This window comes from Tyto alba, unplaced genomic scaffold (genome assembly GCF_018691265.1).
Source record: "Tyto alba isolate M040663 unplaced genomic scaffold, T.alba_DEE_v4.0 Super-Scaffold_39, whole genome shotgun sequence".
Classification (NCBI taxonomy): Eukaryota; Metazoa; Chordata; class Aves; order Strigiformes; family Tytonidae; genus Tyto; species Tyto alba.
In genome coordinates this window covers 1,734,355-1,796,944 of record NW_024881314.1, presented here as the reverse complement: position 1 = coordinate 1,796,944, position 62,590 = coordinate 1,734,355, and the positions used below count along the sequence as shown (strand labels likewise).

At 55.7% G+C, this 62,590-nt stretch overlaps 1 protein-coding gene across 6 annotated transcripts; it reads right to left on the bottom strand.

Moving 5' to 3' along the window:
- Nucleotides 1-3,732: 3,732 nt before the first annotated feature.
- Nucleotides 3,733-61,557, bottom strand: LOC116964086. Of its 6 annotated transcripts, none has more exons than XR_006166333.1 (4): nt 61,298-61,554; nt 56,611-56,968; nt 53,808-54,333; nt 3,733-4,671 (listed from the first exon to the last, which is right to left on the bottom strand). XR_006166333.1 is itself a non-coding variant. In XM_033002608.2 (2 exons), the coding sequence occupies exons 1-2, from the start codon at nt 5,627-5,629 to the stop codon at nt 3,984-3,986; spliced, it is 870 nt and encodes a 289-aa protein (XP_032858499.2). In that variant the 5' UTR covers nt 5,630-5,687; the 3' UTR covers nt 3,733-3,983. The 6 variants fall into 6 exon arrangements, 1 of the variants encoding a protein (XP_032858499.2); XR_004408543.2 differs by lacking the exon at nt 61,298-61,554 and adding an exon at nt 57,751-57,796; XR_006166331.1 differs by lacking the exon at nt 56,611-56,968 and having other exon boundaries at nt 61,298-61,548.
- Nucleotides 61,558-62,590: the final 1,033 nt, after the last annotated feature.

Sequence of the window (62,590 nt, the reverse complement as noted above, 5' to 3'; positions counted from 1 at the left end):
ACCGCAGAAAAGCCCAACCACCCGCACCCCGACCATGACGGGGTTTGCTAGAAGCCTCTGAGCACTTTGCTCAGGGTGGCGCTGGGTCCCTGTCCGCGTGTCCCTGCAGCATCTCGGGTGGGACACATCCTGCCCGCACCTGCGGCCGCCGCCCGACACTGCTAAGCTGTCAAAACAAACGCGGGAACGAAGCGCGCGCAGCCTCCAAATCCACACACAGCGGCTCCCAGACCCAAGCAGAGCCTGGAAATTCCCCCCGAGCTGGCTGGGAGCTCCAGCAGATGGGTTTTACGAGCCCTGGAGGAAAAACAACATCTAGATGAGCATCTCTAACTGCCTGTAAACACACACCAGATGATGCAGGGACAGATGAAATGGGACAGAGATAGGGATGAGAATGGAAAACTGAAAGTGGGGGGGGATGGCTGGGGATGGCTTGTGCTCCCCCAACTGGCTGCTCACCTGGCTTCTTTCTCTTCCTCCTCCTCCTCCTCTTCTCTGCAATGACTCCTGGCTTCTAATTTTGTATTTACTCAATGTGAAGCAAACAAAATTAACCAGCCACTGTCCCCGAACCTTCCTCATCCCAGCTGGTCTCTGCTCCCTCCCCTTTTTCCCAAGCAGTAGGATGAAAGCAAGTGAGGGGCCTTCCACCTGCTGAGCCTTCTCCAGAATAGGGTCCCCACATTAGCAACCCAAGGAAAAAACAAACCCAGCTTCCTCAGGCCATCGCTCATGTCTGTCTGTCCCCAGTGATATCACTGCCAGCCTCGGTACCCCAAGGCGTGGGGCACATCCCTGCCCTGAGCCAACACCATCTGCACCTTGGTCCCCACCTGGTGTGATCGTGGAAGCTCTTTTCTGGAGATGGAGCTGGCTCGGGCGTGGGGCTTATCCTGCGGGGAATAACTGAGCTGCAGATTGGGGGGTTTTGCTGGTGCAGGAGGTAGCTGCAAAGCCCCCCCTGCCCCTGGTGCACCCAGGGCTGGAGGCAGCTGTAAATGTGCTCTGAGCAATGCTCAGGATGAGCAGAAGTGAAGCAGGTGCTGGGAAGGGGACAGATGGGGAGAGGAAACCAGCAGTAATTTGGCACTAGGGTAGCAAAAAAGGGGCTCTTTAAAGCTGGACTTGTGTAACTGCAGGTACAAGCCAAGCTGGATCAGCAGCTCTTCTTGCTGCTTTCAACGCCGGGGTAAAAAGGGCCATAAGCAATAGGGCAGGACTGTGTGTTACCCTTTGCAGTTCCAATCAGCACGGGGGGCTTTTGCCTGCTCCGGGTTGGCTCTAAAAATCCAAACACGGGCTGAAAAAACTGTCCCAGGGCACACGGCGGGTCGGGGAGCGCCGGCGGGGAGCTCGCCCTGCACGGGGAGGTGCGGGAGGTCAGGGCTGGAGCAGGACTACAGCCCGCATCCCTGCCAGGTGCTCAGCCCCCTCACCGGATCAGGCCTGAGCAGAAAGGAGCCAGAAGCAGTTGGAAAGAAATTCCTTGAGCATAACTGGCTAAGCACAGAGCACACCCTTATCAGCACCCGTAGGCGCCAGACGCTGCAGTGCACACAAAAGGCAAAAGGCAGCCCTTGCGCCGAACCAACTAGTTTTAATATTTGCATTTGGTAAAGCAAACTAATAAATCCCCATGAGTTTATCCGTGCTTCCAGTTTGTATTTATTAGGAAGAATGACAAGCAGGTTTTCCTCCCGGTCACACAGGTAAATAGCAAGACAGCTCCCACACCCTTCCCCTTTTTCAATGGCCTGGCTTTCCGTTTGCTCGCCGTCTCTAAACAAGCCAGGACTATACAACCGACCGACACTAAAGGCAACCGGCCTTTGAAGTAAATCTTAGTTATGAACTCCAAAAGGTCCACAGCCCAGCACAGAGATTCCCCCCCCTCCATCCCCGGAGCGGGGTCTGCGGCCGTGGGGCCGGAGGACGGGCAGCACCGGTGCCCATCGGCAGGTCAGCACGGGCTGGGATTAACAGAGGAGCAGCTCCCAGGCAGGGAATTGCTTCCAAAGAGGATGCTGCGGGGTGAGCACTGGCTGTGGCATCGCCGGTGTGCACCGGGGAGGGGGTGGCAGGTCTGAGTGACCCAAAAACCTCTGCCTTCCCCGTGGGAATTCAACCTCCTTACACCTCAGCTCTCCTATATGGCCACGCGGAGCTGAAGACAAGAGTTTGGCCCATGATGAGGGCAGATGCAGGGAATACAGCACGTGGCAGCACCGTGGCAGCCAGCATCACTTCTTACACACTCCCTGGGGGGGGGGGGGGGGGAACCATCACTTGAGGTGTCTCCCCAGAGCCATAATCTGTCTTTTCAGCAGGAGAGGTACGCTGCGGCTCCCCAGCAAGCTGAGACAATGGCTCTCACAGCTAGCCTGAAATCCAGGTTTGACTCATGGGTGGGAACCCTATAATTTGCCCGAGGACTGCTCCTACGCACTGCTGCTGTCTGGGGCACGGCCCCGGCTTCCCCGCAGCTCTCAGACCTGGGAGGAGAAACTACCAGGGAGAGAGTTCAGGGGAGCTCGGGGCGCCCAGTAACACCAGCATAACTCCTGCTGGTTTGCTCGCCAAGGGTCCAGTGCGCACGGAGGAGCAAAGGCACCGCGTGCGGCACGGTAACCACATCCGAATCCCCTCCGGCGAGCGCCGGATCCACTTTCCACGCAGAGAAAAGGCAGAGCAGAGTCACCCTCAGCCGTGGACCTGCCTTGAAATGAGCTGCAGCAAAGGACGGACCATCACCTCCATCCCTCACACCCCAGGGTGGCCGTGCGCGGTCAGGGCTGCACTGGCAGGCGGGTACCAGCCTTGGCCACCCCCTCCTCACCCGCGCCTCCGGGGTCATTTCACCGATGCAAATGAGCTTGGCATTGGCTTCGTTAGGGTCTTCCAAAACCCGTCACTACCAAACCAAAAATCAAGTGAAGTTCCATGCGTTTCTGGGCTTTGCTGCTCTCTGACAGTTTTGCCCAAGGGCACAGCACGGTTCGTAAACTCTCCGCAGTGCTCCTGAGCTGTGTAATGGATTTCAAAGGAAAGGACCCAAAATTCTGTGTTTTCTGACCAGGTTTCTGTAAGTTTGTCCCAGTGGGGGACTCACTGTGCAGAGAAATTAAGTCAAAGCTACGCAGAGATCCTACCAGTTACAGCAGTGAGTTTGACATAGTCACCGTGGCTGCACACTAAACACAGCTATATTGAATACAAGCCCATGAGGCTACTGTGCTTTCCAGATGAAAGGACACTTTTTTATATAATGGTCTAAATCTTAAAAAAAAAAAAAAATAGTAAAAGGATATTTCCATTACATAAATATCCTTTTTATGTTGTATTTGCACATGGCACCTTCTGGTGCTTCGCATCAAGTCTACAGGGTGGGAAGGAACACACAGTCCAGGGACATGAAACAACACGATTTAAGGGAAATTAATTTGCATTTCAGTCACTTTTGGAGCAGGAGGCATGCTAGGGGTGGCTCGCCCGGCCATGCAGTCGGGTGGTGTTGGTTAAGGGTTGCAGAAAGGGAAGGGGGAAAGGACAGGGGAGAATTTTCCTGCAAAGCAAAGGCATTAAACTCTTGGCCTGGCTTCGTTAGGGCAGAGAAGTTTGCCAAAGCGCTGGTTTCCTGTACAATCAAACGCATCCCCCTCAGCAGCCCCGCGATAGGGCCATGATGTAAGTGTGGCTGAGCCAAGGCAAACGGAAAAGAACATCGAGCACTCACAGAGGCAACGGGTTTTATTAAGAAGTTTAATTGTTTCTGAGGGTGACATTTTCCCCCTGTCTTGACATTCCCCTCGCTGCGGTTTGGCATCCCCCGCTCCTGCGCTGGGCTCCACGTGGGATGTGCCGGGGCCAAGGGTGCTCAGCCAACTGCGGCAGGAGGACCCCCCCCCCCCCCGGAGGCCACCCAACACCCCCGGCACAAAATGAGACTCTGCCAGACAGTTTTAAACCCCCGGGCACTGCGATCACCAACTCAGCTTCCACCCCAAGGCTCCTCCGAAGGCTTTCGCCCCTCCAGCTCCCACTGTGCGCATCGGCACTTTGCGAATGCCACGTGCTTCAGGCTGGGTCCAGCCGTCCTCACGAAAAGCCCAAGACCCCAAAAGGCATCGAAAAGAAGAGTAGAGGGGTAAAAAAGGAAAAAAATCCACAGCTGATTCCTTGGAACCGGGCAAGCACTTGGTCCTCCACAGGGAAAAGCATCGAGCTACTGTTTGACCCAAGAGCACTTCGCCATCCATCACCAGCACTTCCCAGCCAAGAGGATAATTTCCAAAGCCCAGCAGAGAGCAGCTAATTAAGTCTTTTTGGCTCCGTGTGGGAGTCAGGAGCGAGGTCAGAGCCGGGAGGAAACCCCCCTCGCCGGGCTGGGGACGTGGTGGAGCCCAGCAAGTATACAGGGGCAACTGGTGGGGAAGCTGGTTTTGGCAGTGGGCGTTGGGTGGAGGAGAGCTCACCGCAGCCCCTCGTGCTCCGTCGCTCCCCGGCGAGCTGAAGGCGAGCTGCTGGTCCCTGCTGTCCCTCTCTGCATCCTCGCAGCTGAAGTGCCCGTCCCCGGGAGGCTGCTCCTGGGTGTTTTGGTCACGATCAAGTGCTGCAGCGCCTTGGCTGTCTCCTCTCAGGTCCCCGCACCCTGAGCCTTCACCACGGACCCTGTGAAGGAAAAAACACAGCGTTAAAGCAAGGTCCAAGCTGGTAGGCAGCTGGTTGTGACGAAGCAAATTGCGATTCCTCTTTGTCACCAAATTCAATGTTTGGAGCTATGTGTAAAAGAGGAGATGCGTGCACCAGCAAGCCCCAGCATCTCCCCTAAAAGCAGCTTTTAGGTGCCTTCGAGCTCACCGAGGGCCCCATGCTTTGGAGGATGAAGCCCTTCCCAAGTGTTGGGGCCGGCGGGGACCCGTTGCAGCTGCAGAGTCCGCGTCTAAGCAGGCGGGGAGGAGCTCTCCATCCACAGCGCCTCTCGGTGCCGGCTGAGCCGCCCGCGCCGCCATTCGGGTGTCGAGAGCGGAGGATGTGCCGCCAACCTCCCTGGGAAAACCAGCGTTACTGAGCCACGTCGCTCCAAAGACCCCAAAAGCAGCAGGAGCCCCAAGGCTGGGCTCCCCCGGGACCAGGAGACATCAGATCAGGGTGCGGGATAGCGCGAGGGTGGATAAGAGACATAGCCGGGGGCTGATGGAAGAAAATGAAACGGCCATTTCCGTGCGGCGGATAAAACAACGGCATCTGGGAACGCAGAGGGAGGGAGAGCAGCTCGTGGGCTGCGTTACGCGGTCCAAGGGATGGGCAAGTCGCTGATTAAACATCCCAGCGCCGAGCTGGGACGTGGGGCGACCGCCGTGCTAGCACCAAGGATTGCCCGGGGGGGGAGTGCTCCCCACGGGAGGAACGGGCAGCTTGGCCTCAGCTCTACCTCCTCTGCTTACCAGGGAGGTTGCAGCCGCCCCGTGCCCATCCCCGTGTCCTCACTGATGTCCTGGGCGGCCCCAGAGAAGCCAGCAGAAAGGGGCGCCTTTTCCCAAGCTGCCACAAACGTCTGGAGGGAAATGGGGAGAGGAAAACACAGTCTGAGAGCAAACACTGTCACCAGAGTGGGAATGGATCTCATCTATCTCTTTCTGTCTGTGGGCTCCTCATCTGCAAGCTCTCAAATGAGCTGCAACATACTGCAGGATCCAAACTCCACCGTTAAGCGTGGCACAACTAGCTCCCATTTGGCTCAGACAAGCTCTTGGCCCATTTGGGGAGATTAATCATTTGCTCTCCTCTTTGATTCTCACCCTGTTCACTCCATAAGATCACTAAACAGCTTTTCTGCCAAGCAAACCCTGCCTGACTCCCCGTCCTGCTCCAGCATTAACTAGGGGCACACAGAAAGAAGGGTAGAGATTTATACTCATTTATCGTGCCACACTTATCATCTGTTTGCTTTGGACTTCACAAGGAATATGCAAGCAAGATTGGCACCTCCAAGCCAAGTTATCACACCCTCAGTGATACCGTGTGGAGGTATAAACCAGCTCCCGTGCCCCTTCCCAGGGGAAAGCCTGACAATCAGCTTTGGGCTTTTTGGGAAAGAAAGAGCGCAGCCTCTCCGAGTTTGCAAAATGCTGTGCGCAAGTGTCCCTGGCTCTTGTAAATGTGTTAAAAAATAAAACCCTTTAAGAGCTTCCAGATGTTCTGTTTATGTTGTGGTGTTACCCAGCTCCATCCTCAGGAGGCCAATACACAGCCTCAATGAAATCACAGCAGCCAAGGGGGACGGCAGGGGGGAGTGGAGGAGGTCCGAACCCTTTTCCTCCTCTTTCCCCCAACTTCGCCTGTTAACTCCCACGCTGCTGGCGAACGCGCCGAGAGCGGCTGCAAATCCTCCCTCCTGCTCCGAGCGTCTCCCTGCCTCGCCAGCACCCCTGGGGTTTGCAAGGCACTAACCCCAAACGCCCAGGCTCTGGGGACAACTGCACAGCGAGCTCTGGGACAGGGCAGGGCGGTGCCACCCCAGAAGCACCCGCCGCCCACCGAGAAGCTCCGCAGGGTCCAACCCCACCACATCCAGCTTCCAAACCACCTGAGCGGACCCCGAAGGTCTACCAAAATCTACCGGCTGGCGGCACGAAGATGTGACAGGGCAAAAAAACCTTAGTCGAGGAGCCCTGGGCGTGTGTGTGTACATGGACGTGTGTGTGCGGAAAGCCCGGCTCGGGACTCTTTGCACAAGGCGTTGCAGGTCCAGCGCGCTGCTTTTGAAGTTCCCTTGAGTGAGCTGCGTGGCTGGTAGCAATCAAAGCTCCATAAAGCAGCGATATCGCAGCTCTGATGCGTTATCTCCCCGCCCTGGCAGGAGCGGGGAGGGAAGGAGGGCAGTCATTTTTGCGGCTTATTTGAAAACGTGTTAGCGGCCGGAGATCAAAGGCGCTTCCTGATGCTCTCCACCCCGGCGAAGCCCTTCGGTCCCTCCCGGGGCCGGGATGCAGCCGGAGCACGGCAGCGGGGTGGGAACCACCACGCAGGTGCAAGGCTGGGAGCACCGGGCACGGGGGCTGCCGTGGGGCATCCTCCTGCCCGCGTCAGGGGTGTTTGTTAGCACGGCCTTACTGCGGGGATTAGGGACGTTGGTCGTTGTCACCCTTCAGGCGGGGAAATGGAGCCCAGGCGGGTTCAACGCCGTGGGGGTGCCCCAGTTTAACCACACGCCACAGCACTTAGTTTTGTCCCGGAGACACCCCCGATGAAGGACCGCCCTCCCCAGACCCTAGTGACCTGAACAAACCCCGCTCAGGACAAACCTCCCTCCTTCCCCACCATCTGCACATCCCCCAGCACTAAACCTACACACAGAGAGGAATATCCCAGGTGCAATTTATTTTTTCCCTGGGCCGGCTGCCTCCCACAAAGCCCATGCTCCCCAGCGAGGCATCGTCTGCTTCCCCGCGCCCTGGACCGCTCCGGCCCCGGGAGGACCAGCAGCAGCAGCACAGCCAGGCCACACACTGCGAGCCCCGAGGCCACCAGTGCCTCCTGGACACCAGCCCCCGTGTTATTGTTGTCCTCTCCCTGAGCCCATCGCAACACCCCAGGAGAACAGGGGGGGATATATCAGGTGCTGGAACAAGGGCACAAGCTGCCTCCATGCTCAGCAGCAGCCCGGAAAGAAAAGTGCATCCACCCAGGGCAAAAAGAGGAGGCGGCACTGGGTTCGCATTGCAGCAAGAACGATGAGCATCTGTGCATTTGGAGATGGGGATCTGCCTCCTGCCCCAAACACGTGCTTGCAAGGAGCACAGCAAAGCGCAGGAATCGAAAAGGGACTTTTGGCTATGGAGGATGGGAGCATCGCGTCTACAGACAGCTCAAGCACAAACTGTGTGGGCAGCAAAGCCAAACAGGAAAGGAAACCAAAAGGCAGGGAAACGATTCTGGCAGCGCTCACGTAATGGCTCGCTCAGCGCTCATACCTCCCTGCTGCTCCCTCTCCCGGGTGTCCCTCCCTCGGACCCCTCGCCCTGCTCAGACATGCCCCAATTCCACTTTTACTGTCAGAACGCTTCCCATCCGAAGGGCTGGATTTAGAAAAATGCAGCTAGGGAGCTAGAGCCTGTTTGCGGGAACCGGTCCCGGCGCAGCCGCCTTAGCACCTCGTTGAGTTGTCCCTGCACGCACAGCCAGGCGAGGCTCGGCCCGGCCCCAGACCCCTGCGAGGGGAACGGGGACCTGGGCACCTTAAGGGACCTGCAGAAGGATGGGGCTTCAACCCTGCCCACCCTGGTTGGCCTTACCCCTTCCAAACTTCCGAAATGTGGAGGTGGGGGAGGACGGGGGTGAGTGGCGGCAGGAGGGACACGCAGGGTCGTGCCGTGCCCTTCGCATCCCAGCCAGCGATTTGATACCGGCTTTAAAGCCATTTCCAGTTTAGAGATGCAGGTTTATTCACATGCCCCAACGTGCTTAATGACCAAAGTGCTCTTCAGTGAACCCAGAGATGGATTGTAAAATAAAGTCAATGAGGCAAGTGGATTAAAGAAGAAAAAAAAAAAAAAAAAAAAAAAAAAAAAAAAAGGCAAAAGATCTGAGAGAGATGAAACGGACCTGTTGAATCACAGCCTGGGCCTGCCGATGTGCGGTGTCCTCCCGCGCAGGGGACAGCCAGATCTCTGGCAAAGGGACCCCCTGCCACCACCGTCCCCCCCCCGCCAGGCAGGTGGGAGCAGGGTGTGACCCCAGTGCTGCTGGGGGGGACCCGTCCAGCGCTCTCTGCTTGCCTGCACGTGTCCCACCTCGCACGGGGCTCCCCGCAGCTCGTTCCTCCCCCCCCCCGTCCTACCTGCCAGCTCTGCCGAGCCAGCCCCGCTCCGCAGCAGGGCAGAACCCACCCCGCGGCCACCGGCCAACAGTTATTTTCAGCAAAAGATGGAGTTTTGACAGCGCCGTTAACTAAGCCGTGCCTGAAACACAGCGGGGTCTGCCCACAGCCCGCTTGGCAGCCAGGACTGGGCCTTTGCACGGGGCCTGCCCCCCCCCAATCCCTCCTTGCACCCTGGCAGGATGCGACCTTTCCTGCTGCGCGATGATTCCCAGCAGCATGCCACGGGCACGCAGCCCCCCGCCTCCTCCAGCTCCGCCGCCACGCCACGGCCGAGGGTGACAACCCCGGGGAGGTGACCTGGCGTGGGAACCTGGGATCCTTGGGGAAAAAAAAAATTCTTGCGCTGCTGCCCGCTCCGTCACCCGCGTTGTGCCGCATCCAGGTGCGTGCAAGGATGTCCGGCACCCCGGACTAAAACCGCGGCCCCCGGCCGCCCGCTCCCACGCAGTGGCTGGGCTCGGCGGGGGGGCTCGGTCTGGTCCTGGGGACCCCTAGAGTCCCCGGTGGCATCTCACAGCTCCATCTGGTGGAAGCCACACATCGCATCCACGACCCACCCGGCATCCCTGCCACCGGGCTGGGAGGGCAGGCGTGGCAATAACCCACCAGCACTGTCCCACCGGGTCCCCTCCTCCAACGCAGGCACCGAGCCCCAGCCCGGGGTCCCACGGAGACCCTCGGGGGGGTGGAGGAAAGGAGCCCGGCAGCGATCAGCCCATGCGACCCTGTCCCACACTGTCCCCACCCTACAAATGAACACGGGAGATTTCAGCATCCGGAACTGCATGGAAACCACACTCAGAAGGGATCATTCCCATAAGAAAGCCGAGCGATCCCCAGGAAAAAGCGCCGGGGCGGAAGGGAGGGATGGGGGGGGAGCCTCGTGCTCCCCAGAAAACAACTTCTCCCATCTCCCCATCCTGCCTCCTCAGACATGTCTTCAGAGCAGTGTCTCACTCAATCTGGCTTTAAACTGGCTCCAAAGGAGCCCCCAGGCTCGGCACAACCCTTCGACACCGCTGCAATGCAAATGAGCCTTCTTAAAACCACCAGACTCTGTTGCCAGAGCCAACCTAATTCCCGGAGTTTCAGTCCAAAGAGATTATCTTCGTTTACCAACCTAAGCATGCAATACAAAAAGCCTTGCCAAAATCCCAGACAGCCTCAGAAGAGATGTCATTAAACCTCCTTCGGCTAGAGGAAGCGAAGCAAGTGTTTTGTTCCCATGCCGCCCTTTCTGGTAACGTGTTAATAAATAACCGTGGCCCAGCCGGGCGCTGTCAGCTTCGCGGCGGAGCTGCCGTGAGTCACCGACGTGCCACGGTGCAAACCGCCGCGAGTCAGGGAGAGACGGTCCCTTTACCCAAACGCACACCGACGCGCTCGCCAAGCCCCAGGGGCTGAGCGGGGGCTGCTCGGTGCTGGCCCACCGAGGGGTCAGGCTGCATGAGACACCCCCCCCACACACACCCACACACACACACCCCCACCCCTCAATCCCGGCTGTTCAACCCCAAAATAGCAAAAGGGGGACTTGTCCAAAGCTCGCCCCGAGATGCAACACCCTGGAAAAATGCGCAAGGTTCTGATGAGCGTTGGGGCGAATTGGCAGAATTCCGGCTGGCGTCTGCCCCCAGTTGTCACAGCAGCCTCCTCGCTCTCCAGAGCGATGGAAGGGGAAGGGGCTGCGGTTGCCAACACGCCCCGGGGTTGCACCCCAGGGCTGGGGGGTCCCCGGGAGCCGCTGCTGGTTGCCAGCTGGGAATGGAAGCGGCCCGGGGGCAAGCGCTGGCAGTGGCTCAGCCCCCCCCCGCCCCAGGGATGCAGCATCTGCTGCGGCCCAAAACATTGCTCCCAGCACCAGGGGCAGGTTTCCTCCTCAAACACCAGCCCGGATCGACCCACTGAGCCCTAAACACATGCACTCACCCTGGAATAAGCGAGGCTAAAAATAGAACTCTTCACCCCCCCTAACAGAAACACCTCTGACAACTTTCTCCTTGCTCACATACTCCAACCTGTTCTGCGTGTGCCTCCTTCTCTGGCTCTTTCTAGCAGTTTTTCCCCACAAGAAAAGGCCACTCTTTAGAGCAATGTGTCACACGGAGACTGACAGGCAGATGAAAGAATGAAGAAAGTCCCATTCTCCTTCATTTTTGCAACAAGGCGATAAGCACAGAACGATGTCAGGGCTTGGACAACACGGACTCCCAGGAGAGGCTGCAGGCAGGTTTCGGGCAGGCTCTGGCACCCGATGACAGTTCTGCCTCATTTATTAAAAGCATCCCCCAAAGTGATAGCCCTCTGACAGACTGATCGATGGGCCTAAGCAGTGAAACGATGTTCCCTGAGCGTGAACTTTGTCTACCTCCCAGCATTTTCGCTTCTCCTGCCGGAACTCCAGCAGTCCCCCACTGCGGGCAGACAGGAGCCGAGCAGCTACCCTTGGTTTACTGCCATCAGCGGGAGCTCCTGGTGATCCATCTGATCCCTGCGCTCTTCCAAATGAGCTGGAAGGCTTTTCCCCCTCCTCACCAAGAGCCAACCCTGGAGCCCCCCCCCCCCAGGGAAAGGGGATGCCCCAACCACAGAGACCACGTCCCGACGGACCACGGGGCGATCTCCAGCGCAGACACAAGGGCTTCCCACAGCCCCGAGCAGCCCACTTCCCCATCAGCTAAATCCTCCTTTATTAGCACCAGACTAATTGAGCCTTAACCCCCAAATGCCTTAGGATCCCACTTAAATCCCGTAGCGAGCTCTTCCCCATCGCAGGCTGCAGGTGTAATCCACCACCTCGGCTGCCTCCCCGCATCCTCCCCGGATTTGGGCACTTTGATACCCACCGGGCAAGGCTGCCGTTGGCTTCGCAGGCAGGGGATGGACAGATCTGCCTGAAATAACCCCCCCAGCAGACCGGCAGAGCCCCGGGAGAGGGACCGAGTGCTCTCCCCTTCCCACAACAGCCCGCTGCCACAGCAGAGCTGCTCTCCAGACTCCCCCGAGCAGCTCCTTCCCATCCCCTCCTGGGCTGTCACACCAAAAGAGCCACAGACGCCAGCAGAGCATCACGCAAAGGCACAAAGCAGCCTTTGCTCTCCACCAGCACAGTATCCCCCCTGTATTTTGGGGAGTCTAATCCCAGAGAGGGAGAACGGGGCACACAGACCCTGCATTCAGGCTCCTCTTGAGCACCCTGGGGTCTCCTTCGAGCAAGACCTCCACCCTCTGCCTGCTCCAGCAGAGGTAGAGGAGGGCAGAGGAGCTCCTGGACATGCTGGATGGGACAGGACAGCACTGCAAAACCAGCCCAGGTGCATTAATCCCAGGATGAGACCCCCCCCTCATTCCTCAAAGGCAGTTTGTGGCTGCTGAGCCATCCCCCGTGCCCTGCCCAAGCCCTTTCCTGGGGCTCTGAATCCCCACATTTGGGCAAGAGGGGCCCGAACTCCCACAGCTCTCGAGACAGGAGTTGTACAAACTGCCCCAGGACCTCACAGCGCTGCCAACGTCCCCCCTGGGCTGCTCTGCGGCACCTCCCGCATCCAAGCAGGGGCAAGCAGGAATGGATCCCCAGGATAAAAGGGATTCTAGCAGGGTACTCTCCTTATTTTCACACACCTCTCTCCACTCCTGCCCCGGTGCAGGGATGCACTGGCTCACAGGATGGGAAAAGCGCTGCAAAACCTCCTCGCTTGGCTCCAGGGAGGCGATGGGTTCGGCCACACAACCCACAGGGTCCCATCCTGAGGATGAGCTCTGCTCCCCATCGCCTGGGGATGTTCAAAGTCCCCACATCTGGGTCAAGGTGTTTTCTGGAAAGCTTTGAATCAGGGAGTGAACCCAGACAAGGGCGCAAAAGCTCCCCCGGCTGCAGCCCTGCCCTTGCTGGAGGCAGGATCCCTGCCACCACCTTCCACCCTCTGAGACCGGCCCCACCGGGGAGGGTAGGGTGGGAGGTAAAACCATCCAGCTGCACATTTATTTTGCAGCTTTGAGCTGATTTCTATCCCAGGGGATTACCAATTTAAGCAGTGTTTTTTCCTGTTCTGACTCTAAGCTGATTAATTCTCTGGGCCCTCTCTCTCCCCCGTTTCCCCCTTTGCTTTTGCATGAAAAAACGAGGATATGAAATGCCAGCAAAGCGTGCCAAGGCCGAGCCAGGCAGGGAGAGCAGGACCAGAGCCGCCCAGTGCAAGCCAAGCAAAGGGAGGATGCTCCCCCAGCGGGCCCGATCCTGCCTCCCTTACAGAGCCATCAGCTCTCTTGCACTGGCTGTGCGGTCAGGTTCAAACCACAGCTTTACAATCTTTATCTTCTTAGCGAAAAGGAACGGATATCCCCGAGGGAGGGGAGAAACCTCCCCGACCGCTGATCCCAGCCGGTCAGGGTGAGGCCCATCAGCACCAGCATCGCTCTCCCGGTGCGATGGAAACAACTGGCTCGTACCAGAGACGCTGGCCAGGGACTCATCCAAGAGCAGCGAAACTTGCCCTGGCATGATCCAGCCGCCGCTTTCCAAACGCAGGAGCCTCCTCTCCCAAGCGCTGTCGCTCGCGGCGGCACGTAGCCCAGCGAGCCCCACGACCCGCCGGGGTTTGCTGCTCTTAAAGAGAGGGCTTGGGCAGGCTCTGGGATGCAAAAGCTGCAACTCTCAGGGAGCTTGCAAGGTGGTGGCATCGGGGCATGTCTCGGCTGAGGTGACACGGGAGCTCGGGGACGGGTTTCGATGGCACAAGCCACATCCCGTCACCCCACCCCACCCCCCCCCCCCAGCACCACGACTACAAAGGGGCTCCTCACCCATTTGGCTCTAGCAGGCAGGGAAAAGCAATTTTGCCTGCAGGGTTTCCCCACTGGAGAGCCTGGTCCCTAAGGGGAGACAGCTCCAGTCCTCCCCCTCCCCAAAATCCAGGGCTAAACCCAGCTTTTGCTCCGGTGCTGCTCCATCACACCCAGCTCAGCCAGCTGGATTAACCCTTTGCCATTTTAGGGCAGCTCTGCAGCCACGCTTCCACACCCCCTCAAAATCCAGGTGCCTTCCCATGGGAGCCACCAAACACCGACTCATCCCACCACTCCTCTCCCCACGGTACCACATCCACAGCATCCCCAGCTCCATCGAGCCCCAGCACCCCTGCGCTACGGCTGGAGATCTGTAACAGCAAATAATCTCCAATTAATTGCCTAAAATCACAGAGCAAACCCAGAGCAGAAGCCAGGTATGCCAGAACATCTCTCACACACAGATGCAGGCAGAGCCAGCTCTGGTGTATGGCAGGAAAGCCCAGAACACACCCGTCCCTATAAAAAGATAATTATACAATCTGCGGCGGTAAATTAGCACAGCAAAACACTGTTTAATTCTTACAATGGACCTCAACACCGGATCAAGAGGTAAAATTACCTCTCACCTGCAGTGAGATGGGCCCCCAGGTCAGGATTAGGGCTTATTGCTGAGGCAGGGTGGGAAGCTTCAGCGACTGCCCTCACCCAAAATTTGGCCTTTGGAGAGGAGCAGACTTGGACTGTTTGTCCCTTCTGGATGCTTGAAGCTGGAGAGCAACAACAAAAGTCCTTTATGTGCCTAAATCAAGGCAGAAGTCTGAACCATAGATTCATTGGTCTTTTGTTTTCAAACGGTGAGGCATAAAAATTGGGGCTCTTTTTTTTTTTTTTTTTTTTTTTTTTTAATTACTGCATTTAAATAACTTCCCTTTAAGTGGAACAAAAAAGATGGATAAAACAACCAAGTCTCTGCAGCCGGCCCAACCCAACCCAAGGACATGCAGCCAAAAGAACAAAATAAACCCTCTCCTTCAAACAAACACACAACTCAAAAACCATCTCGTCTGAGTGTCCCCTGGGTGTGTGACAAAGCCCTGCCATCCCCCCAGGCCCTCCTCATCACCTGCTGATCTCAGCCTAAAAGAGATACAGAAACGAATCCCCCCACCTCCTGCCCTGCGGGGCTTGAAGTGAAAGGGAAAAAGTGTAAGAAAAAGGTCTTTGTTTTAATTCAAATTTGTTGAAAGTGGGGAATGCTCTGAGGGAAAAGCAAGTTTTTAAAAAATAATTTTAATGGACTTTAAAAAAAAAAAAAATGTTTTTATTACGCCCCCACTAACACACGGCCATTGCTGATCATTCTGCAAGTGAAACTTAATCTTGCGTGGCCGCATTTGGGACTATTTGGGCTTGGCATCACCCAGGGACGCCGCGTCGTGTTTCTCGTGGGGGGTAACATCCATCGCTGAGAGACAACGTGGGATTGCTGCACTTGCTGCGTCGGGCAGGAGAGCTTCAAAATTCAGTCGTGGGATGGGGAAGGTTCAAGGTGAGGGTTTCGTGACCCCTGAAAGTCCCTCGGGACTGATCCCAGCAGGAAGGAAAGCCAGCAGCACCCGCCAGCCGGCCGGGTGACCTCGGCAGAGGGCACGCAGAAATGTACTTTCTGCCGAGCGTTTCCTAGAATTAGTCAGGAATTTTTTGAAACTGTTACTGGCTGAGAAACACCAACTGGTTGAAACTTAAACTTGATGCAGGAATATAAAAATGTAGGTCAGGGAAAAAAAGCATCCAAGTGAAAAGCTCCTTGTTCCTCGGTGCGACGCCTCGTCCGACCGGCCCTGCGGTGCCGTCCCTGGGCGAAAGGTTTGGGGAGGGCTCCCTGAGATGTGTGCCTGGAAAATGGCTCAAACCTCAGGGTTTTTACAGGGCAAAGCAGCCGATCCTGCGGTGCCTGCGGACGGAGGGCACTGGCGGTGCCGCTGCGGTGGGGCTCGCGCTGCCAGGGCACGCTCAGCCCGCCCCGGCTTGCCCTCAGCCACAGGGCAGACACGGATTTTGTACAATTTCGACGTCTTTCCCAAGTCATTCCAGGTACTCTGCTGCTCAGTTTAAAGCACAAGACTGCAGCAGAGCAGTTACTGGGACAAAATCAGCCTGGCATTATTCATCATGCCCTGGGGTAAAGCAGGGAGGGGAAAGCCAAAAGGCAGAGATTTCCTGACACAACATTAAATGCAACCAGAGCAGTGCTACCCCTCTCCTCGAACAGCATCCTGATGTTTTATCCCCAAAACCACCCTCTAGCTGGGGTATGAAGGCAGGGAGAGTTTCATGTGCCCCGTTAAAGAGCCCAAAAGCACCCCAGAACCAACTAGGGTTTGCTTAGGACAGAAACCCTGGTATCTGAGACCCAAACCCTGAGAGCAAACAGCAGCGATGCTGCGCTGACCTCTGGGATAAACCCCTTCGGCTCAGGCTACCCAGCCTCACAAGCATCTTCTTCCCCTCACTGATGTCCAACAGAAGATCCACGTAGAGACAGATTTTCGGAGAAAATCCACCTGCCAGAAATAAATGGGATTGCCCCAGCAACCATGGGGTGGCCCCCCCAGCTCTCTCCCCTCCCGAGCTGGGAAACAGCTGATCCCTTTTCAACATGTCCGTGTATCGTAGTCGTAATTTACGGGGGTAATTTAAGCACCCGCAGCCGTGCCTGCGTTCGGCGCCCGCACCCGCGCCAGCCCCTGAGCTCAGCCCCCCGCGGCAGCCGCCTCCTGCAATTTGATTTTTGTTTGCTTTAATTGAGAAAGGGGGGAAAAAAAAATTAGAAAAAAAAAAAAAAAACACACACACACAAAAAAAAAAAACACAAAAAAAAACCCCACAACTTTCCCAACACACACACACACACACACCCCCCCCCGGTTTCATTTTTCAGGTGCCTTGATTTATTGATTGGCCTATTCCCTTTTAACAGGCTGTCCCCACCGGAGCTGGGGGTGTTTCCTGCGGGAAGGCTGCAGACACTGCGGCTCGAGGAGGGCACCTCCTGCCCCCCCCCCACTGAGACCTGGTCCCCCAGCATCATCACTTTGATTTGAGGAGGAAGAATGTCAGGTGCAGCTGCATCCCCCTCCAGATGCTGCTGCAATCGCCGTCCCGAGCCGGTCGTGGTCCAGCCCTGCTCCCCCCGCCTTTGCAGGCACCTTTCAGGTCTCTGCTCCCAGTTCCCAGCACTCCGACAACAAAAGCAAGTCTACAGCAAAGCAACCTTCCAAGAAAGATATTTTCACATGATAGTGAAAGGACTGCAAGAACAAAATATGATTTTTTCAATGCTACACCCACTCCTACGTTGTTTTAAAATCTATCCTCTCTCCTCAGAGACAAAACACTGCCAGTGCTTCAAGAAACCTGACCACTGGTCCTGCAGCAAAGGGGTGATCCTCGCCCCGCGCTCACAAGCATCACACTGACAAACCCCACAGCATCGCACCTGAACAGCCGAGGCAGCTGAGGCCCCTGGAAAGTTTGCAAGAGATGCTTTAGAATTTATGTATGTGCTTGAACTTCCTCGAGTTCACTTCATTTTGGAATATGGACACGCGCTTCTGCTTATAATATAGAAAATTAACGGGGCTATGCTTTCAGAGGTGTTTTTTTCTCCAGGTTGTAACCACTCTCTTTTAAACACCTTGGAAAGCCCGAGCAGCACTGAAGGTGCCACAACACCACGGCAGAGCCGGGACCGGCACCGGCCTCTCGCAGGACGCGGGTGAACCTCTCACACCCGTGAGGTCCCCCCCTTCCTCCTGGGTGCCGTTTTATGGTTAAAGCCACCAAGCTGAGGTTTGGGAGGGGAACCCCGGGGGCAAAACAGCTTCATCCCAGCCCCATCCTTAGGGCAGGCGATGAGGGAAACCCGGCCAGCATTGGAGGAAGGTGAGATGAGCCTGGCACTGCCCAGCCTTCCTCCCACCACCACCCTCCTCCTCCCCCGGCTCCCTTTGTTGCCTTGGGCATGATCCAGGGCACGGTGCCCACGAGGAGAATTCCCCGAGAATGAGATCTACCTTTCATTTAATTAAATTTTTCCTTTTAGATCAAATAAGAGGACTCTGCCCAGCCAAGGAGGAGCAGAGCTGGCCAGCCACCAAGCCCTGAGCCTGCTGGGTTTTCCCTCCCAGGTTGGAGGCAGAAGCTGGAGGAGAGGTTGACCCAGCATCTAGGAGGGTGCTCAGAAGAGCAGGAGACCTTTGGGTACATGACCAGGGAGGGTAAGTGGAAGAAAACGCATCCTTTACTGACGGCGAGCCACATGCAACCCAGCTAACCTGTCCCACACGCTGGGTTGCTGAGGGCAGAAAAGGACTCAATGAAACGAGTCGTGTGGGGGACAGCCCCTGTGGCTTCCCAGCTTTTCACCAGCTTTATGGTCTTTCTTCTGCAGATTGTCCCTAATTGCAGACCTGGACCTGGCTGTCACAGATCCCTACCCCGTTAAGAGAAGCTAGAAAGCACACTGCAAGGTGGGGGACCTCGAGCAACAAGAGTAAAGGGGGAAACTGGAAATCCACCCTTACCTGCACCCCTTCACCAGCCCCTGTGACAAGGGGGAGACCCACCAGCTCCAGACTCCCGCCCTTCAAGGCCCCTTAAAGCACCTCCGGGGAGATGGAGATGCTAAAGCAGCTCCTGCACCCCACGGAGGAGCGGGTGCGTCCCCCAGCTCCCACCTGCCCACTGGCACAGCTCCACCAGTTCAGACTGGGTAAAACTGCTCGAAGCCACGTTTTTCATCGGCGCAGCGAGCAGGCTTGGCCTCTCGACAACCAGGGCTTTTTTAAATAATATATATATCAGTCTAGCTACGCTGCTGGCTGAGCCCCAGATGACTGCAACTGGGGCCAATCCCCAGGATAAACACAGCCTACCTGGATTTATAAGTGCCAGAAGCATGTAGGCACCATGCACGATCTCTTATATAAACAGCACTGCAAAAACAGCCCTGAGCACTGTAGGAACCCTTGTAGTACGCACGGTACACGAGATGAAGTGTTTGGGAACATTAATGCAACGGATCCCCAGGGGTGGGGAGGAAGATGCTTTCCCCCCCTCCCCCGGCTCCTGCCTGCCCCAGGCATCAGCCTTAAAGGCAACCCCAAGCCTGAGGCTTGGTCGGAGGAAGAGGAGGGTGTGCTGCAGCCCGAGATGCTCTCAGCCACCCAGGGGTCCGGGATGTGCAGGGGGAGAAGCCCCCAGCCCGCCTACGCCTGCTGGGGAAGGTACAAGTGATGCTGGGCGGCCAGCTCAGCAAGGGGATGGGATGCAGCTGAACAGGCGAGTCGGACCCAGCCCTCTGGCTGGGCACAAAAAAAAAAAAAAAAAAAAAGCTGCAGAAAAAAGCCACGAGCTACGGGAAACCCGGGACTGAGGTGTCCTACACGCTGGCTCTTGCCCGAGGCGCAGTTGCTCTGCACCCACACTTGCAAAATGAGCGCTCCTGGCTCCGGCACCGCTGGTCCTCGCAGTAACGCTTCGGCTTGCAGAGAGAGCAAGGAAAGATTCCTGCCCACAAAAAACCTCGCAGGCAGGTGCAACAACTCGGGCTGTGCCAACCTTTTCAAAGCTATTTCAAAGACCCGTGCTTCCCCACCTTTTCTACCTGCGCTTACCCTCTAACCCTGCATTTTCAAGCCAGCCGGCAGCTTTCGGAGGGTTAAAAAGGTGTGTGCACCCGCAGGGCTGGGCTCCCCTCCCTCCTCGCCCCTCTTCCCGGCATGGACTTGGAGACCGGAGGCTCTCCAGATTTAATCTCCAAGACAAACATACCGTAGCTGGAGCCTGCTCCATTTGCACTTAGACCACAGATATTAAACAGCAGCAGGCAGGCTCGCGGCTCGGCCCACCTCGCCCTGCAGCAGAGTTGCATCCCCCCCCCCCCCCTCCCAATTTCTTCCATCCATGCAGTGTCAGTGAATTGTCCTCAGCTTTGCAGTGAAGCTCTGAGGGATGGTTTGTAACTGGGAGTGAAGAAACCCCCACCCCAACACACCCCTTCCGTGTCCCAGGGGGGGTCTTTGTGGCAGGTGAGCCGCTGGAGCTCGCCCAGGGTCCCCCCTGCCCGGCACAGCCGGATGGATGCGGGCCGGAATGGAAGAGCAGCATCAAAACATCAAACGTGACCACTGGTGTGGCTCCAGGTGCTGATCCAGTAAGGGCCACGCTTCGGTGTTTTGCAGAATTAAGGCCTTGACAAGCTGCTTCATCTCAGAGAAGCCACCGTTTCATTTCCTTTTCTCCCGAGACCCTGGTGAGGCACCCAGAGCCACCAACTCCCCCCAGCAAACGTCAGGAGGAGGAGGAGGCATGGACGCTGCTAGAAGACACTTGACACAAACCAGCGGTCTGTACATTGTTCAAGGTAGTTATTAGTGTGGTGAGGGTAAAAATCTCATGTCAGACCAGAACCTGGACAGTCTTGTTTGGAAGAAAAGGAAGGAAAGGGTCTCCAAGCTATTTGGCAACGGGAGCCTTCCAGTAAACATTTATCTCACATCTTAAGTTTCAGTTGGAAGTTGAGAGATTTGGTTCATTTTCCACAGGGAAAGGGAGAGGGGAGTCTGCCAGCAGAGCGAAGCTGCCAGAGCTAGAGGAAGAACCAGACTAGGCAATCCCAAAAGCCACCTTCTGTCCTTAAAACCGACAGGCAAAAACCTGGTTTGCGTGAATTCAATCTGCTTCACTCCGTGCACCAGCCTTCTGGACGCTGAACTTATTTCACCACTGAGAAATGTATTTTCATGTAACACTGTGGGACTTCCAGGAGAGAATAACTCACCTAACCAAGCTTAGAGCCTCCACCGCAGCCTGGAAAACAGGAGCTCAAATTAGCTCCAAATGGGGTGAAAAACTCAAGATCAGCCCGGAGCTGGCACGGGAGAGCACGTAAAGGGCCCGATGGCAATCAGGATCCCAAGCACCATGTGCCACTGCCCTAAATCCAGCTATAAAATTGCTTTCTGAAGATGAGGCATGGATTAATTACACACACACACGCACTGATGTTTTCATGAAAAAGGCTATTATATAAAAATTGTGGGAGCAATAAAAATATAAATAGTCCTCAAGGCACCACAAAATGATGCCATTTTAAGTGCATTTATTTTTTCCTTGAAATCTGCGGGGTGGTATTTAAAGATGAAGGGAGGAGGAGGAATACGTGCTGCTCTGTCCAAACACCAAACACCCCGCAGAGCTCTGGTGGTCTCCCGAAGCCAGCCAGGGGCTCCAGATCCCCCGTTTAATGACCTCTCCACACCTTTTATGTGCCACCCCACTGAAACACATCAAGCATTTCGCCCCGGCTGCAGCCCACGCGCGGTGGCTACCAGCACCTGAGAAACGCCCAGCTCCCCCCACCCAAAAGGGTTTCTCAATATTTGCCTTTGCGATATCAAAAGGTGGCCACGGCCTGATTCCTGAGGTGCTCGGCAACTCGCTGGTGGTCCCTAAATAAGCAGCCAGATGATCTCACACCAAACATCCTCAGGTCCTTGTGGGCAGGCTTCATGCAGACCACAGAAACCTTCAAACAAGCCCTCGGAACAGGGGAGGCACAGTTCCCTCCCAGCCACCAGCCTTCTCCAGCGGGGTCCACCCAGGGGGACATTTCTCAAAGTAAACTCAGTGTTCTTGGGGTTTGCCCAAAATACGAGGCAGGCAGGACAGACAGGCGCTGGAAAGGCAGGCGAAAGGGGAAGAAGGAAAACCCACAAGCCCTGCTGCTCCATCCAAGTCACGAGTCCGGTGAGTTCCCTGTGGTTCGGTCAAGGGGAAGAGGATTTTTCCTGGATGGTACGATCCCCCTGCTCACATCTCCTCTCAAGCCCAAGGAGGCAGACAAAGACAACAGTGTCCCTTCACTCTCACCTCTCGAGGGAAGCAGGGACAGACCAAGCACTTCTGACACCCCCCCCCAGCAGGCAGGGCGCCCTGGGGACAGGGGGGTCCCCGGTTCAGGGAGCTGTGGCTTCATGGATCAAGAAGCTCCTTGTGTGTTTTCTCATCCTCTTTGGGACTGAGCTACCCACACCCATAGGCTCCAGGAGGGCTGGATTTTGGGAACATGAAAGCAGCTGTGTCTCCCGCAGCATAACAACAACAGCCACCGACGTGCTGAGATGTCCCGGCGTCAGGTCTGCGAGGGGGGTACCGCCAGCCGGGACGAGGGACAGAGCGTGGAAACCGCTGCCCAGCCCAGAAATGGCAAAAGCCCTCCGGCTTTTACCGTGTCGCTGTTAATTACCGCTGGGAAAGTCATCAGCCGACCCTGCAGGTCGTTCGCCTCTGTTTATCCTGGCAGGTGGGTCCCCACGGCCGGGGCCACCGCGCCGTGCGGCAGCCTGCGCTCGCGCGAGCGGCACGAGGAGCACGGGAACCCCGCCGCAACGGCCCTCCCCGTGGCAGGGAGAGCACGGTGAGGAGTCTGCTCTTCCCTCCGCCCCGCGGGTGGAGAACACATCTCAGGACAGAGTTTCGCCCTCCGCACCCTCAGATTGGGAGAGCACGCAGGCAAGAGCGGGCTGAGGAGCCCCGGGCTGTCACTTAGCAGTGGTCTTTCAGAAATAACGGAACACCAGCCCAGCAGCTGTCATGCTTTAAGACAAAAATCCTCTCCTCTCACCCACGGGTTTGTTTCCTTCCAAACCATTCAATCCAGATTTCTTTTTTTTTTTTTTTTTTTTTTTTCCCTCTGCACCTTCCTCCGCTGTCACTGAATTCCCCAGGCTTTCACTTGGGCTAAAACTCCAGCTCTTCTCACCGCTTGGTGAAGCCGCAGCGTCACTGTCCACGTCACACAGATGGGGAAACTGAGGCACGGCGAGGTGGTTGACTCCAGAGCATCTGCCCTAGACCCAGAAAAAAACAGCCACGCTCATCACCCGGGGAAGTGCTGCCAGTGTGATGGACTTGCTTCACCCCAACACCCACGGGCGGGCTAGGAGAGCTCTCCAAGAGCAAACAGCTTCACCTCATCCCCGTGCATGACAGCAATAATAAAATTAACCTATTCATTAGACGCTAGCGCTTCCCTGCTACTTCATTAGAGCTCATCCAAGAGCGGTGCCGGCCCCGCGCACACTCCGGCTGCCCTCTGCGCTCCCCCCTCCACCGCTGCACTTTCTGTCCAACCGGTTCTGCTCTTTATTTTTGTTTCAGGGAGGATTATCGTCCCGGAGATCTCCAGCTGACGGCGGCAGAAAACCCACCGGCCACCCAGGGCAAGCACGCGTGGCCAGGAGGAGGAACGGGGCGGTTGTCCCGTGTCCCGCGTTGGATCAACCGAGGAACAAAATCGCCTCTTGCAAAGGGAGGGGATTTACCAGCTGCGCTTGAGCCGGAGGCTTTTTTAAGGCCAAGATAACAACAGACCAAGCTGCTTTTTTCATTTGAAGTCTCAGGAACCGATGATGCGGGAAGGAAGACTTTCTGCGCTGGACAGAGGGGAAAGCTCTGCAGTCTTTAAACATCTGGTTTGCAACACCCAGGAGCCCGTTTTGGCCCGCAGCCTCGTGGTCGGAGCACGAGGGGGTCTTAAAAGGCGCTGCAGCTGCTGGGGAGAGCTCAAGACGAGCTGGGAGCACTGCCCAGTCCTCACTGGGAGCGTGCCATGCCACCCCGGGGGTCTCCCAGCCACCGTGCAGGGTAAATCTGCACAAGGAGGAGCCCGAGATGCCACCGCGACTAGTTCCTAACCCCGGGTTACCTGTTTTGAGAGCCAGGCTGGCTGTTCTTGCCCCCGTTTACGTGCAGAAGAGCGATGGCAGGTAACAGTTCCACGCAGCATTTGATCCTACCTCCCGTGCAGGAGCCCTGGGCTGGGGTAAAGCAGGCAGCAAGAGCTCCATCCCTGCCCGGGGAGCCTCAGGGATTGGGTCAGGGGCCTGCAGTGGGCTACCATGGATCAGTGGGCTACCATGGATCAGTGGGCTACCATGGATCAGCTGATGCAACAAGCCCTGTTAACACATCCAGGCTGTCTCACCACCTCAAAGCCATCACCACTGGAACAAAAGACCTCCCATGCCTCGAGCTGGTGATGCTCAGCATGATTTGTCACCCTTCAGGCTCCGGGCTATGCTGTCAGCACTTGAAATTCAGAAGAAACTCCAGCCCATGAGGCAGAAGGACACCTGAGAGCCAAACCACACTGGGACCCCGCACTGTCCCATGTCCCCCAGGCTTACGAATTTCAGTCTTGCTCCACCTTGGCCTGGGGACAGAGCAGAGGTGGATCTGTAGATCCCAGCACTCTCCCTCTTCACCTCAGGGAACACGCATGAATTTTAAAATTTCCTGCCAAATATCAATTGTGCAGATGTTGAACTCTTGGCAGGGACCTCCAATGTGTTCCCTGAGGTACTAAGGAAAACTCTCCCGAGCGCAGGCTTTGGCTGAACACATTTCTGAAGCCCTGTACCCACATTCTGGGCTTGCACAGTGGTCCCTGCAAGCACCGCCGTGCACAGAAGCAACACCCAGGAGGTAAAGCAGAGCAGGTTCTTGCCGTCTGTGGGATTTCCACCTTGCTGAACTTTGCTTTCCAAAGGTGAACACCTGCTAATTAATTTGGTCCTGGCCCCACACTGAGCAGGGATGATACAGAGCCAGAGCATCACCTCCAGGGCCCCAGCTGGCCGGCTGAAACCAGTCACACGCCTCGACAGCGCCGACAACGCGAGCAGAAACCTTTGGAAACACGTGCAGGCAAACACGCACGGCCACGCACACACACACACACACACACACCCCCCGTGGGGTGACCCCAGCCTCTGCTCGCAACGCTCCCCGCTGCGATTCGGGAACCCTAGGAAAGATCAGAGCAGATCTGCAGTAAGGCAACCTGCTCGGCAGGCCAACTTAATTTGCATGAGCGCAGCTTGTTTTCCTGAAAAATCGGCATGAAAACCAAGAGGAGAAGCCACAGGCGAATAAGGGAGCAGAGGTGTGGCGAGAGGGCTGGGCTGGGGAGGGGAAGGAGCCTGGTGTGACGCCCAGGAGCGGTGCTGGGTGGCCTGGCCGGGGGCTGAGCTGCTGCCCAGGACTTGGGGCTCATCCTGCAGCCCACAGCGATACCTGCCACAACCCCCCAGCCCCAGCGCGCCCCGGGGAGCACCGCAGCCGTCGGAAGGGCAGAAAACGATCCTCTGGTTATGTCAAACTCTTGGCAAGTCGTCGTGTGTGTGTCCCCCCCCCCCCCCAAATGCATCCTGTTCTCCGCTTTGTATCCGGCTTGGGAATTCCAGGAACATCTGCACGCCTCCCTCGCCCAACCGCACATCTGCGTGTCCGTACCTGCAGCGCGGGCCACGCTCCCGTCCCGCCGGCGCGGTGCTCGCCCCACGGTGCCCACCCACGCCTGCAGCAGGCACCCCCCCCACACACACCCCCGCCAGCCCTTCCTGCTCACCGGGGGGTGGAAAAAAATCAGCAAGCCCTTCTGAGCATCACACAGACTCCCCCCCCCCCAAAAAGCCAAAATGTTTTGTCTCCGGCCAGTCCCCTTGGATAAATAAATAAATCGGCTAAGCCGAAACCATCGCTCCTCGTAAAGCACGGTGCAACATCTGGAGAGGCAGGAGAGGAGCCCCTGTGCGCCGGGGTCGCTTGCAGCGTCTTCCCATCGCCTGAACGGATCTTGTGCTCTCCAGGAGAATAACCAGGAAAAACACGAGCATCAGCCCCCATCACTAGCAAAGGAAGGGGCAGAGATGATGCGCCTGGGGACGCGAGTGCACCCGTGCGAGCCACCCTGCTGCGGCGCGCGGGATGCTCAAATCAGATTAGTGATTTTTTTTTTTTTTTTTTTTTTTTTTTTTTTTTTTTTTTAGAAGGGAACCTGTAAAACACCACCCATCCTGCCCCTCTTGCTAAAGCTCCCCGTGGCAGCGCTGATGGCAAAGGGGCCTGGCTGGGGCCGAGAAGAAGGAACAGCTCTCCCCACCCCGACACTCGCCCTCCCCTCGTCCGGAGCAGATGGACCTGGCAGGGCCGTGTTTTCCTAGCGCCTGCCTGAGTTTTATGGAGGAGCGGCGCTTACCTGGCATCTGCGGGCTGAATAATAATAAACCCTTTTAGCAGCAGGCTGGCTGTATGGGACGGCGGGGGGAGGCAGATCCCAAATCCCCCCCCTCCCCCCCCCAGGTGATTTACACAGAGCTGAGCGGCATCGCGGCCGCCGTGCTGCAGCCGCTGCCCCGTGGTGGGGTTCGGCAGCCCGCCCCGGTCCTCTTCAAAGCTCCCCCAGTCCGCCCTCTGACCCAGCCCAGTTAGACCCACGTAGCTCCACACAGCGCCCAGCTGGGACAACGGGAAGGCTTGACCCCACAGTCATAAGCCGTGCTCCTTCGTTTTCCCCATGAGCATCCCAGCGCCCCTCTCCTCCAAGGAGGTCCTCCATCCTTCGCATACTTAGGGAAAACATTCTCCCAAACACCCCCGCCAGTTTGCCATCCTCCGTTCCCAGTGTCCCGGCCCATGCAGAGCATTAAAACTCTCCAAGCCCTTTGTCCTTCCTGGGTTGATGCACCTTCCCCAGCTTGCCTGGTTCCCACCGCGCTCCCACTCCAATCACGCACACGCATCGCTCTGTCTCGGCTTTCAGCAAAACCAGCTCAAAGTGCAGAGGCTCCCCTCTCCCCCCGCACCCTCTCCAAGGGTTTGGACTCCAAGGCCACCTCCACTTTGTTGACATTGAACAGGACATCCCTCCATCCCCGGCATTAGAAGGCAACAAGAAGCTCTGGGAGGAATCCAGAGTCCCTTGGGGGTGTACATTAGGAAGGAAAATGTCCACTTGAGACTCTGCAGACTGCAAGAGTAGCCCCATTTCTTCCGAAAGCCAAAACATAAATGTGTTTTCCCCTCCTCAGCACAAAGCAGCCTGAAGAGCTGCCCCTTCCCCATAGCTCTGCGCCGCGGGCAGAGCACACCGGGGCTGGTAACGGCTCCCCGCAGCCCTGGCAAGCAAAGGGTGCGCTTTGGCACCGAGACCCACGGCCTGGAGCTGCTGTGAACAAAGTTAAAAACTGCAGTGTGAAAATATATGGGTTTTTTAAAAAAAAAAATTAAAAAAAAAAAAAAACAAACACCTCACTAAGTACCCAAATTCTGTGGAGGGAAAAGCTGGGAGCCAGGCAATCGGCGCCGGGGTGCGCGCAGCTGCCTGCAAACACCTGCGGGTACGGACGGAGGCGGCACCCCTGTGCCTGGACAGATGCCCCTCTGCAGGCACGCTTTCATACCTCTAAAGTACATGCCTGCCCGAAAAAATCTTGACGCCACATTTTCTATTCTCTTTACACAGCAGCTGAGCGCAGCTTCATGCAAGAAGCAGTTCCCCCCGTGTTTATTTTAGCACTGTAGCAAAGTTCAGTTTTAAAAGGAAGGACTGTTTTTGGTGGCTCGGATTTGAAATTTTGTTTAACAGAAAAGAATGGGGGGGTGTTAAAATGAGGCAAGAAGGGAAAGAAGAAGAAGGTTTGGGTGAAATTTAAGAAGTCCCGTAAACTGTGCTTAGTCCTGTAGAACATCCCCTGCAGCCCCGTGCTCCCACGGGAGCAGCCGAGGCTGCCAAGGGAGCAAACAGACCCCGTTATTAATTTGCACGGCCGGACCCCGCAAACACCTTTGCTCACAAGCTCCCCCTCAAATTGCAAGGGCTGGAGCAGTCGTGCCTTTGCCACCCGTACGTGCACGGACACGTTCTCTCCTTGAGAGAGGAGCGGGGCTGAAGGGAGACGGGCTCACAAGAATCAAATATGCAAAAAGCTGCCACAAAGAGGAAGGAAACAACCCGGCAGGGGCAGGACGCGGCAGCACCGGGACGGGCTGCCGGGATGGTGCCTACAGCCTCCTGGGATGAACCCACCGGGGCTGACACAAGTATAGCAACCAGAGCAGGGCAGGGCACGCGTTAAATGCCACCAAGCTCCTTCCCAACCCTGTGGTTTGGTTTTTTTTTTTTTTAGTTTCACACTTCTTTGCTTCCAGCCCCCGTGGGCAGGGATGAACTGCGCTCTGCAGAGGCGCACGGAGGCTGCCCGCAGGCTCTCCATCCTCACCCCGCCAACACGGACCAGTACCAGGGACGGGCACGGAAAGCTGGGTTTGGTTCCCAAGCAGGAAAGGAGGGTTTGGCACATGGCATGCCTGCCACGAGGAATGAGGATTCTCCTTTCAGAGCTCATTTGGCTGCTGAAGGGGAAGGGGGAGATGAAGAGGGAGGTGAAGGGATGCGCAGCCCCGCACCCCTGCTCCTGCCCGGCCACCGCGGCGGCTCGGGGAGAGGCGATGCACCCTCCCGCGCTTCAGGAATGAGATGGGGAGAGAAAGACAAAAGGGACGCTTTGTGGAGAGGCTAAATTAATTCAGTTTCATGCAAAAGGAAATTTGTTCCCTCTGCCAGAAAGAAAACAAAATGGAGCAAGCGGCGCAAAGGAGCGGCTCGGCGCGGCTGCCTGCAGCACCCCAATGGCAAATCGACTCCTTCTGCCGATGCTGCCAGTGCTGAAGGCACCCATGTCCTCCCCCCCAAAATCGTGGGGTAGGGTCCAATTAGGATGGCCAGGGGACAGGGAATCAAAGGCAAGAGAAATTCTGCTTAATTGAGAAACTGCAGCCAGGCCATGCTTGCCTAAGATTATACAGAGGAATGCAAGTCTCCTTTACAGCGGGTTCATTCGCTTGAAACAAAAATGAATAGGGCAGACTCCAGGCGGGAGAGGAAAAGAAAAATAAAGATTCATATGACCTGGATTTAGGGTTGGGATGAGATCTGGTGACTGCCCGAGGACCAGAGAGCACGTTCCCACCCTGTTGCAGCCCCATTTGGTTTCCTACTCCAAAAGCCACGACCCTGGCCGTGAAACCTGCCCGGTCTGGAGCTCATGGCCCCGCAGGGAATGCCATTAACGCTCCCCCCTGCACCTCCAGACGCAGCCAAACTGCAAGGACCTCCCAGCCACCCAGAAGAAAACCATCTAGTTTTCTCCCTGGACCATAAATCCAGTCACCAGCTGGAAGGAGACAGCTCAGGCAGGAGCCAGCCCCCCCCGAGCCATCTCCAGCTGCAAAGGGGCACGTGCCTGTGCCTATCCCATTGCAGAGGGAAGGCAAAAAGCACCAACTTCCCCCTTTTCTAGGCAGTTTTACCCAGGTCCTATTCCAGTCGGAAAGCTGAGAGCCCTCAACCATCCTGCAGCTCCACGTGCTGCTCCGATAGCCCAGGAGGCACTTGCTTATTCCTGGATCCATCTAATCTCTGCTGGTTTACTCCCACGGGGGAAAAGTCATCTTTGGCATGGACAGGGCACACAGCATCTTTGGAAGAGACCACTGCTGAACTCCTGCCAACAGCCACCTCGCACCCATGAGCCGGATCCCCAAAACCAGCATGGCTCTTAGCTCCTCCTTCAGCACTTGAGCTCCCAAGGAAACCAGTGAGCTGCAGAAAGCCCAAATCCTTCTGTGGATTTTGGCTGAAGGGACTATTATTCTGGCCCGGACTCGTCAGGCAGAAGGCCATTTTCGGGGCTCTGGTGGGGAGGGCAGCACCACAGCAGCATCCATCCCCGGCAGCAACCCCGCACTGCTGCACTCCAGCGCAATTTGGGATTTGCACCAAATCACACCCTGTAGTTGCAATTCCAAATATATCTTTTGGTCCTCGACCGCCCACCCCGAAATCAGGCAGGGCCAGCAAAGCTGCCTGCAGAGCCACGCTCGGGGGGCTGGGGTGAGGCCTTGGAGGTGGGAGGGGAAGCACACCAGGGGACTGCGTTTTCCCACCCTTTGCCTGCCCTCTCTGCTATCAAAAACCATTTTGTTTCGTATCAGCAGGTCTGCAAAGCTTCCCCATCCCACAAACCTCCTCATCACCAGCAAGGCTCCAGCGCCAAGGACAGCATCCATTATTATCCACAACCCTTCTGCCCTTCCTCAGATTTCAAATCCACCAGGTTTGGTTTTTTTAACTTCAGAAAAGAAAAAAAAAAAAAAAACAAAACAAAACAAACACACAAAAAAACCCCACACGACAATCTTCAGAGAGAGAGGGAGCAGCATGCAAGAGCGCATGAAGAAACAGCGGCACCAAAATCTTGTAAAACTGCATTTCAGAGAAACGCATGGAGAAAGCTCTTTGGGTGCCAGGTTTGGAAACACAGTGCACAGCAATCCTGCATTACAGAAAAGCCCACAAGCATTTGGCACTTGCAGAGTCTGGCTGCCCTGCGGCAAAAAAATAATTTTTTTTTTTTTTTTCAAGTCTCATCCTTCCTCAGAGGGAGAAGGAAGCGCGTCACAACATCCCATCCCCACCAGTACCATGTACACAGACGTCACCACTCGGGATGTCGTCGGTCTCTGCTCTTCATTGATCCCGTTCTCCCACTGCATTGATGCTTGCGAGGAACAGGAGCAAGATCACATTTCAGAGCAATTATCTGCATGGCTTCAAACTCCCACTAACGACGCAGCAGCACTTAGGGCTCTCACACGAGAATACTGAGCTTGTTGTACACTTGTAGGTTTAACAGCAACACATTTCAAGCGTATCAGCAACTTTTGCTACGAAAAGTGGTCCTTCCCGTCTCCTCTCCTTACTCCCTCTCCTCAGATCTGGAAAAAAATGCAGAATCATCCTTAAAAATTGCTATTGCCCGACTGCATCTCAGGGCATTGTGTGGCTACAGCAGAGGGAAGCCAGCCCCCCCACCGAAGCGCATCATGTATTAATGCCATCTGCGTCGGGATAGAGGCGCTTTGTGCAACATACATCTCTCAACACATTCCCATATGGAATTTAATCAAATTGGATTTCTCTCAGCAAAGCTCTGAAATCTTCCCCCCCCCCCCTTGCTCCTCTGCTCTGGACACAGCCGCAGATTCTGGCCCAGCCACAGGTGAGCGATGCTCCTGCCGTGGAAGATTAAGCGCAGCTTGGTTGGGGGCAAGGCAGTGCCACAGAAAACAAACAGGACCTCAGCCTGGGGTGGGCACACTGGTGTGCACTGGTGTCCCCCCAGTCCCCCTGTGCACATCCCCCCCTTGGCCCTGCACACCTGGGGAGGAGCACACAGCCTCACACAGATAAGCATCTTCACACCAAAGGATCTCAAAATATCCCCTGCCTCGCTGCCACTTCCCAAAGCTCCTCCTCTTCCTCCTCCTCCACAGGGATTGGAAAATGGACCCGGCTTTGCAGAGTCCTCGAAGTGCTCACAATAAGAGCAGCGGCTTAAAGATTCACCCAGACCCGATTTAACAAAATAGGAGGTTAAACAAGCAAAGAGAAAGCAATTGCAAGTCTATCCAAGAGCAACATCATTTGGCAACTTTGTTTGGAAAAAATAATTCTGCAAAATTTCAAGAGAAGGGAAATGGATGGAGAGAGGGAGAGAAAAGGCAGTCTGGAAATCCAGAAACTCCCGTCAACTTTCTATCCACAATCAGAAGCAAGGCTGGGAAATAAAGAGAAACACAACATGTTGTTGATGACTTTTCCATTAAATACGCACATTTAAACCCCCTCTTTGTATTCCAGCCTTTGCTTGCAGCCTCAGCAGGCCCCACTTCTTTTTTTTCCTCCCCTCCCTCCTTTTTAATAATAATAAAAAAAGTTATATGACTTTAATTAAATGCACTTATTAAAAGGGTGAAATATTTGGAGAGGCTGTTTTTACGCTGGAGGCACATTTTCCAGCATGCTGCAGAGTGTCTGCATCCGCCCGCCCCAGGCAATTTTTAATGCACAAATAAATCCCCACCTGAAGTGCTGACAGGTTATTATGCAGTGTGGCAGCCAACTAAAGTAAACACAGGGGCAAAGTTTTAACCTCTTGCAGTCGCAGAGCCTCTCCCCCGCCGAGTCCGGCTCAGGTGTAAATGACCAGCAGCAAAAGCATCTTCCTGCAGGTCCTCCCTGCGCCCCCGCAAGCCCTTCGCAGGGACAAGCCAGGTCAGTGTTTGAGCATCAACCCGACCATCCAGCACACGCCAACCTCCTCAGGTGTTTTCAGCTGATGCGCCACCCGATAGTAATCAGGAAATAATAGCAAATAAATATATTAAATAAATATAAATGAAGCGAGATAGGAAAGGGCTGCCTGTCTCGGCTGGCATGCAACGCTGGAGAGGTGGCGAGCGGTGGAAAACACGGGGGTGAGCAGCGGAGATGAACGTTTCCCGCTGTGGTGTTCCTGTGTCAGCGTCCGGACTGAAGAAACTCGGCTCACCCAGGCTCTCCCGGAGCAGAGAAAATATTAAACAAACCACAGCTCAGCCTGCGGCTGGGGCATTGCCGGCTCCCAGTGATGCTGGGCAAGCTGCAGGGATTTGGGGACAGAAAAGGAAGCTCCCACCGAACTGTGTTCTATCCCCCCCGGCCTGGCTGTGCCACGGAGGAGAAGATGGGAAATTCCCCGTGGATGCTTCCCCCCATCAGCCCTGGGCTCGAGCGCCCGGGACGCCGGGCTGCGGGTGGGTGGTGGAGACACATTCCAGTTATCCGCGTCCGATTTGCATCTGCGCTTCAAAAGCCAAGCCCGGGGTTTGTGTATGCCTTTATCAGCGGTGAAGCAAAGATGGGGCAGATTATCGACAAACTACAAATACAGGGAGGGAAGGAACCAAACCTATGACAAGTTGGTGCTTTATTTCAAGAAGACATGGGGGGACATATGACAGCTCCCCCATTCTGAGGCTGGAAAGCATCCCTGCCGACCTGGGAAATAAGGGAATTTCACCAGGCCTCCCACATTTGGAAACAGCAACTTTTAATTCCACACATCCGCGTCCAGGCATCAAATGTGCACAACTCCCAAACCTCCTACTGCAATTAACAGCAACTAATAACTCCACGTGCTCAGGCCCTCAGAAAGCCAAACCGTCCGGGTGTCCTCACAGCCCAACTGCCAAAAACAGCAACTCCCAAAGCCGGTGGCCACCTCTTCCAGTTTGCAGTTGATGCTTTCGGCTCTTCTTGCCTGGGGCTGAAAAGATGCTGCAGCAATCTTTATTTTCATAGAGATAGAAAGACCCCGGTACAAAGAGCGGCATCCCAAGCTGTTGCACATTGTCGGATGAGGAATTCTCTGCCAAGATAAGTTATTTACACAGAAGAGCCAGAGCTGGAGGAGGCAGGTCAGCCACCTCCAAGGCTGCTTTTCACCATAGCCACGCACAGCCCGAGAGCAATAACTCCTCCTCCTCGGATGGGACAAGGCACCTCGGCCCCTTCCAGCCCAGGGCCCTGCGCGGCTCGCTTGGCCAGCACACGGCGAAGACAGGCTCAAACAGAAACATCCCTCTTGTCTTAAAAAATTAAGGCCTCCACTTTGCTTCCACATCTGACAAGACGCCGCATGCTTTGCTAATCCTTGGAGGAGATTAACTTTTTATTTAGAATTCCTTCCTCTAAATGTGGCAATTATGAAGGGTGTTGTGTTTTTTTTTTTGGTTTGTTTTTTTTTTTTACCTCTTTAAGCTCTTGGCAAGGAGAACACTTTCTCCACGTTGGCTGAAAAGGGTTAGTTAAAAGTGGATCTCAAGTCTTATTTTCCCTCCCTGCAGATCAAATGCACAGGAGCCTCTTGCACAAGGGGATGCCCCTTGTCTCATAACCCCAGCCTGTCATCGTGCATGTGAAAATCTGAAGCTACGGTCTGTTTTTGTCAGGGGAAGGGAGAAGCTGTCCCAATCCTGGGAGCAAATTTGGTATACACATAAAACACTGTGGAACAGATGTGCTGCCAGCAGATCCTCATCAAAGGCATTTTAATTGCTCCTCCTCCTCTGGGCTCAGGAACCAGCAAAGCACCGTGTTTTACCCCGAAATGGTTGCAGCCAGGCCCGGAGCATCCGTGGGGAGATGAAAGGCATCATCTGCTCCAGGGAATCCCCAAAACCTGAGGTATTTGGTTACCTCTGCCAACACCAGACGGAACTGGCCGTGCCAAGCCTGTCCCTGGGGACAGCACTCCCCTCTGCCACCTCTGCCCGCGGCCTCGGATCCCAGATGGGGTCTTAATTCCTGCCTTTTGGGCTCGGCCACCTTGGGAATTGTCACTGGAGCCGTGTCACCGTGAGCTTCACCTGGAAGGAAGAAGAGGCAACCTCCTCACCGCGGCAGACGCAAGGACAAGCTGGGAAACGTGCCTTTTATGACCCATATAGAGATAAATAAATACAGATATCTATGTATAGCTAATCTCACTTCTCACAGGGGCGGTTTTCAGCGCTTGACATCACAGCCAAAGGGCTGCCGGTGCTGAATTAGAAGCCCCAGTGCAACACCACTAACACTGACCCACGGTCATTACGTGACGCGATGGCCAGCCAGCCCCGCGCCCCGAGGACAAGCCTGGCGTAAGGAAATCTCGGGGTGCAAGGGAGAGTTTGGACTGCTCTCGCTGCTCCGGGCTCAGCCAGCACATCGTTTTCACAAGACGAATATTCAGCTCAAACTAAAGACGTGTATGTACGCATATAAATCTAAAAATATGACGACACGGTATTTTGCATGCAAGCGCCAAGCGCGCTCCCACGCAGACACCGGACTCTGCACCCGCAGCCGCGCTCCAGGGCAGCTGTTTCCACTCACCACACAGAAAGCAACTCCAGCAGCTGCCGAGCAGTTTATATGAAACTCGAGGAAGGATGCCCTGAACAGAGCAAAGGCAACTCTTACTGTATACCGAGAAAAAAAAAAAAAAAAAAACCTAATAAATAAAATAAAATTTAAAAAAAAAAAAAAATGTATCAAGTGCCTGTAGCTGTCAGAAAGCATTTCTGCAGCTTTGGCAAGACAGGCACAACTAATTTAGCGTGGCCTCGCTGAGGTATATTAATCTGTCAGTCTGGATGTTACGAATTTAATCACTTGGAGCAGATCAAAGCTCTGCAGCACTATTGGTGGTGGGCCGGACACGCAGGGATAAAGCTGAGGATGGATGTGCACGGAGTGAGCACGGAGGAGCAGGAAAAGCCCATAGGATGCGCAACAGCCCCAGCGCCCTCCCGGGACATCACCAGCCCGTGGGGATCATCTCTCTGCAGGATGTCGGAGCTCTACCATGCAAGGTGCTGGGCTTAGGGCTGGCCCCAAGGGGGGAAATGCCGGCGGAGAGGGCGGCCGAGCCACCGCCGCTCCCACTGGTGGAGGCTCAGGGCTGCGGACACCTCCCTCTGCACCCCAACTCTGCCATCACCAGCCTGCTCGACCCAGCCCTGCGAGAAGATTCCCGGTCCAGACCATCCCCTGCCTAGAGCTCGTGCACACCATTAACCGGGACCCCCCCCCCCCACCGGCACCCACAGCCACACATTCTGCTCCTGCTTAATCCCATCTTGGGGTACAACCTGCGGCGAGGGGTGGGGGATTGGGTGCTGCCGTGTTTAAACCCACCTCTCCCAGGTGAATCTCACCTCTGCCACGGAGCGCGGAAAGCCCCGGCTCCGGGAGCAGGCGCTGCAAACCAGCAGCGTTCGTCCCCTCGTAAGCACCCACCGAGGAGTGGGGGGGATGTTTTCCTGGAGGGCAGTTGTAGCGTTCCCGCCAAACCTGCTATTTCAATCCCTGAGGGTCCCACCAAGGGCCCCCCCCCCCACCCCACCCCGCTCCCAGGGGCTCGCAGGATGCCCGGGGATGGGGAAGGGGGACAGCACGGGTCCCGAGGGGGTTGTGCTGCAGCTCTGCAACGCAGCGGTGCTCGCAGACCCCCCACCCGCTGCACCGCGCTGTCGCAGGCTTGGCACGCAGGACACACCTCGCTGCGTCCCCACCTCCACTTTCCCATTACGTCTAGCAAAAACCGCCGGTTGCACAAGGGCTTTTCTAACCCCCCACCCCACCCCAGCACCCACCCCCCCCTCCCCAGGGCCCCAGAAACACCCCCCAGTGAGCAATCCTCAACCACAGCTGATCGCAATCTCCATCCCACCTATCTGCAGCGGCAGCAGCTCAGCCTCTTGCTATAGGTCCCACCGAGCTGTCACGGGGCCAGACACCTTCCCCCCATCACCGTGATGCCAGCGATGTCCCTTTGTGCCACCCTCCCTCACCACTGCCCGCAGAGGAGGGGGAACGGCAGCCGGGGAGGCAAAGGGAAAATTCACAATTCAATCACAGCTGGAAGGCAAATCTCCCATTGCTACAGGGATTTAATCTACATTTCCCTGGGATGGATTAGCCTTTGACTACTCCATTAATTTTTACTGAGGTTCGCTGGGCAATTTTTACTAGCGTTTGTTCAGCAGGAGGGAGCGGGGCTGGCTGGGCCATCCAGATGCTGCACGCTGCCTACCCAGCCGGGAAATTGTAACCCTGCCAGCAGACCTGGGAAACAAAGCATCTCCCGCAGGAACCCGCCCGCATCTGGGGCCCTGGCAGAGGCCAAACCTCGCCTCCTGGGTCGGAGCTGAACTGCAGTTTCGCCGTAGCGGGGGTCCCGCCGTGCCAGGCTGCTGCAGGGACCCGCTGCAGTGCCACAGCCACTTCAGATGACCCTGCAAAAGCAGGGGAGAGACCAACAGGGTAACCACAAACCCCATCCCAGCACCACTTCACCAAGCCCTGATCCTGCCGGAGGGGCAGAGCTCCTCTGCCGAGCTCCCGAGGAGAAGGCGGCCGCGGCACAAGGCAAGAAGTCGGAGACGTTTCCAGTCCCAGCAACGAGCAGAGAACAACGGCAGTTCGACTGCGCAGCACACGGTCCTCCGTACTGCTGAAAGCAACGCTTTGCAATGCTGGTTTTTTAATTTGCAGAAGTTCAGCCCAGGCTTCAGCAGCTCCAGGGCCACCGGGGACCCCAGCGGGCTTCCGAATTAACCAGCGCAGCCACCCCAGCTCTCCCCCCCCCCCCGCCGCACCCCTTGCCGATTACAGAACGCTATGCGAGCCCGTTACATAAACCTAATTAGCAGGGCTCCACTTTCAGCATGGCAAATGGCTACGCTAATCCTGGATTTGTTCTCCTAGAAACTAATTTAATCATCCAGTGCCAGCCAGGCTGTTCACGTGGCTGAGGGCGAGAGCAAACCCAAAATCTCGCTGCCCCCAGTAATGAGCCCTTATAGGTAAACCAGCCTCGCATGCTGCCTTCCTGTACCGCAGCACAGCAACACGCACTTGGGGATCTTAATCCTCTAAAACAGCCCCAGACAGAATTTACTACTTAGGGGGGAAAAAAAAAAAAAAAAAAAAAAAAAAAAGTTTCAAATAAAATCTTGAAAGATTTGGGGAAAAAGGCCAAGCCAGAGCGACCCTGCAGCCTGCCCCAATGCTGCCCACATCGGCAAGCCAGCACCCGGGCTCCGACAGCTCCTGCTTGGGATGGTGAAGAGGTTACGGCCACCTCTGATGGCAAGTTGTCACCTCAGATGGGATGTGTCACCTCACCCCAAAACGGGCAGCACCCCCGCTCCTGGCTCGCGGTAATGCAGCCAAAGCGGTCACCGGCTCAGACGCAGCCACGGTCCCTGCGGGGGGGACTGGGGGGGCTGAGCCTGGGCACCCCCTGGGGGTTGCCACGAGGCTCGGCCGCTGCAGCAGCACCAGCCTAAGCACGGCTGGGGTTTGCCTCTTTGGCACGATGACACCGTAGAAGCATCCTTCAAGTCCTTCCAAATAAGTTTTAAGCTTGCGGTATACGAACGGGAAGTTAACGTGCTGCCAACTGCAGCAGAAGCAGCTCTTGCTTAAACTAATCTTAATTAGGTATCTCCAGGAAAACCCAACATCAATAGCAGGCTTCCCCAGGCACTAGAGGGTATCACCAGCCCCAGCATATGGTAATTGTATCACTCCTCAAGCTCTGTGCTCTCTGAAAATGTGAGATGGATTTAAAAATCAAACAAACAAACAAAAAAAAAAACAAAAAACAAAAACAAACAAAACCCCAAACAAACAAACAAAGAAACCAAAAAACCAATTCCTGAGATTTGAACATATAGGAAATTTTGTTTACAATCCCTTTTTATTTGCTTTCTGGCTTTTGAAACTTCAGGGCTGTGTTTCCAAATTTGACTTTGCAAAGAGAAGAGCTATAAAGTTACTTAATAAGAAAGAAAAGTGAGATTACGCCGCACTCGCCCAACACCAAGGTCTCAAATTTGAAGGAAAAAAACCCAAATATTTCCAATCCTTCGATAAGCATGAAGTTCCAGAAATTGCCATCACCGCAGCGCTCGCTGCTCTGGCTCGGAGAAGTGCAGGGTACAGGGATCATACGGGGCAGGACCCCCCTGAGCTGTGCCATCTGCTCGGTAGCAGCCCCAAACTCGCCTGTGTTCCCAAAGTTTCTGTGAAAGCCGGAGAGGAAGACGCAGCACATGACGCCAACACTGAACTATTTTTAATATGAAGTTTCACGAGCACCAGGGGACGAGGTAGCTGTGATAGCGGGGGGCGGGCTGGCCCCTGTCACCCCCAAGCGTGCCAGCACCCAGACATCATCCTAAATGAAAGGGGGGGGTCAACGCCTGCGTTTGGGGAGACGCGGCCCCATCCTGCCCGAGGCACTTCAGCGGGGTCAGCTCGGACCAGGCAGGTCCCCACACGCCTCGTCCCCGAGCGCGGGGGCAGCGATGCCTCCGTGCCTGTCCCCCAAAACGGTGCTGGGGAGGGGGCTCAGGGTCTACCTGCACCTCTCATCGCCCCGGGCACAGCCTGGCCGTCTGTCCGGGAAGACTTCTGCTGTCTCTTGGGGGTTAAATGAAAACCCTGCGCTCTCCTTCCTCCCCCCCCCCCCCCCCCCCGCCGAGGGACTTCTGAGCGGGGTCTTTGGCAGCCCGGTCACGGAGCAGCTTCCAGGGTGCTGGCCCAACACCCACCGTGTTTAATTTCCTCCTCTCATTTCTCTGTAGTGTCTATTGAGCCGCCCTGAAGGAGAGCCTTTGAGCCAGCTCAAGAGGTAACACAAGCTTCAGGAAGGGAAGACAAAAGGGAGCCCGTACAGTCAGCAACTTCAGTTCAAGTGTACGGGCGGGGGGGCCGGCGGCTACTGGAGCCCTTTGCAGGTACCAAACGGCTCAGAAGGGTTGGGGGAAAAGAGAGGAACTGTTGGTGGAGCTCCTGCCCACGGTGGCAGGATGCTGGGGGCCGCTGGCCCCCTCCCAGGTGGCTCCTGGATGCGCCGAGCTGGGTTTTCGTCCCCCAGCGCCCTGGGAGCTGTCGCTCCCGCTTACTCAGGGCATTAATCTTGCCCGGAGCAGAGCTTCGAGAGCAAAGCCTCACTACCCAGGCTCCCCAACACAATACACAATTACGGGCTTATCATCTTACAGGAGGAGGACGAGGGCTGGTTAACCTCTGAATTCCTTGCAGCTGCAGAAGAGCTAAGGGAACACGGGGTCCGTGCTTCGCTCCATCCGCTGCATGGCTCCTTTCGAAACCGGAGAGAAAACCTGCTCTCCGAGGCATCAAGGAAAGCCCCCGGAGACACAACTCTGGCATCACAGGACAGACCTTAGCAACGCGGCGGAGAAATAGGCTTTAACTGAAAAAAAATTAAAGAGCTGGGGAGAGATGGGTGGTCTTGCTAACGGCAGGGGAAAATAAAGCCCATCCAGCGCTGCCTTCGATCCGCTCTTCAGCCTGCAGCATCCCACACTGCCAGGGCGGCTCCAAGCAAACCCCTCCACGGCAGAGCCAGCATCGCCGTGTCCCGGGAGCCATCCCAGGTCAGGCACCAGCCAAGAGCTGGATCTGCACTGGAAGAAACTCCCGGCACAGAGGAGGCTCCGGGGCCAGCCCAGCTCCTTGCGTTGAGCCCCTTCAGAACCCAGCCCAAGCGAGCGGAGCGGGGCCAGGCTGGGGGGGGGCCCGGCTACGTGATGGGTTTCACAGGGCACCAGCGCAGTGTTTTACTGTTTACACTCTTTTCTCCAGCCAAGTGTAAACGGTTTTTTCCCTCGACTGTGGAAAGGTGAAGCAAGGACATCTGCAGCCAAGCGGCATCCAGACTTCGAGAGCTCTGGCAGCGGCGTTCAGTTCTACAGCAATTTCAATTTATAACTGCGCTCATGGTAACCTTGGAGAAATGCAGAAATTGGACTCCTAATCCCTAAAATTAAAGAGTATCCAGAAATCATAATTTGGGAGTTTTCGTCCTTCTGAGCTTTCCACTAGAGGACTTTGTTTCTAGCTTAAGAAAGTTGGCTTTCACACACAGCCTTAAATAAGTATTAAATCCAACACTGACATATGGCTCATCATCCCAGAGGATCCCAAAGCCCTCTGCAAGGGAAACTCCACCTCCTGGGCAGCCGGGGTGGACTGAGTTCAGAGCTCCTGGGATTTAAAACCTGCCTTGCCTGTTCGCTTCGGAGTAGCAGCAGCAAGTCTATAAACCTCTTCACGCCGTCCAAGCACCAAGCTCTCCAGCACTGAGATGTTTAAAACAGAGCCAGGGGCACCCCAACCAGCGCTGGAAGGCAGCCCGCCCTGGGCAGGGGGAAGGGACGATGCTCAGGCAGAGCAGCCGGGCCACCAGCCCTCCGCCTGCTCTGAAGGAGAGTCTTATCACCCCACGGCACAGCAAACAGCAGTAAAGCAGAGCTGGCGGGTTGGGTGCCTGGTAGGTGACAGCTGTAGTCCATCGCCGTTGGTCTCCCCGGGTGTGCTCCAGATGGGGCGGCTCGCTTTCATCCCCAGGCACCGCGTTTAGCTTAAACCCTGTCACAGGCTTGAGCGCGGCAACCAAAAACCAGGATGGACTTTCAGGCTGACGGCATCCTTGGGTGTTTTTTTCCTCCCCCCCAGCATCCATCCGTTGGGCACAGGGAGGCAAGCTGGGCTCTTCTAGCACATGTGCCGCATCCCCCCCCCCCCCCCCCCCCCAGCCCCATCCCAAGGGATTAAGGACGGTGCCGGCGAGGGCTGCAAGAGCCCCGGCACCATTTCACCAAGGTAGGAGCTGGCCCACGTTTCCAGCACCCGGAGCACGCGGGAGAGGGCGAGCCCAGCCCGTGGTACTGGCTGTGGGACCATTTCACATGGGGTGGAGAAACCACCGACCTTCGCCGCCCGGCCGAGATGCGGCTGGGAGGGACCAGCCCCCGCAAGGCAGCACGACTTCACCACACGTAGCAGCTTCCAGCTCGTCTGCTCCAACCCCAGCACACAGCTACAGGACATAGAGCAGAGCCCAGGACCCCCCCGACCTTGCCCGTGGTGAACATTTGGTCTCTGCTTCCTCCATCCAGAACCAGCTGCTGTCTCTGCTCCCAGCCGACTGCAGGCAGGGGGACAGTGGGGACACCAGGGCTTGGTCAGCTCTCCTGTCCTAGACTTGAGTGAGCATCTACCAACAGCCTCAAGCTTCAGCAAAAAAAAAAAAAAAAAAAATAAATTCATAAATTCAAACAGCAGCTTTGAACAAGCAAGGGAAAAAAAATATAAAACGAAGGAAATCGAAAAAGTGGAACCTCCTTTCACGGCTACACCTTTCCTTTGACCAGTTTCTGAAGACACAGCAGCACAACATGGGTATTTAAGTAATCAGGCCATAGCAGAAGCGTATCCAAAGGGCAGAGGTTGCTCCAGACACGTCCCTTGAACGCGCCGGCTGCAGGTGCTGGCTGTGCCCCATGGGAAGAGCTCTGCCACCGCAGCCAGATGTCACACGCAAGCGTCACCCCATGGCCTGGTGACTTGCCCTGTCTGGGCATGAGCTGCCCATGTCCTTGGTCTACAGCGAGCAAACATTTGGTTATCTCCCCTTGGCAAACAACTGGGCCATTAAGTGACGGGACTCAGACAATATTTAATTACCCTGATCGTGGGAAGGGGGCAGCAAGGGGGAGGCAGAAACTGCAGGGGAAATTCCACAACCGGAGATTAAACGGAGCTGCAAAACAGCGCTGACAGGTTAACAGACAGGTAATATCCCAGCAGTGTTTGCTTAACCAAGCGAGCTCCCCCGGCAGCCCGGAGGAAGGGTGCATGCTGTATCCCAACACCAGGAGAGAGCACCAAAACCAGCACGGGAGAGCCAGACATTTCCCCTCTGGCAGGCAGGGAGCTGCGTGGGGCCAGGGCTCATCCCTGGGAGGTGGGAGCTGGCCCAGGGTGGAGCAGGATCCGTTTCTACATCAACGTGATGGATCCAGAAACCTTCAGCGCTGGATCCCCATCTCCGAGGGGCCAACCTAGACCTTCCTTGGACCTGCTCGTTGAGATGTTTGTTGACACCCTAAAACCTCGCCCAGCAATTCATGCGTCCCCAGCTCCTGGGGAGGACATGGCACTGTCAGGGCTGCAGAGCCTCCCCGCTCTTCATGGGCCCCACCAGGCCCTCCGCCAGCCCTCGCTGGGTCCCCCGAGGAGTTTGGAAATCCTGGCACAGGCAGGCGAGGTCCACGGGCTGCTGAGCACCATCCGAGGCGCATTCGGCAGCAGGAGCTAACGAGTGATTAATAGAGGTTACAAGGCTGCATCAGACAGACAGGAATGTGTTTTGAAGGGCAACGAGCACATCAGCGAAAGGTGTTAAAGAGCCCGACAGGTTGTTTATAACCCTCCATGAACAACCGATTAACCATTAATCCTCTGTTAGCACTGTTCTTTATGAGCGAGGACTCCCCGCAGCGGAGGAGCCCGCCAGGTCTGCAGAGAAGCAGAGGTCCTTGGCCAAGAAACCCCGAAGCACAGAGAAACTCCTCAGCCTTGTTGGTGCTGCCCTCTCCCACCACCCAACCAGGCTCAGCGGCCACGCGCCGCTTTGAGGTCAGACCATAGGTAATTGGGAGGAGTGAAAGAAAGAGGGGGGGAAAAAAAAAAAAAAAAAAAAAAAAAGCAAGCAAGCAACCCGTGTGGTTGGATGTTTGTCATGTAGCTCCCGCTCAGGGCTGGAGATAGACCATGTCCAATGGAGGAACCAACAGCAGGGTCCTGCTCTAAGGGGATTTCCTGGTGAAATCCCTTTTCAGATGCCCACGCTCCTGGCCTTGAGCTTCCCAGTATCAGCACTCCATGAACGGCACATCTGAGGTCACCCAGCTCCTTCCCAGCAGCTGGTCCCACCCTGGCCTCGGGACGGCGTGGAGACCTACACGGCCTCTCTCCACCAGCATCCTAGCAAGGATGCTCTCGGCAGGCCTCAACACATTTTAAGAAAACCAAGGAGTCACTCGCTAGATGCATTACCGAAACGGCTCCCTCTGCCCTCATTCTGGGCTCCAGGGAAGCGGCACGCAGCCGAGCTCCCTTCTGCAAACGGGGACAGGGCTGAGCGAGCTGCTGGGCAGGACAGCAGCCGGGGAGCGCGGCGAGGGCTTCACCAGGGGGGTGGGAAGCCACCCGCCACCTACCACCCTCCAGACACCGCTCCCTGTTGACTTGCAAACGCTCATGCCTCCCAAAAATCAGCCAAAGCCTCTTGGAACAAGATTCAAGAGTTGGAGAAAGCAGGTTTTATGAGTATCCGGCGAAGTCCCAGCCAAGAAGGGGAGGTCAGCACAGAGCTCGCTCTACCTGTACTTACATCACAGCATCCCTCTTCCAAGTGCTGGAAGGGATGCCAAAAAACATCGAAACAAAATACAGCTCTTACTGCAGACAACTTTACCCGAGTGTTGGAGCAGGAGATGCCCCAGCAGGAACACGCAACGCGGCTGCTCAGCATTGGCAGCACCCGTCTCTTGCCCTCCTGTCTGCAGGTTACTCTGCCCCTGCCCCTTTGTTTTTTTAACTGTATAAACTGGAGTTATTTGCCAGATATCCAGCTTCATTGCTGCCAGCAACAGCTGTTTCCTCTCACCCAGTCCCAGCAAGAGACTACAAAAGAAAAGGCCAAACCCTCCCACCTCAGAAATTACAACTTGGACCATTCCCATCCTCAACGCCCCCAAGGCAAAGCCCTTCCCAGGACGGAAGGGAAGCTATCGCCACGCAGCACTGCCCGGGCCGAGGGAGCCTGGCTCCACGGCCAGCTATTCCCACATCCCAGCTGGAAAAATAGCCCATGCTAAAAACCGATTTCGAGTTTATTTTATGATAAAGTTGAGTACACAGCTCTGATGCCATGATTCAGCGGGGCAGTCTGAACACAAACCAGATGTAAAAAGTAGCGCACGACAGCCCTGAAAGTAAAAAGTTGCGTTTTCACATGAAAAAAAAAAAAAAAAAAAAAAAAAAAAGTGCAGGGGGTTACAAAAATAGCACCTACAAGAGGCTGGCCTTCCCTGAGAAGAACCGAGCCCGAGTGCAACGGCTACAACCGAGCAAGAAGCGACTGCCCTGCACGGGCGAGGGAGGGCGGCTGCCACGCGAGGCTCCTCCGCCTGCAAAGAGCATCAGAGCTGCTCCCTTTGCTTTCACACGCTGCGGGGGTGGCTCCAAGACGAGCTGCAGCACCAGCGAGGGGAACCTGCTCTCCGCTCGGTCATCTATTTGCCTGACCTTTGTTTTCAAAGATTTGCTTATCGCCCCCATCCCCCAGCACCTCCTCCCCCTCCTGCCGAGCCTCTCCCACCTCATCCCAGCTCAGTCACGGGGCAAATATCAGGGGGAGGGGAAAAAAAAAAAAAAAAAAAAAAATGGAAACCTCACCAGGTAAAAGTCAAAGAGGAAGAAGTTGTGCTCTGAAAATGCCTTAAGGGATTCACAATTCACAATCACTGTGGTGCCTTACTGCTTCTGCTGCTGAAGAGTTTGGATGTACTGGGCCATCACAGATCCCAGCTCAACATTCTGCTCCAGCCAGAAGTTTCACAGATGGGCTCTTGAGTAACTTAAGTGACTTGGAAGTCCCAGTCTTCTTAACCAGGAAGGCTTTAGAAAATCCCAGCCCTAATCCTTCTGCACTGTATTAGCTGCCCTTCCCTTCTGTAAAAAGGGGATAATATCTTCCTGCCCCAGAGGAATATCGCCAAGGCTGGTTTTAGGCTGCTCAGACGCGGCCGTGAGAAGAGCTGAGCACAGAGCTCCATGAGGAACTGCTCCCCAAAGGCAGCTTCAGTAGTGCCTCGCCTTTGGGAAGAGGACCCCTCTGCCCCAGCAGCTACAGTGTCCATGGAAAGAGGAAAATTGCACGCAGAGATACCTGTGTGTCTTGCTCAAGACCAGGAAGAAGCAAGGCAGGGTCACTGCTTTGCCCCTCTGTCCTGAATACCACCAGGAGCAAAGCCATCAGCTCAGCCACGCCAAGAGCAAAGGTGCAGCCTCCATGGGGCTTTCTGCCTCGCCACCAACGCCCGACATGACTTCAGATAAGTTATTTCATCTTTCTGAGCCTCAGTTTCCCCCCTCTTGAAAAATGAAACAGAAGCAAACACTGCTTCACCTGCCTGCCCACGGGGGTTACCAGCCCAAGTCCATCGGTGGTTTCCAAAACGCTTGGAAACCATGGCAAGGGAAGCGTGAGAAAAGCCCAAGACACGATGGTTGTTTTTACGATTAAGAAATTCAGGCTGAGTCACGGAGTCAAAGCCTGTGTGTTCCCAGAGGCAGGGAGCGCGCGCCGGACGCTTAACTGCTTTCCAAAGAAGGGATCTCAGTGCTCGTCCCAGCAGGAGCCGAACGACGGCACGTGGCTAACGGGGACCCTGCGCCTCGAGGTGCCCATCAGCAACAGCTCCAGCCCCGAGGGAGATTTTGGGGCTGTTGCTTGCAGGGGAGGTGGGATGCTCAGGGGACGTGCACCACATCCACGCACGCGGCAGCTTCACAGACGAGCATTTCCAACCGCATACTCAAAATGAGTTCCTTTATCCCACAGGTGCCTCCCGCAGAAGTGGACGTAAAAGCTCAACTCATCCCTGCAAAAAGAGCGTTGCCCATGGGGAAACGCAGTTTTGCTTGCCCTTTAAATCACTCTTCTCCCTCCCTCCTGCCCACACCCACTCATTCAGCGATATTTATTATCGCTACCGATTTCCTAATCTCCAGCACATGATGCAAGAACAGAACTCAGAACAATGTTACACATTAAAACCCAGCCGCAAAACAGAGATGTGGGAAAGCTCTTCCCTACACAAAAAAGTAACTCGGCGAAGTGGGATCAGGGCAGCGGCTCAGCTCCCTGGGCAGGAGCGCTGGCAGCAGGCACAGCCCCAGACTGGCTGCCCTGGGAAGGGTGTCAGAGGGAAAAAACCCAAGTTGCTTTTCCCTTCTTCCCCTGGGACCATCTCAAATGAGTCGCTGTCCCATGACAGGGGACAGAGCGAGCAGCCACGCAGGACTCCCCGTCACCAGGGACCTCGAAGGCTGGCTGGAGGTTTCTGTCCTTTCACAGAAAGGATTTTTACTGGCGATGGAGTTAAGAGGATGCTGGGGCAGATAGAGGAGATCTCACACAGCTCTGCTGCAAACTCCACCTCAGACACCACCCCTCCACTGTGGGACACTGAGGCAGCTGCACCCTTTATTCTTTTATAGCACTAAGTTTGGTCCAAACCCCAACCTGCCCTTTCTTCTAGAGAAAGGTGAATCCCCCTGCAGCTGGTGCACCCAAAGCTCCTTCCCAAGAGCAGAGAAAAGCCTGAAAGCAAAGAAAAGGAACGGCAGAAGAGCAGGTCAATGAAAGCCTTTAGAGCCCTGACGCAGTTCCTGCAAATGCAGCAAAAGCTTCAAAAGGAAAAGCAAGCACCAGAGTTGGGTGGCCAAAAGACACCATCACCACAAGCCCTGGAAGAAGCCAAGGATGGCAGAGGAAGGAGAACAAAGGAGGAAGAACAGGGAGGGAGGGGGCGAGTGGGACAGACAAGGAGGGCAAAGGATGGAAAGAAGGTAGGATCTGCTTGGAGCAAGATCTACAGCCTGTTCCTGAAACTTCCCGCTTGTGTGCCAGGCACTCCCGAATACTAATCAGAACTGAAAAAAATATCAAACAATTAGGAAGGAAAGTCTCTTGGCAGGGTTTCTCCTGGAGACGTCGGGCTGGTTTTGTTTATGAGCTAGAGGAAGTGGTAACCGCTCCTGTTTGTTCTTCTGAAGAAAAGAGAAAGCTCCAGTGTTTTAATTTCTCTGCTGAAAACCCTGGAGATTTTGCCTTAAATGATCAGAATGGCTGATCTAGATTCACCCTCAGCCTTTTGTTACAAGAAAATATTTTAGTCATTTTCTCCCTCCCTTTCTGCGTAGGGAAAGAAAGGGGCAGTGGATACAAAGCAGGCATTTTTGTTCTCAGAAAATATCAATGAAAAGAGCATTCCAGAGGACAAGGGTGCAGCGCAGCTCCCGGGGCACAGGAGATGTCCTTGCAGAGCAGCTGGGCAGATATACCCCCAAGGAAGGGCAAATACATAAACTTAAAACCTCCTTTGCGTTATAAAAGCATGCAAGGCAATGCACGGGAAGCCTAGATAAACTTTTTAAACACTTTTTTTTTTTTTTTTTGCCTCACAGCTGATACATGAAAGGCTGGGAGGGAGTCAGGACAGCGGAGTGTGATGGGGTGGGCACGCACAATCATACATTTCCTTGACAGTGCAACTTGCAGCTCAATGCAAAGTCCCTGTAGGAGCATTTCATTTGGCTTTAACGCAAATCGCGTCAGGAGGGCTTGAACTAGCCCCTTGGCAAATGACACCAGGTTTTTTGCAGTTTACAACAGCAAGTGGAAGGCACAAGGCGCGCACGGAGGGAGTGCGGTGCAGCAGGCAGATGCATTGGCAGGGACAGGTCCTGGCGTGAGAAAAAAAAAAAAAAAAAAAAACAAACAGGTCCCAGGACAGAGCCATAGCTCAGCCTCACGCAGCACCCCAGAGGCACAGGGGTGTGTTGGGAGTCCACAGCAGCGGGAGAACAAAGCTCGGGAGCCTGTCCCCAAGGCATGGGCTGTCAGAGGCCTTTAAAGCATCTCTGCTGGGCAGGCAGCTCTCCCCTCAAAGGGAGCAGCCAGCTAGGGAAAAGCAGAGGACCTCCTCCAGCATGGCAGGACAGAGCGACAGGCAAACTGTGACATTCATGGCAAAAAAAATTTCCCAAAATCTCCAGGCTTTTAGGTGCAGACCCAAAATGCATTCACCATGGAAACCCGGCTCTGGGGCTGGTAGCACTGGTGGAATTTGTAGTTGGCTTGAGCTATCGAGGAGGCAGCCTGGACAGTGAAACCTTTCAACGTGAATGGTGCCGACCAAGTAGTCTGGAACTGCTCTGGAAGTGCTTTTCAAGGCAGCCAAACACGCTGGTTTATCCAGCAATAATTCACCCGCTTCCAGACAGAGCGATATGGAAGCGGAGCCAGACGGTGCTCCCAACCCCGCTTTTCCCCAGGGGAGTGGGAGAAGGACGATGAGAAAGGGAGAGGCAGAGCAGGAGGTTTCCAACACCTTGTCTTTGGGGGAAGGCAGCGCGTTGAGCCGTCCCTGCATCGGCCGCGCAGCTCTGGGAATGCTGCATAGGTGGCCTGCTCGGAGCGTGCTGGCGGGGCTGAATCTGGGGCTCTTTCCCGAGAAAAGGGGGGGGCCAAATGTGACTCTTTCTCAGATGCTGCCTCTGCATCACAGCCCCGAAGCAATGAGCCCCCAAACACCAGCCCCCTGCTCTCCCGGTGTCCTCCTGCCCCTGCACACACCAGTTCCCATTCCCAAGGTGATACCCCGGAGTTACGATGTGGGGTGACCTCAGGACCAGCCTTGCCCTCAGCACCCACATTTCCAGGTGACGCTCATGGATCAGCAGCTTTTTAGATACAGCTTAACAGTTTCCTTAAACATCAAATGTTTCTGGATAACACTAGATCCAGAGATGTCACACTTATAGCCCCAGATCCGCTCCCTCCCCAGGCTTGACACCCTCGTCTCAGCATATTTGCTTTTGGGTATGTACCTGCACAAGCATCCCGGGAGGTTAGGAACTGCTGGTAGCCCCAAAAGCTTGAAGAAATGGGGCGTAGAGTGGCCTATTTGGGTGCCCACCATCACCAAGGATGCCCTCGTAAGGGATTTCATTCAGGTCTCAAAACGCCCTCAGCAGCGGGTCAGCCACCTACCAAGCAAACTCTGGGAGCTACCACGCTACACCCTCCATTCCAGCCAGAACAGGGATGGTCCTAATCCCAAATAACCTTCCCCTTCTGCCCTCAAATCCTTCTCCATCTCTCTCTGCAGCCACATGCAAAGGGAAGGCAAGCCTGGAGTTTTACCCCTGGCACCCAGCCTTCGCGGGGACATCGCCCCAAGCACCCAGGGTGTGCTCAGTCTGGGCAGCGCTTTTGGGGAGCAGGAGGGGAAGAGGAGGACATCTCACAGGCTGCTTTAAACCCCAAACCACCAGCACCCTGGCTCCCACCTATCTCCCCCCTGACCCCGAGGGGTTGGCACCCTCTCCCTGGGTAACCAGCTGTTTTGGGTGGGTGGGAAGGGGCAGGCAATAAAAGCCACCAGTGAAGCAGAGCGGCCCGGGGATGGGATGGAGGGGGGGATGCCGGGTTGGAGATGGGATGGGATGGAGCGGGGGATGATGCCAGCCCAGGGATGGGATGGGATGGGGGGGAGATGCCGGGCCAGGGGGTACCGCGGAGCGCCGCTGCCATCCAGCGGCCACGGGCCGGGGCTCCAGCCAGTCCCCACCCCGGCGGGAGCCTCTGCCTCCCCGGGCACTGGGAAGTGACTATCCTTCCCGCCTCATCCCGACTTTTTTCCCATAGCACACGCCAATTTAATCCCCCCGCCAAATCCCACTTCAGCTGTCGGGTGCTGGCGCAGCCCTGCCCTGTTCAGCTTCCCTCCAGGAAGCTGGGGGCTCCATGCCCCCCCCCTTCACACCTTTTTCCCCAGCTTTTTCAGCTCTGAGAAGGACAGAGGGGAGCAAGGACAGCATGTGGCCTTTGCAGTGGCAATGAGCACAGACACAGCGCAGGAGGCTTGTGTTGCTTTCTTTTCCTCTCCTAATAATTCCCCACCTTCCACTTTACCTCCTACGTGCCATCAAGGACAACCTAAGAAGAGCTGAGCCTCCTGAAGCACATACCTGCAGGTGGGATCAACCCCTCCGTGTGCGAGGCAGCCTGGCCACAGGCTCCTCACGTACAGCCAGAACAAGAACCCCCCCCAAACTCCTGCACACACGCCCAGGAGAGGCTGAAAAGCAGAAGAAGGATCAGGAGGGCTCCTGAGATGTTCTCCAACACTCAGGTGCGGCACAGAGGCTGCCCAGGCTGTAGTCACAGTCTCCAGCCTCTTCTCAGAATTGGTGCCATTCGCCACCCGAAGCTGGCCACGGTAGGAAAAGCTCCTGGCTTGCTGACTTTTTGGAAATCAAGCAACCATTTGGTAGCTGAAGCAAGCCTCCCAGCTCAAGGCTGCAGGAAGGAGATATTAAGAGGAAAGAAACACAAGAAGCATTTGTCCCACCTGTCAAAGCACCACTAAGCATCAGAAACAAGAGCACGCCGTTCACACTTTCTCTCAGCCTCATTTTTCTGAGCAGGGATTCACCTTAGAAATCCACTGGGTGCAAACACGCATCTGTGCTGCCCCTCCTTCGCGTTGAACGCTTCTGCAGTTTGCAAACACACCGCGCTCTCCGCAGTCACCTTCCCTCCTACTGCCCAAAAACGCCTGAAAATGGACTTTCTGCCTACACTTACTAAGAAACCCCCCAGATAAATATCCCACACACCCCCCCCAGCAACCACCACCTCCCCTTCTCCACTCTCCCTCCAGTCCGAGGAGCCCCACCAGTGTGCAGCACTGGGACCTCCACCCCCCCCCCCCGCAATACCCGCAGCAGTTCACACCACGGAGACACGGCTGCGAGTGGGCCCCACCCTCTGGGGGTGGGGCGCAGAATTTGGGGTTCTTTACTCCGAAAAAGGGGGGCTAAATTTGCCTCTTTCCCCAGCCTCGAACAGAGGTGAATTCCGCAAGGGGGGGGGGGGCGGAGTTGCCGGCGCTCGCGCGCCCCCTGGCGGCCCCGCCCCGTGTTGCCGGCGCTCGCGCGCCCCCTGGCGGCCCCGCCCCGTGCCGCCGCCCGGCCCTGCCCGCCGCTGCCGGCAGATGTCAGCGCGCACCCAGGAGCGTTCCGGGGCGTCCCGGCATCTCCCCAAGCCCCCGCATCCCCCCCCTCCTCGGGGGTCCCGGATCCCCCTGAACCCCGGCATCCCACCCCCAGCATCCGCCCTACCTGGTCCCAGATCCCCCTGAATCCCAGCATCTTTACAGGGGTACCAGCATCTCTTCCCCCCGGTCTCGGATCCCCCTGAACCCCAGCATCCCACACACCCAAGTCCCAAGCCCCAGCATCCCACCGCCTGGTCCCGGGTCCCCCTGAGCCCCAGCATCTCTCCCCCCCAGTCCCGGATTCCTCTGTCTGAACCCCAGAATTCCCCCCCTCTGCCTCCCCAGATTCCAAGCCCCAGCATCCCCCAGACCTGGTCTCAGGTCTCCCTGAACCCCAACACCCCCCTGTCCAGGCCCCAGTGTTCCTCCTCCACAAGACCCAAGCCCCAGCATCCCCCCTACCTGGTCCCAGGTCCCCCTGAGCCCTAGCATCCCCCTGTTCCCCCTGCACCCCCCATCCCCCTGCCCAGGGTGGGAGGATGACACACCCCACTCCCAGGAGTGGGGAGCAGGCTGACCTCACAGGAGATGTACCCCCTACCCTCAAGAGACTGAGCAGGGGCGGGGGGCAGCCATGGGAAACCACCCATCCAAGGTGGAGATGCATGCAGGGTATGAAGCTGAGCAGGGTTAATTAGTCACTAAAGCTTTTTGGTAATTTGAATGGGGGGTTCCCTGGGCACAGACCTCACCTGTGTCTCATCCTGTCCCCCCCCCAGCAGCACTGGGCTTCCCTAGAGCATCCCTCAGTTGTACTGGAGGTTGTATACCAGAGCCTGTGACAAGGGACAGATTCTGCTCTGTGGTGAGCAATTAAAAGTGAGAAAGTACCTCTGACAAGGAATAGTTTACAGGCCAGAGCGCATGACAAGGGAGTGCTACTTAATCACATATAAAAAAGCTTTTGCTGCCTGCAACTAGAGGCAAGGATCTCTGCAGCTAGACTGCAGTTTCTCCATGCAGGATCCAGGAAGGAGCACGGTTCCAGGAGGAACCAAGTTCCCTTTCAGGAGGGCTGAGATGTGCTCCAGGGACCTGGGCTCCCCGCAAGGTCCCCTGAGCAAGCAGGTCTCAGTGCATCACTTATTACATGTACACAGAGAGCAACCAAGCAGACAAAGGCATCCATTCACAGGGCATCTCTCAGAAAAAGCTGAAGATGGACAAAAATCAAACCAAACTCCAAGTATCAGCCTGTACCCTTACCACAGAAGGTGGTACAGAGCCAAACAGGCCTGATCTGTGTTGTGCTAGTTGCGGGTGGAAAGCCTCTGGCTTGCCTTAACCCAAGGAGCTCAAGCACTTAAGCTGCACAATCTCATCCCTCCTCCCTGTGTTTGAGGACAGAAAGTCAAGAGAGTCACACTGCAAAGGGATGAAGTCAAATACGTGGTACATTCAGCTGCTCATCAAGGAAAAGCCACAATCCCGAGGGTCTGGGAAAGGACTGAGCTATAACACCAGTCAGACACTGACAAGGGAAGGAAATTAAAACATCACAGCTCTGTTCAAATAGTTAGAAGTCCGCAGGTGCAGGAGGACAGAAATCAAGCAAGCTTCAGCCACGCAGCTCTTCACATTTGCATTTGTCATCTCCATCCATCCTGAAGAGCACTCAGCTGGCAGAGCTGCCTCTGGGGAGGGCACACACCACATCCCCCTGGATCTGCATTCAGTAAACAGGGAAAAACAGCAGCTTTACAGCTCTTCTTGGTTTTGCTTTCGCCATACTGGCACAGTCCTGCTGCTGCAGAGCATGTCCACAGCCGTAGTACTCCCAAACAGAGCCTAACACAGACCTCACATTCCTGCCAGCCTGCATCAGACTTCTTGGACTGACTGATCACCAGCAAACAAGAACAGATGAGCTCTAGCCAAAAGCAGAAATGTACTTTAAAAACCCAAGTCTGTCCCAGCAGCAAGTTTCCCTTTATTCAACACATTTTTCAGCCTTGTTCTCCCAGAGGAATGTTCACTACAAAAAAAAAAAAAAAAAAAACCAAACACCCACACATGAGAACGCAGTCCGGGCAAGGCAGACCACAGCACCTCCATGCCCCAAAACCAAGCTGGGCCCACCCCAGTTCTGCACAAAGGGCCCCAGCAGCTGCAGGCTTAGAGCCTGTGCAGGGAACAGGGACCGAAGGGGCACGTCCCCACCAAAACACATGGGGACCACAAAAGCCAGGTGTCACTAGCAGGCCAGGCCCGGAGGAAAGCCAAGACAGGACCCATTGCATTTACCTCTGGACAAGAGGCAGCACAAAGGGCTGGCGAGGGCAAACTCCATCTTCCCCAGCACAGGAATCACCAGCTCATTCTCCACCCAAGCAGAAATCCCCACGGTTAATAACCCCCCATTCTCCCAGGCCACACACCTTCACGCATCCACGGCTGCTCCTGCAAAGCCCCTTGGGCACATCTCCCGACATCACACCCCGAGACGTCAACACTGATACAAGTCCCCTCAAAAAGCCAAAGCCCTGGCATCCTTTCCTTAGCAGTCCCCCACCTTCCACAGGAAAGTGGATTTTTCCACTGCAAGGAGGCTTACGGAAGCCTTTCGGCTCATCCCCTGCACCCACCCAGGCCCTGGGAGCCCCTGGGTACCCTCGAGACAAGCCACACATTGTTCCCAGCCGGCCTGACAGGCAGCAGGCTCCTCGCCCAGCCACCACCGCTTGCTTCAACACGCTCGAAAGTTCAAAAAGCCAGTGGGGTTCCCCCTTGCCAGGGCAAGAAAGAAAAACCTGCTTGGGAGCTGCCTCGCTTTAACTTCTTTCTCCATTACATATAACTCCAGGAAGAAAACTCTTATTAGGGATTTCAGGCTCAAATGGTACTAAAATGTTAGTGTTTTGAATAAAACACAAGGGGAAAGCCACTTCAGCTTTCAGAAACAAGCCTACCTACTCTCCTACTCCTCCAGGAGCAGCAGGTTACTAGATGTGGCATTTTCCACCCCGCCTCAAGTGGGGGAAAATATGATTTTCTAAGCAGCCAGTCCCACCGGAAGGCTTTAAAAAAAAAATTTGAAATAGAAAAGTACATATTCTTGACTCACCTAAGGCCAGCAGGATTTCTCCTGCACTTGTGTGTGAACTCCTTCCTCCTTGTCCAAAACCACGATGCTCAGAGTAAGTAGCCCAGAAAAAGCTCTGTAGCACTGGGCTGTAACTGCTGCTTTTCCACATCTGTAAATTGGGAGATTGCATGTAACGAAGCCAGTTCCACCAGCTTAGTAAAAAACCACAGCACGAGCAGAATAATGCCAAAAGTAGTAATCCACCAGATTGAGAGAAGCAGGTGCCTGCAGCCTTCTGGCCATGACATTCCCAGCTACAGACGGAAGGGAGCATCCAAAACCCACATCAGTCCACAGGAGCTTATCACTCCAGAGATCCCAGCAGAGAGAAAGCATCCAGTGATAAATCCTCTTGGCTCGGGCCCGTTTGCTCGGTGGAAGGGGAGAAATCCCAAACCTGCACGTGGCCAGACTCTTGTCTCCTTGCTTCTAGGTACGAGGACAGTCCAACAGCTATCGTGGCTGACAGCTTCTGCCCCTTTCAGTAATGACAAGCTACCAAAACCTGTAGAGAAACAAGCGTCAGGATGAGGGAACAGCAGTGACCCTTGGCCACTACAGCACAGCCCGAGCTGTCCCTTGTTCTCCAGGTCTGTCCGCTGCAGGAACATCTGAGGGCATCTGAGCACACTTTGTGTGGCACAGCTGCAAGATATTCCCAATTTCAACATTAAGCAGCAAGGACTGTGCAGAGATAAAGGATCACAAAGCGGGATTTTTCTTGCTGCTGCTGAGCAGAGGTACTGGCCATGCTGGTGGACACATCCCCGGGGAGCAGGCAGCACTGGCCAGTTCCTTCCTTAGATGTTACTGTCCCAGTTGTTTGGTCAGTACTAGTCACTGGTTTCTGACACTTAGGACTACAGTTTAAATCCATCCACAGAAAGGAGACAACGATTTTTTCGCCGGGTAGCACGTCTCCTCCGCACAGCGGCAGTGGCAAATACAGCAACTGCAGCCATGGAGCTCACAAAAAGGTGACGATTCACTCCGACAGCAGCGTGCCAGCTGAAAGGGTGTGCAGCATGGGCACCTCCCAGAGCCGAGTCCCCCGCGGCAGGCCAAGGAGCTGAATCCCTCTCCTGCAACAGCTTCCTCATGAAATCAGCACCTGCAGCAGAGCTCAGCTGCGCTGAGCCCTTCCCAAAGCTCTGGTCAGAGCTTAAAGAGTCTGCTGAAGGCATGGCCGAGCACAGACCCCCCCACACACACACCCCCTGTCCCTTACCTTTGGTGACAACCTCATCAGAAGACCCAGGTCAGAACCAGCATCTTCCTCCCTGCCCCGCTCTTCAAAAGCAAACCCACAGAAGCCACCGACACGCTGTCAGAGTTTGCGGTGACCGGCTCTGCCTAGAAAGCAGCGGGCACGCAGGATGGCCAACACTTGTCTGGAGGGGTTTTGATTTATCGCTCGTCTGCCAGGTCCACGCACACACTATCACGTGTGCGTGCACACACAATTTTATTAGAGATACATTAGTACGCGCACTACCCTGCTTCGTTAGGGCGCTGCTGCTCTCCAGCACAAAGTCCGTATTTGTTTCCCTGCAGGGGTGGAAATAAAGGGGGTTTTGTATTTTCTTCCTCTTCTCTTTGCAGGCTGGAGTGAGTTTATTTGACACTCCAGCACTCTTTGTGAGCTGAGTGCCCGAGGATAAATGCTACCCTTAAGAGTTACTTGGCGTTAGACAGAGGGACCCTCTTCAGAGGAGAATGGGGGCTTGTTGGGATGGGGTGGGAGGGGGTGCGGGGAGGGGGCCTCCGAAGAGCGCCTATGCAGCCCTCATAGAAGGGTCTCTGTCCTGGGCTCACAATAGAGCCAATTCTTAAAGATACCAGGAGCTGAAAGGAAGGAAGGAACTTTCCTCCTTTTAAAAAGGATTTTCAGGAACAATTGAAGAAGCTATAAAAAGGGGATCATTATTTCCCATCCAGTCTGCTGGGCTGGGAAGCCCTCCCTCCCCCTCCCCAGTTCTCAGCTGGCAAGATTTGACATGTACCACTTGGACTAACAGACGAGGCAGGACAACGGTCACCATCCAGTTTCCCCTTGCCAAGGGAGCTGCCCGGACCCCGTGAGCAGGAGATGCCCTCCTGCCTCCCCCAGGTACCAGTTACACCAGCCACCTTCTCCCCAGCACCAGCTGCTCTGCTGCCTCCAGGTCCTCCTGCCTCAGCAGAGAGGGGAATCTCCCAGGAGCAACGTTTGACTCAGACATCCACTGATGGCCCAGGATGCCACCAGCCTGCCAGTGATACCAGAGGACCCGCACGTACCCCCCGAGACGGAAGCCTGCACCATACCTGTGCAGAGAGGATGACACTTCCGTGGCCAACATGCAGCCGCTCACGCAGACGGAGACCCACCAGCCAGCTCTAGGGGAGCAGCTCTTCCTCCCCCCACCACGATGGAGAGTTTTCTGCAGACACACTCGGTCTGACAGAGCCCAGAAAGAGGAGCTAAAGCCACAGCGGTTTGGCTGGTGAGCTTCAGCTCCAGCTTAGCACCAACACAGATCCCAACCACTTCCAGAGCGGCCGATAGCAGCTCTTTGTACCCTCATGTCCACTGGTGACCGAGTCCCCTCCAAAGCACAGCCAAGCAGGACACTCGTGTACATGCACCCCCAAGGGCTGCATTGCAGCATTCCTGGCACCTCACACAGCCCAGATGCTGACATTTTCCCACCCCACCCAAACTCATCACACTGCCACCCCGGAGGTGTGCAAGCATCTCACCAGGACCGCGCTCCACCAGGCTCCCTCGTTTCCTCCTCACCTCCAACTCGCTGAGGAGATGCTGGAACAACATGTGCCAAATCAAGTCCGTGGCCAGCTAGAGCTCTGCTATGAGGGAAGCTGCTAGAGCTCATGTACAAGCTCCCCCCGGCAGACAAGGAGACCTGTTCTTCCTAGCCTTGGAAATGTGCAAAAGCTCCCATCAGCTTTAATTCCTGTAGTTTACTTCCAAGTTTGTTGCATCAGAGACAAGCATTTGGCCATCCAGCTACCAAACGAGTCCGACCGCCTCTTGGTGTCACTGGCACCCCAGGTCCCAGACGCTGACAGCAGGTTCCTGTCCCTCCAACAGCCGTACAGCCCACCTGGACATGTGCCAGTCCTAGCGCTGAGCTTATCTGTGGAGAACAAAGATGGGCAGAGGAAAACACCATCTGACACACCACGATCATCCAACCCGCAAACCCTAAAGGGACCTTCTCTGCACCTTCTGGCTGCCAGCATGAGCCCACACGCCAGAAATGGGTTTTTTTCCCCCTCACACCACGTTTGGAAAAAAACTTCCAAAATTCGGAAGCCGCTCCTGAAAACACACTGGCCTGGAAGTGCAGTTTCAAGGACCACCAGCAGGAGCTGAAGTGAACTCGAATGACAGCGGTGAAGCTTCCCCCCATCCCAGACCCGAGAGGATGTGACAGTGAGGTCCCAAAGCACCCTGCCTCCCTCTCACCCAGGACACATTCACGCACCCCACGGCTGGTCTGAAGCTGCCCCGCAAAAACCTTTTGGCCCTTGTGACCAAATGACATTGCTTGAGAGGTTCAAGGTTGTCTCAGGCTGCGTTTTACTTCGCACAGAGCCATCGCTCTTCATTTCCTCCTTCACAAGAACACGGAAGGTTTTGCTACAGCTGTACCTGGCAGATGACAGCTCTGATCCCCTTCCAGGGAAAGAAGGCAAAAATAAAACCCCAGAGGAAGACGACTTAAAAAGAGCCCAAGTAGATAACATTTGCTCCTGATATAAAACCCATTCTGGGCCTTTTTTTTTTTTTTTTGCAGGGAAGCTGCATAACCACCCGGGGATCAAACACATTTATTTAAAGGCTTAGGTTTTAGCCCTCAAAAAACATCTGTGGCTTGGCAGAAAAAGCCAGCCAACTGAAGAAGAAAAATGTTACCTTCTTAGGGCATGGGTGCAGCACAACCCTGGGGCCGAGGTCTTCACACCTCATCAGCTCTGTTCAGGAGAAGACACACTTACAGATGAACTAGAAGTGAGCACAACCTCCCTAACCACACTCATTCCAGTTTTCCTCTTGGGTGCTGGTCCAGGAAAGCGCTGCCTGCAATTCAGATGCTGCCACAGGGGGGAAAAACCCAAAAATAAGAAAGGGAGAAACCTTGAAGCTCAGAAACCAGGCTGCAGAGCAGGACACGAAGCCACTGAACATGGGCTCTGTCTCCAGGGACTAATAAGGTGACGCACTGTAAACCCTAATCCTGTGTTAAGAGCTTTCATCAAAAAGGAACAGTATTTATTAGGGAGTTATAGGAGGTAATAAAAGTGTTTGCATGCAGTGTTTATGCTAACATGGGGGACTTTATGCTAGCATTTGCCCCTTCATTTTTGTTTTAAATGCATCTTTCTGATGAAATAAGCCATTCTGAACAAGGCTGCCCTTTGTAATGCAGTTATAACTTTCTGGCTGGCCTTGGTAGCTGGCAAAACACTCTGCTTTTCTTGCCCTCTCTTTTGTTGCTTTGCTTTTCTGTTCAAAGTTCAAACAAACAAAAAACCCCCCAGCAAGCTGCATTGTGCTCCTGGCATTATCCCCCCATTGTCTGGAGCTCAGGGAGCCAGAGGGAGAGGGAGCGGGTGTGGCCCAAAACATCTGATGATCTAAAATTTAAGGCACTCGAATCGTTTCTTATATAGAAGAACCCCCAGATAGAAGAGCTTGAGTCCAAAACAGTCTAGATCCACACCAGTTCCTGCTAAAAAACACCCATCGCCAAGGAGAAGTGATGCTACTCCATCAAATATATTTAAAACCAAGCACAAAAGAGGAATGCCCACCCAAAACCAGCCCTCAGAAGAGCTGGGTCAGAGCCCAGGGCTTCCCGATTCCACAGCTGCGATTTGCTGCAGAGAGAAGCATTCGCTTCGGAGAGAGTCGGGTCCCAGCCCCAGGTCACAACGTCCCCTAAATCCTCCCGACTCTGCACCCTGCAACACACCGAGCCCCGAGGCGGGCAAGTGGGGATGAGATGGCACCCGAGTTTAGTTTAGGGATGAGAAACCCCCGTCACACGTAGCTTAATTTATAGCTGGTCCTCAAACCGTTCATAATGTCTACTGCAAGCGACAGCGTAACCGCCAGTTTTCCCAGTCTGTTTTAGGGCATCCTTCCTCTTCCAGCCCAGAATCCACCTCCTCCAGGTCGCAGCTCCAGCACAGCCCTGGCAGAGGGCTCAGCCAAGCTCCTTTCCCAGGACAAGCAGCCCAGGAGCCGCCCCAACCCGGTGCCCCCGAAGAGGGTCCCGACAAAGCCCAAGAGCTGTGGGGTTCAGACCATTTGGGTTGTTTCCCCCCACGGCTCAGAGCCCCGTCGCTGCAGGTGGGAGGCTCCGTTCCAGACTCCGCTGGCACTGATTTACCAGCTCAGCAGGTAAATTTACTTGCTCCCAGCCTGTTGGGCAGGAGAAACGGCTGCAGAACCAGCATCTTCAGCCTCTGGAATCGAACCTGCCAGAGCACAGCACCTGAGCCCTGCAGAAAAACCCACCCATGACTCCTGCCCGCCGCAGCCAACACCTCACCCCTCCAGCTTCAGGCTTCCCCCCAGCCACGCACGAGGTTTCTGCCACGCACGCGGAGCTCCCACAGCACAGCCCTCCTTCCCCACAGCCCTCCAGACACCACGAAGGGAACACTCCTGGCCATAAGAATGAGTTTACCTCCTCCTGCCAGCGCAAGAAACGGATTGTATTTCTCTTCACACACGCTGTGCTTGCAAAGCACCTTCACGCTTTAGTTAGGGACCCCTTTATCCATCAGAAAACTTTCTATCCCCACTGTCAGAGGGGCTGAGGAGAGCAACCCCACTGCCATTCAACAGCACCCCAAAAAAAGGTTATCACCAAGACATCAAACAAAGCTTGAGGGGTGCCACGTCTCAGCCTACCTTTCGTTTGAGACACCTGAACATGGAAAGCAACTGGTAAACAAGCAGCTTTATAGCAAGAGCAAGTCCAAGCAGTTCTGGCTCTTTTTGCAGCACAGCCTTTGAGAAAGGAGAGCACAAAAAATATTGCAACACCCTTCTGCCCCACGATGTCTCCCTGTCAGGGGGCTCAAGCTCACCACCAGTGCTGGATCTCGCACCTGTGGGGCAGATTGAGGTAAATAGGGGAGACCTGGGGAGATTTTTTTTTCCACCCATCCCTAGTTTTACATGGAAATGAGAAAGCTGATGTCCTGAAAAGATCACCTGCCTGCCAGTAGAGAAGAAAGGCGTCCTTGCATACCCTGCTCCAGCCTCTGAGCTGGAATCTCCCCTTCACAATGCCAGACAAACCGAGATGCAGCTTCTTCCCGAGGCCTGAGTCACTGCACACCAGCCCTCTCCCCCCTGCCTCCATCCCACCAGCTGTGACTGTGATTATAAAAAGATGTCTCAATTAGCAAGAGAGCTGAGCCATCTCTCCAGTCTCAAAACCCTTCAGAGGAAACACATTCCAAGCCAGCAAAGAGCAACACTAACAATGTCTGGGCAATAAAAGCTTCTCTTGTTTCTATCAAAGTAACCTCAAACATCCTTTCCCCACACAAGCATCCCTCACCCTCCATACGGATCGGCGGGCTCGCACACTGGAAGGGCTGGTGTTCTCCTCAACACGCTGGGTCCCTCGGAGCAGACAGCACTAATTTTTGTGTGTGTTATTGGTTGCAGGTCTAGACTGGTGTGGTCTTTTTGTTGTAGCGAGCAAAATAAGGGAGTTATTCATATTTTTCCAGAATTCGCACAAAAGTGCTCTTGTGCATCACAGATACCTTGCATCACCAGCCCCGATCAAGTGTTCCTCGCTCCCGGACTCACGCCAGACAGCACCGAGGGCCGGGGAGCACCCCCCCCCCCGGGCCCCCCCGCAGGGCAGGGCGAGGGGTGCAGAGGGGCTACTGGCCCCCCGGGGTCATCACTCGCCCATCACCTCGCCCAGGCACCTGCCCGGGGCACCCGGAGCCGTTGTGAGCCTTTCTAACAAGGTTTGTCCACGGGAGGAGAAGGAAAAAGTCGTGTGGTGTGTGTGTCCCAAAAAAAAAAAAAAAAAAAAAAAAAAAAAAAATCGAAGAAAATATCACCCCCCACGGTTTTTCTTAGAGAGATGAAGACTCCTTCCATCTCTCCGCCAGCCGGGACTGGGCACTCGCCTTCCCCTCCACGCTCGCCCCCGGGACGCTGCGGGGGGGACACCCGGTGGGACACAAAGGCGGATGGAACGGGGAAGAAGGAGCCGACACCGGGGGGACCCGCAGCCCACGCGTGGGGCTCAGGCCCCCCCACCCCGTAGCGGGACCCCCCCCCGGGGGTCGCGCCGAGTAACGGGCCGGGGAAGGGCCGCGGCAGGAGCAAGCGCAGGGCGGGGGGTGCCCCAGCTGGCTCGTGGGGCCCGACACCCCCCCCCCCGTACCCCCACTTTCCCCGACCCGAGCAGGGCACCTACCTCCATCGGGCCGCGCCGCTGCCGCCTCCGAGCCGCTCCCCCCGCGGGGAACGGCATCCTCATCCTCCTTCATCTCCACAGCCCCCCCCCCCCACCCCCCCCACACACACACACACCCCGGGGGGGGGTCCGGGAGCCCCCCTCAACACCGAGGGAGGCGGCTGTCGATGCAGGTGCCCGGGGACCAGGACCAGCACCACCGCGGCGAGTGATGCTCCGACTGGGGCGACCGGGCCATTCCCCCCTTATATAGCGGCGGGCGGGCGGCGCGGCTTCACGGGACTTGTAGTTCCTCCCCCCCGGGGCCGGGAGCCGCCTCCCTCCGTCCTTCTGTCCCTCCCTCCGTCTGTCCGGCCCGGCCCGCCGCGGGGAGGGGCCGGCGCAGGCGGTGGGGGAGGCTCCGGAGGTGAAGGGGGGGGGGGGGTGTTGACCCCCGCGGGTCCCCGAGGAGGAGCCGTTGGGTTTGCCTGGAAAAGCCCTGCAAGTTCACGGGACTCCCGAAGTCGCATCCCTCCACGGCGCGGCGCGGCCAAACCGGCCGAGTGTGGAATCCATCCCATAAACTGCTCGGTAAATGAGTAACCCCACCAAATACCTAGCACGAAGACCGATTACTTCAATTGTCCCGTGTATTGGTTATTGTTTAGTTTAATTATTGTCCCAATTATTAATTTAACTTAATTATTAACCCATCTGTGGAATGAATGAGCAATTAACTGTGCCGTTGACTTTGGGGCTAATTTAAGGCCCGTTCCTGCAAGTCAGCCCAGGCAAAGTCACCCGTACGTCCTCGCGGGATGCGGCCTCGTCCCGCGCGTTTCCCTGCTGCTCTGTGACCCCCACGTGCCTTCGATTCCGTTCAGGGATTTCTCCGGGGAAATGCCCTAAAAGGGGACACCAGGCACAAGGCAGGTGACAACGGCAGGGCCAACGCCACCGTGCCCGGTGCCCCCTCCGGGCACAGCCCCCCCCTGCCAGAGGGACGCCTGAATTTGGGGCAGGGGAGAGGGCGGAGGGTGCAGATGGTGCTGCCCAGGGAGGGGATGAGCCTGCACACCCCGTGTCCGGCTGGCCACCGTGTTCCGGGTGGGCAACATCCCACCCCATCGCCTGCGTGGGGAACGGGGACCTGGATCCGAACCCTTCCCACCTGCGCCGGGTCGGGATTTATCCTCACACGCTCAGGAGAGCTGCCGACGGGAAACCCCAGCAGATTTCTAGGACAAATGAGCAACAGGGGCTGGGGGAAAAAGAAGGAGAACGAAGGAAAAGAGAAAAAACCCTCCTGGCAGG

What these genes read in the sequence shown, in the direction of transcription:
- LOC116964086 (XM_033002608.2), bottom strand. Translation starts at nt 5,629, where the DNA reads ATGAGATCCATTCCCACTCTGGTGACAGTGTTTGCTCTCAGACTGTGT. An exon ending in GGGCGGCTGCAACCTCCCTG is followed by an intron (nt 4,672 to 5,447) that starts GTAAGCAGAGGA and finishes TTTCCTTCACAG; the next exon opens with GGTCCGTGGTGAAGGCTCAG.